This window comes from Nelusetta ayraudi, unplaced genomic scaffold (genome assembly GCF_046127955.1).
Source record: "Nelusetta ayraudi isolate G7.1 ecotype Tasmania unplaced genomic scaffold, CSIRO-AGI_Nayr_v1 ptg000135l, whole genome shotgun sequence".
Taxonomy (NCBI): domain Eukaryota; kingdom Metazoa; phylum Chordata; class Actinopteri; order Tetraodontiformes; family Monacanthidae; genus Nelusetta; species Nelusetta ayraudi.
This window is the reverse complement of record NW_027466185.1, coordinates 15,926,496-15,998,584: the sequence shown is the minus strand read 5'-3', so window position 1 is coordinate 15,998,584 and position 72,089 is coordinate 15,926,496. Positions and strand designations below refer to the sequence as shown.

Here is a 72,089-nt window from a genome sequence, read left to right as displayed (position 1 = left end):
CAGGCCACCGACTTGTCTGATTGCTCCGGTTCCTCACAGAACAGAGGACGGCTTTTTATTGTTACTGTATTTTATCATTAAACCTTTGTTTACCCAGTCAAACAATTAAGAACAGATTTGTATGCACAAATGCAGCCTGAACCAAGAGCGAAGGTTCTGGAGGGCTGGAGGAGGGGATTTGGGGGCTGAAAGTAAAAACAGGTCATACGTTTGACAAAAACAACAGTTAATAATGATAATTAAAAAAAAAAAAAAAAAAAGTGCATTTGAACATAAGCTGCATTTCCATAATAGTTGTTGGCAAAATAAAAGTATAAAATATTTCTGAAATTTTGACAAAGCACAATTGTGATTTGCAGGTGTTTCCATTGAATGGTGTGAAACGCATACGCCTTAATTCTGGTCAAATCTCGTCCTGTGAGACCCCACGGTGAGGAGGATGGAGGCACAAAACATTTTGCCATAAATCTGCATTTCCATGTTGTTTGCTGTCAAGAATGGTGGTTATATTTTTCTCTTTGATGACTTGTCAAAAATATTCCGTCTCCTCCCCCATTCAATCATAACGCACCATTTTTCCTGGTCAGTGAACTGGTCACGTGACCTCGTACGTCACGTCTGATGACGTGTCAATACCAAAAAAGTGTTTCCATGACACTTGCGACATGGATACGTGTGAAAAACCACCTCATGAGAGCGTCAAAACCTTTTAGCCACGTTTGAGAGGTTTTTCCTAGTTGAACTGTTTCCATCACCAGTTTTTATTGCCATATTTAGGTTTTGTGCAATTCTAGGGGTCATGGAAACAGACCTACTGACAAGTGACCAAAACTCGACAGGCACAACTGTCAAATGAAAATTGACCAAAAATGAACCACACATATTTATGATGAATGTGTTGAGATTTTGTTAGTATGCTGTGGACATCGCAAAAAATTCTCTGTTTTCGAGTATTTTTCACACGACTGCTTGACACAGCATTGCTTACCTCAGTTCACTATTCTTGTGTAATATAATACATTTTCAACCGATACATTTCATTCAAATTCAAATTTTTATTCAAATTTGCTTCTATTTTTAGCAGCAAATTTGAATAAAACAAATTTGCTTTATTGATTTAAGGTCTGCAGTCTGTCTCTCTTTTGTTTAACAGCCCATCATCGCCAGCTAGTCTTTCTTCTTCTTATAATTTTTTTGATAGTGAAGCTCTAGCATGATATCAGAGGACCTTTCAAAGAAATTGTAATTATATCAACCTGTTGCCCCTTTCTGTTTGTTGTTGATTGGAAACCTCTTTCTCCCAAATTACAGGTGGGATCACCTGAGGAAAAACACTTTCCCCCTCCCACATTCTTCAGACTCGTTCCTGTCTGCGTTCAGGTGGAAATTCATCACATTAACTTTCATCGTCATTATTGCCAGCCGAGCATTCTTGCGTTTTATTACAGGATCCATTGTGCAACACGGTGTCGTGTAGTCTGATGTGTTTGTGTTGGCAGATACTTTGATTGTGAGTCGTGGTTGATTGCAGACACCAGTAAAGTTGAACTGGCATCAACTTCACGCTCAAGGAAAGAGAGAAATGAAAGAGGACGTCTGCAGGGACAGATGAGAGAAGCTGCTGCAGCTGTATCACAGGGGGCCTCGTTGAAAATGAGCAGAAAATGTGTTTTCATGCGCTGCCGGATTTGACTGTTGTTTTTATTGCGATAACCGACTTTCATTTTGGTCCATTTTACAGAACAATTTCTCTTAGTGGAGGCAAATAAATGATCAAATAAACAAAAAAATATTTAACTGGGCCTAGTTGATGTTTAGAAAAGTGTTGTATGGAGGCAATATCACACTTCAGGTCGTGCTGACACCACCAGTATCAGGTATTGTTATCAGTAGCTGCGTTTCCTTGACCCTTAGAACTGCGCAAAACCTAAATATGACAATAAAAACTGGTGATGGAAGCAGCTCAACTTGGAAAAACTTCTCAAATATGGCTGAAAGGTTTTGACTAGTGGTGTAAAGATAAACCGATTTGAATCGGTTATCGGTCTGTGACGTATGAGATCCGAGTGCATCGGTTGATGGAGCCCTGGATCGGTAAAGATCGGTAAAGTAAAAATAAGCACTTGGGGTTAAATTGTCCATTTGTACTGAATCGCACTGAACCGAATCGGATCGAATCATACCAAACAATTTTTTATGAATCGTCCCTGAATCGGATCGTAGTTTGTGAATCGAGATTTGAATCGGATTGTTTTGTGAGAGAAAGATTCACACCTCTAGTTTTGACGCTTTCATGAGGTGGTTTTTCACACGTATCCATATAGAGGGATATCGCAAGTGTCATGGAAACACTTTTTTTTACATTGACAAGTCAGTGGACATGACGTACAGGGTCATGTGACCAGTTCACTGACCAGTGAAAATGGCGCGTTATGATTGGACGGAGGAAGAGATGGAATATGTTTTAGAGGTAATCAAAGAGAAAAATATAACCACCATTCTTGACAGCAAACAACATGGAAATGCAGATTTATGGCAAAATGTTTTGTGCCTCCATCCTCCTCACAGTGGGGTCTCACAGGACGAGATTTGACCAGAATTAAGGCGTATGTGTTTCACACCATTCAATGGAAACACCTGCAAATCACAATTGTGCTTTGTCAAAATTTCAGAAATATTTTATACTTTTATTTTGCCAACAATTATTATGGAAATGCAGCTTATGTTCAAATGCACTTTTTTTTTTTTAATTATCATTATTAACTGTTGTTTTTGACACAACATTTTTCGCTCTTCATCTCTTCATTTTACTACGGCCGAGAAACAGATCCTTTTCACGCTCGGTTGACAACAGAGGGTTTTGGGTTTATAAGCTTTATTAAATAGATTGTTATATTTCTTAAGAAGTGGGCTGGAGGCTCATTAACTTCAACTATCAGTGCCATCTAAAACTGACAAATGAAAATGTTGATTATGGAAATTTAATTGAAGCATATCAGATTTCTAAACTTTTAGTTTTAAATAAATAATAATAAATAATAAAGTATTTAAAAGATAATCACTATGGAATCTGGCAATACAAAATGACAACAATGCGCTGCACATTTATTTATTTAAATTTTTTTTGACTCGTCTCTGGGATGCTTAATTCTTTGTTCCATGTTAATCTTCATGAAGAATCATAACTGACTGTTCATAACACCGGCCAAGAATCTTTAAAGGGGCAATCAGCGATTTTTCTCCATGAGAGAGCGCAGTTGAAACCAAACAAAGAGACTTTGAGCTTGTGATCCTTTCACCTCCATCGCTCCACATCCACACCCTCCTTGGTTTCATTGACGAAAGGCAGCAAACACACACTGAGCGAGCATAGGAAATGCGGCGATGATGTAAGTGTAGAACGCTGCAAGTGTGTGAATGTCGAGTGAACAAGCTGGATGTGACAAGTTTAGCTAAAACACAGCGCTTTATAGCTCTAAAGCCAACAGTTCAGTCTTACTACAGTGTGTTGTGTTTCGAGGGGGACCACCATCAGTGACGGACCTGCCTCCGACACACAATCCTGCCAGCATGAATAAGAGTTTTTGTTTAGTTTTATCTATTCAAAGTATTATAAGAACTGGGTACCAGACTAACAATATGGTGGTGCAATAAGTTTCCTAGTGGCCACTTAATGTAATGCAGCCCAAAAACCCATATGGTCCAAAAAGCATTTTTCCAATTGACCACAATACAAAAATAAATGCCTGCAAAACGGCTGACAGGTTGATTGTGACCTGAAACTTCACAATAAATCTTTTTATTTTTATATTTTTAAGTCATGGAGCTCAACCTGTCTTCCTTTTTGCCTTTCAGTCTAAAAGCATAGCTTCATAGGATGCTGTCTCTACCGTAGCGTTTACCCATCCACTCAGATTAGAGGGCACATTCATTTGCAATGGTAGATTCGTATAGTCCATAATGTAATTCTCTGAAGAGTTACCAAAGTCAAGGACTTTTCCCCAAAAAATGTATAAAGGTTAGAAAATCACCAGAAAAGACTTCAGTCCTAGCTTGACCTCATGTCTCTTGGCTCGCTCTGATTGGCTAATGCATCACATGAGTTACAGAGGCATGATGGGAAGTGACACACATGCTCTATGATAGAGGTGGGCAACCTTTTTCACCGGTGGGGCCACAGTTTATTAATTAATTTTATGACTTAATTACTATTAATAAAATTTCTTCAAATTTTAGCAGGCTCTATTAAAAAGCTGAACGAGCCGCATATGGCCCCTGGACCATAGTTTATGGGGCCGCACAATGCAGAAGACACCAGGAAGCCATCCCAAAGAAGTGGACTTTTCAGGTATATGTGCCAGTTGAGCAACTCCATTGAAATGAATGGGCCGTCATAGTGGACGCTGGGGGACTGGTTAACCCTGAAACTAGTCTGATGCAGGTCCGTCACTGATACTGGTCCCCTTGGAAACACGACATGGTAACAGAGTGGTGGTAACAGAAGGCAAAGCTTCTGCTTGGGGTTTGTTTCCAGCAGAATCTAAGACAACATGAGCATTCATTCAGAGCATGTTCAGTGCTGTTTGTATGTATTTTCTGATGCATTTCCCCGCAGTCGGGCCTCTCGCTGTGTGGAACAGTGGTGGGGCAGCTGTTTCAAAAAGCAGCAGGAAGCAGGGATTTCCATGTATTAACATGCACATTCAGCTGGTCCAGCTTTATAAGCAAGACGATAGAAAGGGCTGGAAATGAAGAGGCAGACAGGGCGTGTGGCTCTACTACATATGAACACAACTGGAGCACATGCCAGTGTTTCATTTCCTTATATATGACAATGATGAAAATCACTTATTGTCCCTAAAGGTAAAGGAAAGAAAAAATGACCACTGACATTTCAGACAGCAAACCTGCACATATTGATTGAAATCATGCGTGAGCCCCATTCTCTATATTTTAATAGCTTTTGCAATGCGATAGAAATGCAAAAGAAAAATCCAAAAGGTTTTCACTCTCTGGACTCCAAACACAAAAATGTGGATCAGTTTCTAAATATAACCTTGTGCAGCCAATAAAATGAGATAAGGTGGGACTGCAATAGAGAAGGCCTGATGGTTAAATGCTGAGGAAGCAGAGTGTCATAGTGTCTCTGCCTGACACAAAATGATTTGAGAGTCTGCTTAGTCTAATTTAGAAGAATTGAACAAAAAAGGTGTTCGGTTTGGCTTTCACTGCGTGTGGCTGCAAGGAGATTTCAGTCTAGGTCAGAAATGAACATCGTGTAAATACAATTTGATATTTTGCAAGAATTGTTTATCTGCAAACAAAATAATGCATATTCAATCTAATTTGAAAAGCATATAAGCACCGCCTTACCCCAAGTGTGTAATTCTTAAATTGTGCAACTGCTGCATGATTAGATTAGATTAGTTAAATAATGACTTCAGATTTCCATTACATTTATAAACTTCCCCTTAAAAGATCGACTGAATTATTCCTCAACAGTAGTTTTGTATTTCTAGTGTTTCCATTAGGCAATCCAACTAAGTGCATATTGATCACAAAGACAACAGTTAGACTACTGAACTGAATTACTGGTTTAAGGTCACAGGCAGAGGTATAACTACAGCATTAATGTTCACCACAGCAAAAAAATATAACAATATTTTCGAGTGTTGCATAATTGCCAGTGAAGCAAAGACCGCCAATATCTGGTGTGATCCCCTGGGATAATTTCCCAAGCAGGGTGGCAAATTGCTTTGGGAAGAAAAAAAAAAAGAAGTCTTTGCACTCTTGGCCACTTAAAACGTTCTTATACGCTATAGGTGAATGTGCCTTCCACATCATAGAAGGTCACTCAAGGGTGTGTGTAACGAAACACACCCACCAAGTGTGAAAAAATGTAAAGCAAACTACTCCTACCTCTGAGACGAGAAAACATTTTCAATGTTCATGCCATTGCAGATATTGACTATAAGACAGGAAATGGGCTAGAGGCAGTTACTGGCTATCGTTCCCAACTGCTGGCCGACTAGGGACATAGAAAACAATATAATGCCTGCGATTGTTAATAGTTATGATTTGAACACAAATACTTGGAACACCAAAACCTGACCAGTGACTGTCTGGAGGGGCACCAGAGATTTTGAAATAATACCAGCCATCAGAGTGGCTCCTCCAGTGAGGACTAGACTAGTGAGGACTGCTGCAGCCACATCAGATCTGACTGTAGTCAAAGTGTGTCAGCCATTGATCCACTTGTCAGAAAAAAGACATTTGACCTAAACATCCAACGCTAAATGCTTTTGAGTTTTATACTTTAGTATATGCACAGACTGAAAAGCAACCATAATGAGCTCTCTGCTGGCACAGTGTAGTAAACATTGTCAAATTCTTACACTGGTAGTTCCATCTTAAGAAGCTGTTTTGGATGTTGTGTCTTGCCCAATTAAATTGCAGTTTGGCAACGTGGCGACAGGGTCGAGGATCAGTCGAGGGGGATCTGCCCTTCATTCTTCTTTTTCTTCTCCTTCTTCTTCTTCTTCTTGCTTCAGTTGAGCATGTTCAGTAAAACTCATTGATTGGATTCTGTTAAAAGTGTTTTGTCATAGCACGCAATGGTGTGAGCACGGTATTTCTATATTCTTATATCATTCAGTGCGTTTGCTTGTTCACAAATATCTATTATTCCTGTTTTCTTTTTTTGCCTGTCCTGTCTGGCAATAGTGACACACAGTACTGAGTCTGGATGTCCTTGTAATGGCTGGCAGATTTATTCTGCAAAGGGCGAGATTGAGCTTGTTGTCGCCGCTTTCCCAATACTCTTGTTGTCAGTGGAGATGATTGGTGGAGCCTCGGCCTTCTGTTCCTGGACATTCGTCTTCCTCACGCAAACATCTATCCTAAGTCTGGGACAAATGGTCGGCCAACTACTACTACACATACTAATACCAGCCAGGGATCAGTACCTTGCAAAGTGCAAATAAAGAAAGAATTCAATCATCATACTGGATGGGTTTTTGTGTTTTCGCCATTGATATTGGCAGATAACAAATAACAAAAAGCAGAAAATGACTGTGCCTGTACAAGGTGTGACTGTGCTTCAAATATAATTGTGAGGAATGGTATGAAAGAAGTAACAGAGAGGTTTAGAGTCGGCAGAAGGCCGATTTTTGTGGTGTCCAAAAATAGAAAGTCATATTGTGATGTGGTGTGCAGATATTGAGGGGGCAGCCGCAAACACCTTAATTTTCAGCCATGCTGTTTGAGGACAGGATGGGCTTCAGAGGGAAATAAGAGCTAATCCTGTCTCGAGTTATGCAGATCACATAGGCTAACATCAATGAGTTGGCTGGATTTGACAATGCAAAGCTCATCACTGTTGGTTTGTACCATATTTTTGTTGACTTTAGCATTGTTGTGGGAATTTCATTCCACTCGATAAAAGCAGCATTCATTCATTGTATGAAATAGTCAGTAAAGCTTTCATGATTGTGTAATTCAGTTTGAGCTCGGCTGGTTGTAGATAAAATGGATAAAACGGGAGTTATTGGGTGAATTCCAATTCCTCCCTTAACCCACAATCTCAACCCTCAATCTCAAAAATGCGCGCTCCCGCGAGGTGCAAGTACTATCCCGATTTTAAGAACATCAAGTTGAGGGACGAGTTTAAGGGCTGTATCGCCCTCAATCTTGAGATTATCCGGCACCACCCTTGTCAGTAAGGGCTACCCAGAAGGCATTGCGTATTTTCGCCAAGACTTCTTCGAAAAAGATCGCGATGTAAAAGCGAGCTACAAATGGAAGTATTTTCTTAGTTAACAAAGATATAAATATTACGAAACCATTTTATTGTCTTAGTTTAAGACTTTTTTATGGATTATTGACATCGTTGTTGCGTAACATTTTTTTTTTTTTTTACTTTACGAGGTTTGGCAACCGGAGCGGCGGTCCCGGCTTCACGTTACTTGTATACCTCGTTGTGTAGCGAAGGAGGACTTCTTCCTTTTTAGCCGTCTTTTTATTTTTCTCCTTCTTCTTCGTCGTTGTCGTCTTCTTGACAGACTGGACGTAGCTTTGGCGTAAGGCCGCCCCCCACAGTCTGAAGACGTAACTGCACTTAAGGGGTGTCCCATTTCTAAGCCCTTACACTTATTATTGAGGGCCAAGATTGAGGGCCAAAGATTGAGGGTTAAGGGCGAGGGTTGAGATTGAGGAGTTAAGGGAGGAATTGGAATTGGCCCATTGTTTTGGTTTTGGAGTGGTGAAAGTGAGCATGACTAGAGAAGTCAACAAGAAATTTGCAGATGATTGATCGCTGTTTTCGGTCGGTACGCTACGTTAAGCTTTATAAGCGTTTTAGAATGTCCCCTCAGAATCATGATGTGAAACGTGTAAACTATCACGTAAAAATGTCATAGTTTCACGTTATCATGTGAAAATGATCACAAAATAACGTGATAGCTTTGTGTTTTTATGTGAAAATTATCACAAAATAATGTGATAGTTTCATGTTTTTCTGTGAGAATTATCACGGAAAAACATGATAGTTTCACGTTATAACGTGATATTGAGCCCCTTTTTTTTTCTAGGGTGGCAGCAATGTAGTTTTGTAGAATAGAATCAAATTGAATGGATTGTTTGTCACCAAGATATTTGCCCATTTCCAGAAGTAAAGAGTATGTCCCTTCGCCCCAATCATGTCTGTCATTAACTAACTGAAAGAATCGCATTCAAACTAGCACGTCGTTCTAACAGACTAGTAAGACGGAGAGGAATCAATAATGGCTTTGACAGTAATTTGGTCACGTGCTACACACCAGCGGCTTCCTGCTGCTGCTGCCGACTGATGTCGATTCTTCTGAAGAGTCGTACTTACAGGCCAGCTGATGAGTGTATCTCCAAACACACAGAGCTGTTTGTCCCTTTGCGCAATAACAACAATTGGAACAAAAAACACTCAGTATTTTTGATTCAATGTGAGGATGAATTGTAAGAAGAATTACGAGACTGTCCATTTATTGCCTCAATGACATGAAAAGAAACCAATACCATGTGTGGATTGTTCTTCAACACAATGCAAAGTCATGCTCAGTTGTTTTCTATTATTCACAATATTACACAGTCTCCACTCATTCTTCTCATTACTAAAGATCTTTATATAAAAGGTTTTATATAGATCTATTAGGGAGCTCATGTAAATGGTGGCTTGACTATTCGTTGGCTATCAATCAAAAATTAAAGCCCTTATCTGAATTACATGGCCAATATATTCAGTCCGTTTCTTTTCAATAGTAAGTTGTTGCCTCTTGTGCACAGTACCAGCTGGATCAACAGTTTGATATGTGCTTGAAGCTACCACCTGTCTTTACTGTGCAGCTTAAAATTAATAAGCAAACATTATCTAAGCAAACATGAATGTCTGTCCCTTTTTAACTGTTTTAACTTGTTGATTCTGTTGTGACTGTATGAGTAGGAGCAACAGACGACTGCATAATTTCCTTCGGGATTATTAAAGTATCTATCTATCTATCTATCTATCTATCTATCTATCAAGCTATCTTGTTTGACCTATATTTCTGTTTTGGATTTCATTGGGTTTTAAATAAAACAGACTTTCAGTTAAAAGTCCAGTGTGTAAAATTTGGTTTGATGATTTTTATATTGATAAAAACTTAACACATTGCCCATAAATACATAAATAAAAGTTTATACTTGCAGTACAATAAAAGTAATGTAAGGGCCACACCGAGCAATATTTCTAAGGAAGCCCGGTGTGGACAATCCAGCTGCTACACTGGACCTTTAAATGTCGCACACGTATGAACTTTTATATCTAATTCAGCAATCATGTATATTGACATTGCAACTCTGTTTGCTCCTGTTTCAGAACTGAAGGCAGCATGGTATCGTCCCCTCACACATAGTGTCACTCGCCGACGCCAGAGCGAGCGCCAGTCGCCCCAAGATGCAATGCAGGTGAAGGAGCTGGTGGTGGCGCTGCGGGCCCGGGCGGAATGCTGCTGCTGACGGCCGACCAGTATGACTCTGCTGGACGTGTGGCTGTCTCGCTCCATCCCCATGTGCCTGCTTCTCCAAAGCCTTGTCCTCATGGCGCTGTGCTTCCCCTCGGCCAGCATGTGTCCCAAAGGCTGCCTGTGCCAGCGCGACCCGCACCTCCACGGCTTCAACGTCACCTGCAGCCAGTCGCGCCTCAAGGAGATCCCGCCCAGCCTGCCGGCCGACACCGTGCTGCTCAGGCTGGACCACAACCAGATCGGCGCCGTGCCTGACCAGGTCTTTCACGGACTTAGGCTCCTGCGGGAGCTCAACCTGTCGTACAACGCGGTGGAGACTTTGGGGGAGGCTTCGTTCAGCGGCGTGGAGGGAACTCTGCAGGTGCTGGACCTCTCGCACAACCGCATCACTAGCGTTCACAAGGACGCCTTCGCTCGCCTGAAAGCCCGCGTCATCGTGGACGACAACCCCTGGCACTGCGACTGCGCCCTCCAGCAGGCCATCGGCGGCATGGCGCACAATCACGACGCCGCCGCCCGGGTCCTGTGCAGGAGCTCGGAGCTCCTGGACCAGGAGGGACGGCCCTTCATGGCCGTGGACACGGACCTGTGCAACCTGGCCAAAAGGACCACAGACTACGCCATGTTGGTGACCATGTTCGGTTGGTTCGCCATGGTCATTTCCTACGTGGTGTATTACGTCCGTCAGAACCAGGAAGACGCCCGGCGCCACCTGGAGTACCTCAAGTCGCTTCCCAGCAAGCCCAAAAAACCCGACGAGGGTGACGACATTAGCACTGTTGTCTGACAGCAGAACCAGAGGAACATCAAGCAGGACCCACATTTGTAGTGTTTCAGTCAGAAACAATTTTTAGCTGATGTAAGCGCCGACTTTTTCGAGTAAAAAATAGCTATTCAGTAATAGGAATTTTGTTGTACGTCCTCACCGGGGTTTGTTCACGTTTAGTTTGAAAGAAAATGAGGAGATTATGTAATAAGGACCAACGCAAACGTTTTGCTTTTAACAAAGTTTCATATGGAGTTTTGACAATTTGATTCTCAGGATTAATCAATCACATAAATAAGACTTTTATAGATTTCAATTTAAAAGATCTGATTTAAAAAAATGAAAATAATAATAATATTAGAATAAAATTAATAGCTTGAGGAGACTGAAGTAGCCCAAAACATTTGCAGGTTTAATTTCGGTCCATCAAACTGCACATTGAATTAGACACATTTTTTTCCAAATCATCCCAATTGAATCTATCACAACCATATACAAAAGTCATAAATAACTCAATATATATACATTGATTTTTCTTTTGGGGTACCTGAATTTTTACATTTCTGACCTGCTTATGGTCATGCTATTCTCACCAGTAATTTAAGCTACGACAAAGCAAAAGATGTGTACAAGAGTGAGCTGTAGGCCTCTTAGTTAAGAAAAAAACGATGATTAAAGATGAATTAAAAGGCAGAGCTGTCATTAATTAGCAGCTGCTGTCCAACCACTCAACACTACACCATCATTTATCAAGTCAATGAAGAGAGAATCATCCCAATTGGCAATTAATTGGAGTTTTCTTGAACTATGCCCCGACAAATGTGATGGGGACAGAAAAACTGAAAAAGCAGTAATAGTTTAAGACAGACAGAATCTTTCAAAATTCCAATTTTGGCCCAATTTATCTAAATAATGTTTTTCCAAATAATACACACAAAAATAAATGATTAATACTGTTTGAATATTAATTTCTTAGGACAACATAGGGAAGTAACTGCAAGTCTATTTCAAGCAAAATACACGAATCCAGCGTGGTAACTTCATTGACCGTAACAGTTTATGAACCGAATGTACAGTAATGACTCTGTGGCGAGAAAGTTTGGTCAAAAAAACAAAACGCGCTGTGTGGAATTTTCTGAGGGCACTCTATTGAATATTTGTTCCAGTGTAAGTATCATTATGCAGATGCAAACTACACTTTATTTTAGAAGGCACTAGAAGTAAGTTTGTTTTGTGAGGTTTTGATTTGGTTTTTGTTGTTTAGTTCTATCATTTTGAAATAGATCTATTTTTGGTACAGTTTCATTAAACAACCATTTAATTCAAAATAAACAGCTGTAGCTACAAAACTATATATTCTTGCTATCTACGTTAGTTGAAAAGGCAAAAATTAAGTTGGTCTTACTGTGTTAAAAAAACAAAAAACAAATCAAAACTGAGGAATCTCTCTGAGGAATGGAATCCTCTTTAAGTCCTCACCTGTATCACCTTCTGCTGCGGAGAGCTGATTGTGTTGATCCGCCAATGTCCTTTCATAACTTCTACTCACAGTCTGGACCATGTTTTCATTCAGTGAGGCCATTATTTGTCCCCAGTTTGTAAAAACTAGATTTTTCTGTGGTGGTCATTTGGTTGTTTTGCAAAAGAAAGCATCCCTTAGTTTCAAAACATAAAAAAAAAATTAGGGTATGAAAAAAAGATATATATATTTTGGGAATTTGGAGTCTTACAAGTTTTTTTTACAGCTTGGTCTGAACCTGCATGTGTCACAACATCATTTTGTAATTTAACGCTAAATATCAACATGTAATTCAAGTTGATTTAACTGCTTCTACATCTTTAACAGGTGTTTTTCAAAACTGGTTAAAGTTCTAATCAAACAGTAAACATCACTTCAGAGTAGCATGTTTTGAAGCTTTACTTCATAAATCCATATACATATAACTGTAAAAAGGCTGAACTCTTATATCTGGAAAACTGTGCTTGAAGTAAATCAAATTAGGACACGTTATTCAATCAAGGAAGTCAACATTACTTAGAGCTTTGGCTGCTCTGTTGCTTGATTCTCTCCCTGAATTCCTCAAGCGGATTGAGCAATGAGGTGAAGAACAGAAATCTGATGTTGTCTCAAGGAATTTCTCATTCTTTTCTCTCCCGTCAAAATTAGGCAACAGATTTTGAAATTGTGTTATTATGTGACTTGCAAATGCCTTTTCAACACTTTTACATTGACATCCGAATGTCCAAACTGTTGCAGCAATTTGACCAGTGGCATTAAATTGAGAGAGAATGTTTCCGCGGTAAGCATCTCCAGAATGGTGAGAATGGTACTTCATTACCGCTACATCAGAACAATTAACACTTCATGACCTCAAAACCGCTTTGTAATTATGGTCAAAACAAACACTGGAGCACAGGGTCAGGTCTTCCTCTTTGGGAGTCAGAGTCAAGGACATGTTGCATGATGCAGTTTCTGCTGCCAGAAAGGATACTTCAGATTTTTACTTAACTATATCAAAAATGATTTATGACCAAAATTGTTATAAAAAAAAATAAAATAAAATAAAAAAAAGAATCAATTGTGTAAGTTGAAATTCTTCAAAAAAAGTACCTATACATTATTTGCCAAGTTTAGGATCTAAATATAAGAGCAGTCAATATATTGCAAAAAAGTACAATATTTTTAGTTCCCTTTTTGTACACTGAGAAAAACTGAATTATCTCAGTAACTAGTTGAATGTTTTGGAAAAGGCTGCTAGTCAGATGTCAAGTTCTGCTAAAGCAAATTCAATTTGAATTCATTATTGTCTCATTTGTTGTTATAGAATGTTACAAGTAATAATGAAGTATCCGTGGACAGGCTTCTGGTGTGTCACTCTGCATCACTTGGTCCAGTTTTGATGTTTCTTCCAGTCGTCGTCGCATATCAGTACTTTTGAGACATAAGCACAAAACTAAATGTCCTGATGTGCAATTTGAGTTGATGCTCTGTTATTCTCCTTCACCCTCACACTTGATATTACAGTCGCTCCATTTCATTCTGATGAGACGTCTTGAAGATGGCGCAGACTGTGTGATCACCTCTGTCATGAAAAATCACCACAGACATCCATGACCCAGCCGAGCTGCTGGCGCACGCACCATTTCCCCCCAATAACACTGTGTACAGTAATGGCCCTGGCAGTGGCTGATGGGAAAATTACTGCTGCGGTTTTCTCAAATGTCTTCCCCTGTCATCGCCATGCCTCAATATCATTTGAATACTGGCACTAGAGGAACCCCATCAAACGGCACTTCAGAAACACAATAAAGATACAGGAAATGAGATTTTCACTGAAAGCCGGTTTCATGAATTCTACTTTCCCTTCATTACAGACTGAATATAAACCTGGCTGGCAGACTGGATACTCTGACATCTTGTGAAACTTGCTTCCAGTTTATGTTTTTCAGTGTTTGTCACCCTGTTTGGATGTGTACAGTGACAGTTGTTGAAAATCCCATCTTTGAGGGATATGCAATGAGAATATGTAGGTACTGTAGGTAGGCAACGCTAGAATTCCATGTAAATACAAACGGTTGATGTTGTGCAAAACTCTTGAAATCCCTTTAATTAGCTGTTCTTGAATGTGCTCCTCCCCAAAGCCTGGTCTTGTAGAGACAGCCTCATACTGTCATGACAGGATACGTGATACAATGCATGTCCAGTGTAATGAAGCACAGTGTAGCCAAGGACTTGAGAGTATTTCTAAGTGCCTGAATATTTCTCTTAACATGGTATTTTTCTATTTAGTTCTTCCACCTCTGGTCTTTGTCTGAGCGCACAACCCTCTTTCAGTTCAGCATACACACTGGTGAATACGTACTTGGTGAATTCAATTATTCAGGATCATTTTTCAAGTTGAAATCAGTCACACTGATGTAATGTGCTGGTAAACTGCCCCGTATCCCAGTTTTCCATGCACAAATGGGATGTGACAGACCTGGGAGTGACATGGTTGGATGAAAATGGTTGCACTGACTATCATGGTTGTGTTGTAATGGCATGACATATAAAAAATAATGAAATAAAAAGGGTTTGCATTGATTCATGGCATATTTTCTGACTCTCTTTGACTGATTAATGGAGATATTGAGGTTTATATACTGAAGGTAAAGATTTTTCTTAAAGGTCCAGTGTGTAATATTTGACTTGATTTATGATTTTTACATTGGTAAAAGCTTAATATACTGCCCATAAATACATTAATAATAGTATAATTGCAGTGCAATAAAGGGGTTTTCCTACCCTTTGAACGGTTCTCATATCTCTGCCATCTTGCACCATCATATATCTGAGGAAGCCTGGTGTGGGCAATCCAGCCACCTGACAGTGTGTTTCGTAATGTGGGCGACTGCTTCAAATAAACCAACAAAGAAGAAGGTGGACAAGGTATCTTGGTTTGTGTGTGCAGGCCACTGTAGTTCACTGGTAAGCTCAGGGGAGGGAAGGTGGGTGCTGCAATCTAAAATGGAACCACTTGATGTCGCTGTTTCTTCTCAAAATCTCCACTATTACACATTGAACCTTTAAAGATTCCGGAAATGCATTGCAAGATCCTTATTTCTTAACTATGAGATCAGGATCTCATAATTACAGGACAAGATCTCATAATTAAGAGAAAAGATAGCATAATTATGAGATAAAGATCTCGCAATGTGCTTCCGTACCTGCGCAGTGCTGACATACTAATGTTGATACCATCCTCAGTTTTAAGAAATGCAAGTATTTCCCAGTGTCTCAAACCGAGAAGGTATTAATAGCATATTAACTGCGATAGCGCCACCATTGGCCACTGGTTAGAAAGGTTTTACAGACATTTCCTGTTTCTTTATTTTAGCTCATAATTCTAAGATATTTTCTCGTAATTACAAGAACTTTTATTGTAATTATGAGATAAAGTGCCTAAAAACAATGTTTATCCAGCGAATGTAATGCACTTCCATAAAAGATCACATAGAGAAGAATACATAGCAGAAAAATATGAGATTCTAAGTGTGACCAACCAGCCATTGGCTGTCATCAACTCATTGCGTTCTTTGCAGTCAGACTTTAAACAGAGCTCAGGGTCAACGCGACCAGTCGCTCTGACAGACACAGAGCGACTGCGGCCATCTGGAAATGTTTTCTAAAACCATGATGTAATGAAGCGGGCCATTTCTCTCCACACGCGTCGTTACCCCCGGCCAGATTACTCAGCTCTGACAATCATGTCTTTTTAAGGAAGTGTTAAATTTAGGAGCGGACCCAGAAAACCATGAGAGAAGCCCAATTCCGCGCGCATTAATTAGCTTCAAGCATATTGCACAAACAAAAACAGAGCTTTTCATTTGTTGCCTCTGTGCAATGAGATGGAGAACTAATTCTTTTCATGGGGAGCTTCTGGCTAAAACCAATGCACACACTCCACAAACTATTCTTCATCCTCTTTCCAATTACAATGAAAGGCTATAATCATTTTGTTACGGGAAATAATTTTTCATATTATACGAAATCATCTTCATGTGAGAATGCTCTGATTTGAAGATGTAAATGTGTGTCTTCACTCATGGCATACAAAGATAACTACCCTGTGGTACATGTTCTGGTATTCTAATCTAAGTGATGATGACATTATAAGAGTCTAATCTAGTTTTCATTAAAACTGAACAGCAGGGAACAACTGTTTACATCCCACCCGACCAGGAGCTGCTCCATTGGCTCTAGTGCTAAACTGTGAAGACAGTCTCTCTCTCTGTCTCTCACTCTTTGTGTGTGTGTGAGAGAGAGAGAGTGTGTGTATGTGTGTGTGTGTGTGTGTGTGTGTGTGTGTGTGTGTGTGTCTTCCTCTGTTTAGACAGAAACACAAGAAATCACTATATTCTGAAAAAAAAATGAAGAAAAAACAAACAGTCTGTGTTTGCCAGATTGGTTTGTTGTCGTTGGCAGCGGGACAAACTGGTGAACCGGGCTTCTATTCATACACGCACAAAGTGAGAGGACCCCGTCGCGAGCGCTTCGCCTCCCACAAGATGGCACCCAGCTTGCTGAAACAAAGAAGGAACCAAAACAATCCTAGAAAAGAAAGCAAGCGACCTTTGGGGAAAAAAAACAAAAACAAGACAGTTACTCAAATAAACTTAAAGGCGGTGAATCGACAAAGGCAGAAATAAAAATGAAACAGGTTCACTTTGCGGCAATCTGACAAAAACTCCTCTCCACCTCAAGACAGGAGGAAACGCACTGAGCATGTGCACTCAGGTGCCTTGACAAGTCATGGTCTAATGTGATTGGCTGACAGGAGTGGTCAGGCCTGGAGCTGCTTTCACTGCCTGAACGTGATTGACGTACCGGTGAAGCAGTACGGACCTCAAAAAATGTGGAGGGTGCCAATGTCCCTCAAGGCCAGAGGTGGCAAACGTGTTCACGTTCTGTACTTCAGTAAAAGTATGGATACTCGTGTAAGAAAAAAAATACTCTGCTACATGTAAAAGTACTGATTCAACTCTTTTACTGAAGGAAAAGTGAGAAGTACATGTTCTGAAATTTACTGAAATAAAAGGAAAACAATGTTGTTTTTTTTTGCCATTAATCAAACAATACATTTGTTGGTGATCTTGTAAAAGTGAAAAAGTTGTGACAGAATAATCTGGACTGAACTGACCAGAGGTCTCACATGAGCATCTGGATCATTTTTTAACAGCTTTCCTATCTCAATACTACAGGGTTTTCTCCACTGCAGCGCAATCAAGCTGTAATAAATATTATTTATAAATAGCCAACCATTATTGGACGTTGACACTTTTAATAACAATAATGAATGGTATCTTCTGCATTTTCTGCATTTTCCTCTGAACTGAAAACCTACTGAACAGAAGCCGAGCCACTCTGAAATAATCTCCCTCAAAAATGTGTTCCAGTGTTATATTAAACGACACAACAGCAGAGTTCATATAGCTCCACTTCAAGCAATAACAACTATAAATAAATAATAAGAGAAATACTTTACAGAATGTGTATCTTTTCAATTCAAAAGTAACAAGCATGTTTTTTTCCAATGCAAGAAGTACAAAGTACAGATGTTTGTGGACAAATGTAGGGAGTAAAAGTAAAAAAAAAAAAAAAGAAAGAAATACTCAAGTCAAGTACAGACACCAGAAAAACCTACTTAAGCAGAGTAACAAAGTATTTGTACTTTGTTACTTCCCACCTGTGCTCAAGGCTCGTATGACAACACAGGTATCGACTCAAACACACGTTGTGATGGTCCTCACTGAGAAATGACTCGTCGACACTGAACGTGTGCATTACGGGTGAGTGCACTAAAAGAAATCACATTTGGAGACTGAAGAGTGAATGTTGTTGCAATATATCAGAAATGCACGAGGTGTCCAGCACCCCCCGCCCCCTAACCCCCATCCCCCACAACCCCCACCACCACCACCACTGTACATCACAGACTGGTTGGCCTTGGGATATTTGCAGTTTTACAACATCAAAGAAGACATCCCGGCTGTGTTCCAGCAGTTGTTGCCTGCGTTACATAATACCAAGGTGCTGTTTGCCCTTCAATGATCTTGAGGAGAGGAGGCCAAACAGCAACACCCACACTTCTTCTGCTCCTTCCGCTGCAGTTGTTGTTGTTTTTAACCACACGTGTGAGTTGTCCTTCGCCGGCGTGAGGCCACATCTCCTGTTGTTGCGCACCGTACATTCAGTCTGTGGTTTGACCTGAAAAAGCTCTGAAGCTCTGCCTGTTTTTAGCTCCTCTTACGCTTGATGACTGTCGGCTTCCTCTCGTTTCTATTACTCACTCCTCTCCTCCGTAGAGCCAACATGCGTCAAGTCTTTTAGTCAAGCAAAGAGCTGATACTGACTTGGCAGTATTATTTATTATATTACGTAAGGATGGAATTTAATGGAACTTTCTCTCATCTTCATTTACTGAAACAATAGCCGACAGCAACACATCAAATTTTCAATAACATGTGTCCTTTGTTGTTCATCATCTTGGTCTCTTGATGTCAATATGTGAGGGCAACTGACACACATGTTTTTTAATTGAAACGGAACATTTAGTGGTTGATTCATGGATCAGCCTCTTGTGCTTTTGTGTCTTTTGTTTCTGGGGGTTGGAGAACAGCGTGTTGTGCAATAAGAACATGAACTTTGAGCAGTCGGACATGTGCATTTACATGGCATTTCAAAGTTTAGTGAAGGTCAACTAAAGTTCACCCTCTAAAGGTTATTAACGGAAATTTAATTGTGAGAACTTAAATTGACATTCACATTATTGCTTCATCAATGGCCATCTCTTATCATCTATTATAGTGAAAACCTTTTTGAAATTATGGATAAATATCATAAATTCCCTATTTGGCTATTTTTATCAGTCTTTTTTTAACTTGAAACTATGACTGTGGCCAAGACTTATTCGAGGATGACGACAATGGAAAACACTATTTTGAAGTCTGTTTTGGTGTTTTTGCGATGACGTCACAAAAATACTCGGCTATGTCGGAATTGTGTTAATTGATTATTTAACACAATTCAGCAGCAGCTGTTAATTTAAATCATTACGTAACAGCTGAACCTGTTGCCAAAATCAGTGAGCGTATGGCGCCGTTGTCTTTTCCACCCAGGAAAGAAAAGCATTGAGCTTTGCTTTTCTTTAAATGTACGATTTAAACTGACAAAGCCGCTGCCATTTCATTATCTTCGCTAATCCTTCTGGCATTCAGCCGCTTTTTTAAGAGCTTGACAAGAGTTGTTTGTTTTTCTTTATATTTCACCATATTTAAATGTCACCTGGTTCTCACATTCATTTCAACTCAAAGGGGACAAATTAATTTTTCCATTCGAGAAAGAGCTGAAATAACAATACTTGCTGACCTTTGTTACCACAGATTCCATCAGCCGAGCAGTGATTCAGAAGAATTAGGAAAAAACACACACTCCTATTGTGAAGCTCTCGATTGATCAGGATCCAAGTTGCAGAAATGGAGACGGAGGCGGGGATTCACTTCAAGGTCCAGTGTGTAATATTTGGCTTGATTTATGATTTATATATTGGTAAAAGCTCAATATGCTGCCTATAAATACATTAATAAAAGTGTATAATCTCAGTACAATAAAAGTCCTTTCATTTTCCGACCCTGAGAACAGTTCCTATTTACGGTATATATTAGAATCTCCATAGAACAATAAGGATCCAGTGCTCCCACCTTTCTTTCTTTCTGTGTAGAGTTTGCATGTTCTCACTGTGTCTGCTGGGTTCTCTCCATGTTCTCCATGGGTCTGCTGTGTGTGTGTGTGTGTGTGTGTGTGTGTGTGTGTGTGTGTGTGTGTGTGTGTGTGTGTGCGTGCGTGTGCAAGTGGTTGTTTATCTCTATGTGGCCCAGTGATGAACTGGCCACTAGTCCAGGGTGTCACCCTGCCTTCACCCTGTGACAGCTGGGAGAGGCTCCAGCAGACCCCCGACACTCTGAGCTCAGGAAGAAGCTGGTATTGAAAATGGATGGATGGATGGATGGATGGATGGGTTGCAGCTGGCTGTAACTAAACACAAAGGTTGGAGGGAGGGAGAGAAGGTGTAGAGACTAGGAGCCACAGACCTAACAGCTGTTTTTATTGTTAATCAAGTCTATTCATGTCACATTGTAATTCCAGCTTTCTTGTTTTTTATCAATGACGTCTGATTTACATTTTTTTTTTAACTGTAGCTATTGAAGGGACATGAATGATAATTTACTAAAGGTTTGCATGTATGGTATAACACAAACACCAACGTCATGACTTACACTAACGAATCCGAAGCTGATCTACAGAGGGGGCGCAATGAGGGTTGTGACTGTCACACGGGTAAAATAACGTGCACAGTTTTTTGTGTTGTTATTTAGCACCTTTGAGAGGCATTTTTTGACTTTGCACAAATCATTGGCCACATATGGGAGAACTGATTCTGGCTGGGTTGCAGACACGAGCCATCCGATCCAAAGCCACTTGTCACAACGAAGCCTTTCATAGTTGGATAGCAACAGCATTTTTCTTTTCTTGTCATAGAGCGCTGCAGCAAATAATGGAAAACACCTTGACCTAATGTGTGTGTCTGTGTGCACGTGCCCGCGCGTGTGTGTTTCGCGCAAATAATCATTTTTGTTGCATTTTTTCCTCAGTAAGGAGCTGAATTCCTTAATGCCTCTGATGTCTCCTGTCAGTGGAGATCCAGTGCTGACCAGCTGGCGATGAGGACGCACTGAGTGTCCCAATAGCACTCACCCATCAAAGGTAACAGTCGTCGCCTCCTGTCACACCGTACAGTCCATGTTGCAATCACGTTCATCATGTCCTATTTTCTCTCTGACGCAAAATCCCCCTTGACATCGGGCGCTCTCCACGACTTTTCCGCGTGTTGTCATTTACACACGCTGTCTCAGTAGATCACCTGCAACGCGCAAACCAACAATACGCCGTGAGAGAACGCCTCCCCTTGGCTTTCATTCATGCCAGAGTAGTGTAATCGAGATCGACTTTCAACGAGGGCCTCTTTGTAAAGCTGAGAGACAAGAGAATGTCTCACGCTTTTATAGTGAAAGTTTATTTTTATTCACTGCCGTCTTCGCTGAAAAACCCTCAACTTGCAGCCTCTCCTTGTGTGGGCCTGAGTAGGTGGTTTCAAAGAAATGTTCTGCAGAACACGCTGAGCTCTGCTTGTTTTCTGTACTTCCCTCAAGAGTTCTTTTTTAAAATCTCAGGGAAGATAAAATCACCAGGCCTGTGTATGAAAGCAAGGTTTTATCTATTTCATGATCTCAGCCATTCAGACATTATTATATTATGTCCTTCTATGATTTGTTATTTATGTTATATGTTACTTGACATTTGGCTTACATTTATCTCATAAAGAACAGCAGTCATGGGTTCCTTTGTTTGGGCTGGTTGCAAGCTGGGAGTCCTTGTAAAAGATCACATTTACTGTTTAAAAAAATAATTGGAAATAACTAAATAACAAATATTTGGAATCAATGCCACAACAAGTTGAATTTACATAGTGTTTTCCAATATTATGACTTAAAAAAAGAAAAAAGCTTGCCTGTGCAAGGCACTTTTCATGTGTTCTACATATAGTGATAAATTTGAACTGACTTCATTCACTTGTTATTAGTACACAAGTGTAGTTAGCACCTTTGCCTAACACACCAGCTAGCTGAAAAATTAGACATTAAATTTTGATAATTTGTTATCTGAGATGCAGAAGATCACGTCCAGCCCCAGACTGAAAATAATCGGGGGAATTTAGGACCCTGAAGAGGATCAGGTTTTCTCCTCCAGCCCTGGACAACATCAGTCAGGCTATTATCTGATCACTAGGTTCCGGTGGACGAGAACCTTTCCCTGGGGGAAGTAAGGGTACACACAGGACTGAGGTTTACTGTGTGGACAGGCAAACATAAATACCAACCATGTAGAATCACTGTTTCCCTTGGCCTTCATGTTTTTTGGATTGTGGCTGAGAGCTGAAGCAGCCAGAGGTCCAGAACTTTAGAAGCCAAGACGCTGTCGAGAGGTGAACCCAGGAACTTAATCCTTATTCATGAAATGATATAATAAAGGCCGTACCATCTTTAGATTAATAGCACCCAAACCACAAAGACAACAGCAGATTATTTTGTTCCAAAGTAAATCCTTATAAATTATGAGCAACAGTGCAACAGCATTGTGATCTTATTAAAGAAGGCAGCCACAGGTAGAGCCTTGCCAGCTGCCAATAAGAATGCAATGAACTTGTGTCAAGGACCATTGAGATAAAGGTTACAATCAACCATAGCGTTGGCCACCATCAATATTTAATATCTTGACGACAGAAGGATTAAAGGAACTTGTGTGATTTAGGTGACGCAATGCCCCCTCTATAGGTAGATTCTTGAGCTTGTGCACTATATAGACGCACAGTGATTATGTAACTGATGCCATGTAAAGCCGCTGATATTACCGCTACCATGGCAAGAAACTGGGTTTCTCTGCTTTTTGCATGTGAACAAAAAATAGAGACACAACATGCAAACGAGCAGGATTCCTAACCCGTTCTCTCTCTCTCACTCTGCATATCGTTTTTTGAGCGTCTTTCGCTTGTCTTGATGAGACTGTCAAAGCAAAGACATGCAATTCCAACCTGAGGCCTGGAAAATTTACGCTTTGCAGTAATTGGACTTCCTACGGTGAAACCCATCAGCCCGGAGATAGAACCCGAAACCATGAATCTCCCCAAAGAATGGATTGGATCGCTTGTGTGCGGACGTCTGCGAAAGAGCGGCAGACATCAAGGATGGGAATGCAGATGGAATGCAGGAAGAGGAACAAGGGAACAGCGCACTTTCAGATGGAAACAAATGAGAAGCGGGAGGCTTCTTTTTTTCATGTGAGGCTTCAAAGAGAGTGATGCTGGGGAGATAGAGAACATGCCTAGCTATTATTTTAAAGAGAAGGGTAACTTAAAAAAATACATACTGTCATACAAACGTACAATCAAAACAGAGATAATGATGAATTCAGCTTCCCTGGTACTCGGTTGGACTTGCAGGAGAAACGTGAAGAGCATTTTCTTCAGCTTAGAGACTCTTAGAGAGACTTAGAGAGATTCTGTTTCAACTGCATAATCAAATGATGTTGCGCTCTCAAATTGTCTTGCATTTTATCCATTTGCAACATCATTTTTTTCCTAAATCAGATTTCACTCTGCTATTCATTATTGGACGGCACAGAAATGGCAGGATCAATGAATAAAACATGAGAGCCTCAATCAGGGGGAGCACGCTGAGCACGCTTGATTTGATGTCACTGGGTGTCAGCGAGAAACACGCAGTTTTTAAGCGCGTCTTGATTTTTAGTAAGTTACATTATGAAAAGGAGCTTTTTATTCACCCTTAATATTTGGTGACGCAGAGCGCTAATGTTTTCTGCTTTTCGCAACAGCTCCGTTCAATGCAAACGCAGTTCACCAGAGACACACTGGCAGCACTGACAACCTTGACAACGCCATTACTCAGGTACCCTGGGGGTCAGTGGACAGAGGTGGTGGCTCTATGGTTCATCTCTGAGGCGTTAATGACCCCACACGGCTTCCCACTTGTGTGGTGGAACGAAGGTTCTTGAGAAGAACAGTGTACTAAGGAAGCAGAGCGAGCTCGGTTGGCCGTGACAGAAGCGGTGTCAAACTCAGACACGCAGTGGGACAAAATTTAAAACTTGGACAAAGTCAGGGGCCACGTGAAAATCTTTTATATTTGCACCCTTCTGATTTAAATTTCAACATTATTTTTTTTTCTACAGGTTAATAATACATTTCAAAAAAATACCAGCAGAGCATTTTGGGATTTGTAGTGTTAGCGCTACATGTGCTGTATAGTACACCAGCAGACCAGCAGCTCTACTAATGATTTTGTATTGCCCAAATATAATTTTTGCTTCAGTCAGAGGTGAAACAAAACTATTTCCCCTTTTTAATCGAGATACAGTTCAGCTTTGACAAAGAAACAACACAAATGCAACATCCACACCAATTCCATTAGCAGCGTCTTTTTTTCTTTTTGAAGGACAGCTCGCCAGCCAGTTCTTCTCTGCTTTTGTCACCACTCACATTAGTTACATAAGGGACAAAGACCAGCTAAGAAGATTTTGACTAGGAGCTCGGCTCGACAGAAGTGCAGTAGTCTCGAAACATCTCGAAACATCAACAACCCAGTTGACTTGCAAGGTTAGAATTCTATTTCAGCTGTTTCTTAAAGATGCTTTCAAATGACCTATTTCACCATCTTTTCTCCAATGTGATAAAATCAAATGACGGCCTGCCATCTATGGACCTTCTGGAACAAAATGAAGGTAATGCTTGTGTAGCTCTCTGTGGAGGCCAAGCGTGTTAGAATATGACACAGTCAAACTGAAGGGGACTGCTGTGCAGCTGCATGCCTTCAGCACTCTTTGGTCCACTCAGGATGGAGCGGTCTTTCTTCTTCTTCCTAATGAGCTCCTGGAGATAACAGGCTGCCCCCCTTGGCCCCCCCCCCCCCCCCACCACCATCAGCACCAGTCACTATTCTCTCGTACGCATTGACTAAACGGAGTGCACGTGTAGCTTATGCATGAGTGCATTAGACTCTCCTTGCTGCTGCTACCACCAAACCGTGGAGGGGCTACAGTGCAATGAGAAGAGCACTGAGCAAACCCACACCTGATTGGAACAGGGGAAATTGTTTGCTGATGAGCAGCAGCAAACAGCACTGATACTGACAAAAAGAAATCGGTAGAAGTGTGAGATCAAGGAGGGGGAAAACATCGACAGCATATTATGCTGAGCAATTTCACTGTATACTGACCACTGCAGGCAAAACAAGGCAAGACAGAGTCTTGAAAGACAAAGTGCAGAGAAGAAAAAGACAGCTTAAAATGCATCAATAGAGCAGTAATAAAGGAGAAGAGATTATGAAATATAATAAGATGAATTAAAAGCACTCAATCATAAGCATAAGAGAAAAAGATTTAAAAACATTTGCACTTGGGGTCGATAGTTAGCGGTATGGAATTGTTTTGGCAGGAGAGATGCAAGGGAGACAAGAACATCTGCTCTTATCACGGGGGTTCTTACTGAACAGTGTGATCATATTATAAATTTGCAGTGAGTTGAGTGATAGAGACTCTTTTCATGGCTGGTTTGTTTGCGTTGGCAGTCATCTGAAAGTCATTATCATTCATCAGTCATTAGAGGATATGAAGGTTCTCTCATGTAGGTAATTATCTCACAGCGTTTACAAAATAAAACCAGATTCACAAATATTGCGTCGAAGAAACACTGACATCTTGTGTGCAGATTGCGCCATTTACAGTATTAATGCATAGACATTTACACTTCCCACATACATTTGAATATACAGTGTACATTAAGGCATACACAGAAATAATCCATATATACATCAAAAAATATTTGGGCGTTTGTGAAAACCACGTTAATATTTTATTTCACTGTGGTAAAAGCAGATAACTAATCAAAGTCTGTTTCCTGAGTATTATATCATTTTGTGTAGCTACTCCTCAACAGAGCAGCTTCATCAGATACACAGCGGCGGCTCACTGAGTTGCCAGCTTCATACAATATTCTACATACTCTTTCTTTTGCCACAATCTATTTTGCATGCATGGAGATCAGTGGAGCTGCTTTGTGCATTGATTTTACACTACTTTAGGACGTTCCCTTTATGCCCTGTGGTCTCTGCCAGTTGTTTTATCTGCCGAGAACGCATCCACCACCAGGGCACGGTGCAGCACTCTGCTGCTCATCTCCGCAATCCTTCCATCCATCCTTTCTTCCCTAACTGCAAACTGCATTAGGGCAGCGTATCAAAAGTCTTGAGGGAAATAACCAGAGTGAAGCAGCACTTGGATGAAAGAATGGATCGACATTAAGAGTCTCCCACGGAAGCGTGCTTGCGTGCGTGAGCGTTACCTTGGCGGTACAATGTATTGGTTTCTTTGAAGAGTGAACTCCTCCCTGCACAGTTCATTACTGCCTAATTGATTTTGATGATTGATTTTAAAGAGTGCAACTTATGAAGCAATCCTTCCTTTGGAAAATAAAGATGACCTTTTTGCATCCTACTAAAAAAATTAAAAAAAAAAAAAAAAAAACATTACCCCTAGGTGGCACTGCTGCTTCTCTTTTTCCCACGAGGCATAACGAGCCCAGGTGAAGAGAACTCTCTTCCTTTGCACAATCCTTGCAATCATTGGCCTGGCTGTTCTATCACTTCCTCTTGACCTTTTTCTCAGAATTCTTAAGAGGGAATTCCGAGAACAAAGTCACACCGACAAAACATGTTCACACGCACGCCTGAACGCAATAATGTTTCTCTTCCATGCGTTGCCCTCCTCTTCTATTAAAGGCGGATAGAGAGCAGTGAGTCAACAGGGGGGGGTTATGCGTCGTAATGTCAAAAGACACAGCACTGACTAAAGTCGGCGGTGCGGAGGGTGAGTTCTCTTGCCTCTTCAGTTAACCTCCTCCGACCTTCTCGAACGTTCTGATCTCTGCACTGACCTGTAATCCTATGTTTTCTGACAGTCTGGTGTTTTTGATCCCACAACTATATGCCATAATAAGCGTTCTACTCGTCAAACTGCGCTAGAGGGAATGTATAAATTAATTAAAAAAAAAAAATAATTAAGACTTTTCAAATAAACTTAACCATCTCCATACTCACTCTCAATTTGGTGATTCAGGGTTTCCACTGAGAATAAGAAACACAATCCCTACATCCTCCCTCCCATCTGCTGCCACCGATTTTCCTGTTGGAATTATGATTTGTATCCACTGTTAAAACTCATAATAACCTGTGAAAAATGTTTTCTGACAATGTTTATGCATATCTGATAAGTATTGAAATACATTTTGTAAAATAATGTGTGACACAATGTCATTTCATTGCCAATTTTTTTGGTTAATGCTTGTTTTGTACTGTTCCCCAGAAGTTCGTAAAACCTCTTATTTATGTGGTTGCAATAGGGCAATATGCTAATGGACATTAGTGATTTAAGTGGTGACATGACAGACAGCACTGACGCACGCGCTCCTTGCAGATGGTCACTCATTCATTTCAATACAATTTTTTTCGGAGAGGAACTGTGGCACAATGTTAAGTATGCATGTGTAAGGATATAGATTGATTATCTATAGATCAGAGGTGGTAAGTAGTACAAATACTTTGTTACTGTCCTTAAGTAGACTTTCTGGTATCTGCACTTGAATATTTATTTTTCTAGCTACTATTTCTTTTTTTACTCTACATATGTACACAAATATCTGTACTTTCTACTGCTTAAATGCCTTTAAAAGATTTGCTTATTATTAGTATAGTTGGTGTTGCTTGAAGTAGAGCTATTTGAACTCTGCAGTTGTGTCGTTAAATATAAGTGGATGATATTTTAGAGGGAGTACCTCAGTTTGTGGGGTCACTGTTCAGTGTGTCTTCAGTGCAGAGTAAAATAAACATGTAGAAAATAACATTGGTCATTGTTATTAAAAGTTTAAGATTTTTTTTGTTTACTTTTTGCTTAAGTACATTTCAGAACCTGTGCTCTATAACAATTACTTGACCAAAATAATTTAATCAGTACTTTTTCTTTGACACAAGTACCAGTACTTTTATACAATACTTTTGCCACCTCTGCTATAGATTGTGATTGTCTGGAGTTGATGTTGTGTTTTCTATTCTCTAGACCTATGACTACCACTGCTTTAACTATTTTATCTAGAGTTACTGTTATATCACGTTGGATATTGTTGTGTTGGCTATACGTAACCAAAATTAATCTTTTTCTGAGTCATTTGGTTGTCTTGATGACCCCACATTTTCACCTGTGAAGTACCGAGGTACCGAGCGGGTTACAACAGTTTGAATGAGGTCACTCTGACTCTGCTGACGCCAAATGGAGGGAAAGAGGGTGTGAGAGTGAATTTGGCACTTAATCTAACATTTGCGTCATACTTTGTGCAATTTTGCTGTCAGTTTGTCAGTCAGCCTGCCTTGTGAGTTGCCATTTGTGGCACAGGTCTCGGATGGATTAGAAGTCAAACACATTGACTATATTCTTGAGGACAGTTGCAAGGGTACTTTCAGAGACGCTATGGGGGGAAATCACACGGTATTCGTCAAAAATAACCTCTAGGTGGCACCAATGACTCTCATTTCCCAAGAGGCAGAACGACAACGTCCGAATGCTTTCCGGCTGTTTGTCGTGTCTCATCTTAGCTTAAAAAACTAAAACTTTTTTTTAAAAGCACTTCCTTATGCTTTGTTTGTGTTTGTACTCGTCGGACAGCTCTGTCAGTGCGGTCTGTCGGTTCTGGGTATCGTAAGAAAACACGAGTCATTTCCGTATGAATACTGTTACTGTCTGACAGAATAGTTGAAGAAACCCATAAACATGTTTACTTATAACCCTTTCCACATATAACTTAGCCTGCGTATCATAGACAGGTCAAGTCTGTTGGTTTTACATCCAAAAAAAATGAATTACCAGGTATTCAACTTACAACGGCCCGCCTTTTTTTCTTCTTTTTTTTTGACATGACGCCGCTACGTCACTCAATCGCCACTACGTCAAATATCGTGCGTATCCCAACAAAGTCCCACTTTACATTACAACTGGTTGACGGAGTCGAGCGCAGGATTGTCAAGTCGTGGTACAGTGATTTGTGAAGCCACAGGAACGGCGGGTTTTTTTAAACAGAAAGAAATGGGTGAGTGTCGCGTTGTCTTGCATTCGATAAGCCCTACACGTACTTTGTGACAGCGGCTATTGTGAAACCTTTTCCACGGAGGGTTGTAACCCGGAGTTTACCGACTGACTGGCACTCGTTACGCCAAGGAAATGATTCGACACGATCCCCCGTGTTATCATGTATAGTATCTAGTTTTACGTTTCTTGTGAGAAACCTACGTTTTCAGAAACTCACGGCGTCAACTAACATCAAGTTTCACACTGTAATGTATGATTGAGGTTGTGAATATGGAGCAACTTTTCACAGCCAAAAATACTTTTCGTGCGTCTTCCTCGGTCGCAGCCGCCCTCTGCTTTGTTGGTTTAACACGCAGTAGTTTCGTAGTTTACTTTATGGGTATAATGCACAACTAACTGGAGATATACACACACGCAGCCTTGAATAGTAATACCTGGCGTGCTTAACTTGTTGCGTTGTTGAAGACGTGACCGATTTCTGTATTTTGTCTGTTTCTGTTTGTTTCCCCGCCATTTGTATGAATGAAGTTTTGATGGAGAACTTTCAAAACAAGGCAGTTTTTTTTTTTTTATTATTATTATTATTATTATTATTATTATTATTATTATTATTATTTATTTATTTTTTTTTGCTGTTGTTGTAGTAGTGCAGGCACATTTGGTTTAGACGACATGAGTTGTGGCATTTCCTAGGTTTTTGTCATCGTTAAAGCAGCTACGCAACTTGTCAAGCCTGCTTCGTTTGCAAGAAGGCTGGGTTAGAATCAATTGCTGCTGCAATGCAATTTTGGTGGTTTGGGGGCCATTTTACTGGGTGACTTCAAACAGAAAATGTTTCATAAGTTAACAGTGATACACAGTGTTGATTGGAAACTTCCTCCACAAAAACAACTATCTTAATTAAGTAGTTTTGTTGGAGTCTGTAACCCCGTTGACTCTTTTGTGTTGATGCTGTTGGTGGTTGGCAGGCAATTGAAATAAGACAACAAATTATCATCACATTTACATTGTCATAAAACCCTGTGCCGCAACACAGAGTTCCTGGGCTCACCAACTTATTTGAGGTACAGCTCTTTATGACAACCCACACAACAGTGGAGTTGTTTCTTGATCTTGTTCAGCCAAAAAGTCTGGCAAGAGAGCATGTGAGTGCAAACAATTAATAGATTCTCATCCAGTGGATTAGTGGAATTTTGTCATCATTGTTAAGAGGCAATTTGTGTGTGTGTGTTGATTGCAAAGAGCGGTGGCAATAGCACAGGTTCACATCGGGCTCCAAGCCAGTGACATAGAGGGTGTCAGATACTGTGGGGAGGTCATCTGGAGTTCTCACTCATTCAGCTGTCAGTCTACCTGGTTTTAATTAGCCCAGGCACACTCAATTATATCTTACTTGTTATTTGAGAATATTAGAATGGAAAAGTTTGAAATTTTGAGTTTCATACTGTGTTTTGTGTCCAAAAGGAAAATACTCTCATTCCGCTGTAGAAATACTGCCATAGTTCCTCAGTTTGTCCTGTGATTGTGCACTTTGAGATGTGTGTATAAAGGAGATCTGCTCATTTGACAAATGATCTGCAAATGCGAAAAAAGCTTTGTGCGTAGTGTGGTTGGTTGGTGATACGGTAAAACAAGATTTGAAGTTATTCCTGGTACACAAAGAAATGGAAAGCAACAAGCCTTAAATGATTGGTCTGAAAGTCTCCTGTAGTAATACAGACCTGGCAGCAACAAGCATCAGCATCAAACCACAAATTCTGATCCTTTTAGTTTAAAATAATGGTAAATATCTATTCTTGTATAGTTTTTAAGTGGCAGAAGCATAGATTTGGCTGTTTGTTCAGCCTTCGCTGTCTTACAGAGCCTACATAGTAGCAGAAAAAAAAATGATAAAGGGAAAAAACCAGTGTGGAATGATGCATGTTGCTGCCTGGCCTCTGCAGAGGTCATGGGAAGAGTCTGTTGGTCAAAGCGCTGGAATGCTCTTTACTGTGAGATTCAGAGCCTGCTCTGCAAGTCAGCCTGTGGGTTAGCTGCACATCTTTATAACCTCAGCTTCCTGGAGGCGCGACACATTGTTTCCGGCAGTTGAAAAAACAGCAAACAGCTCAAGATGTACTTGGTGGTTTTACTTTTTGGTTTTTATATTTTTTGCTAGTTTGCAGAATGGAAGGCAGTAGGAGTACTCTTTAATAATAATAATTGTTGATTCTAGTAACGGCCACCTCCTCACTTCAGTTAACACTCAGCAAAACTGCAACGTATTAAGAGAAAAACTGACAACAACATTCACATGAAATATAATAATAATAATAATAATAATAATAATAATAATAATAATACATCAACTTTATGTAGCGCTTTTTTGGACACTCAAAGATGCTTAAATATAGCCGTTATTGACTTCTGTCAACAATCAATCAACAAGTTTATTCACATATAAAGAGAAAATTGATGAGGACATACAAGGGACTTGTGAAATGGGGTCACCCCAGAGAAGCTAATTAAAGCTTATAAGAGGCGGCCCAGACATATTACAAGTAACAACACAGATACACAAACAACACAAAACATCATAGTCCCATAGAAAATTTCATTTCAGAGTTGAAGAAAAAAGGGTGATTGGAGCACCAATTAGTAACCCTGAGTCAAAATGAGTAAGTAAATAAGTAGGTAAATAAATAAAGCTAAAGGACGTTACCTCTAATCAGGTTAGATCAAGGCAGAAAGATGGATGACATGAAAACCCCAAATATGGGTATGCAGCATTTCCTCTGTGCTGTTTAAGACATGAGCTTGTCAGGTTATGTGCAGCTTCAGAAGGAATGTTTTACCTTTGTGCTGTCTCCAATACAGGAAGCAGCAGGAGGAGAAGGCCAGGGGATTGAAGCCAGGAGGGACAGCTCTCAGTCAGCAATGTGTATGTGTTTGTGGATGTAGTTACACTAGGATTGAGGAGTGTAAAGGTCTACAGGAAGCTTAGCGCTTAGCATTACACAACTGGCCGCGGCTTCTCGCGAGAAAGCAACACTTTATGATGCAGCACAGTCTACTGTAGGTTGTGTTGCTCCAGCTCACCGCTGTGCCTGCGCACTGAAGCCTGCAGCCTCAGATAAGAGACTTGTTAACCCCACCTGTCTCATAATCTCATAAAAGCATCTATTTGGTAAGTAGTGAGAGCAGAAGCACCGCCGCACCTGAGAATGGCATCATACCATGATCACAAATTCAAGCGCCGTAGCTTCTGCTTGGCCAACTGACCAATGCAAGAGCAACTGTTAGATGGTGAGATTCTCCATTGAACTCTGGGACTCTGGTTTGGTTTGGTCGGGTCTGGTCTCAGTGCAATGACAGAGTGGTGGTGCCAGTAGGCAGGGCTTTAAAATCATCGTAGATCAGCGTTTCTCAACTGGCGGGTCGCGACACTGGAGCTGTTTTGATTGGATCGTGGCTTTTGAAATATATATATATATATATATATATATATATATATATATATATATATATATATATATATATATATATATATATATATATATATATATATATATATATATATATATATATATATATATATATATATATATATATATATATATATATATATATATATATACATATATATTAGTTTTTCTCTGTTGCCGGTCAGATGGGATGTATTTTTATTTATTTGTGCCTTTACTAAAAGGGGAACAGTAACTACGACACCTCCACTCCTTACAGTCTTGCTTTGTAGATCAAACCACCGTTTTTCTGGGGAAAATCCAACTCGGTGGCATCATGATCAGCATTGTAAAAACTGAAACCAGTCCACACATGGATGGTGTCATTTTCCTACAGCCATGACGTGACACATTTTATTTGACACGTTTTATTTTTGATGCAATGTTTTACTGTCGAGAGAGAAATTATTTCCCCAGTCTGCATTTATTTAATTGAACATATTTAACTAAGGAGTCACTTGAATGAAGTTGTAGTTCTGAGTGAGACTTCACCCTGTGTGTGGAAATGTAGAATATTTACTGATAGACAGAGAATTCAGAGCTAATCTTAGTAGGACTTTTTTTTTTATTATTGTAAAAAGGATGTTTCATCATCAGTCTGCATACATCTTGCTCACATCTTTAGTCTTCAAGTAAACAAACGTGGAATTGAGAATAACTTTATATAAACTACCCTCATCGGTTGATGAAGCCTTTACTGACTTGTTTTCTGCTTCCTCCATGCTGCTGAACTGAATCCTTGGACGGTGGATTTCTCCTGCTCAGCCGTAAGTATTGTGTGTTTAATTGATTCTATTATTGAGTCGTGTAGCTCTAGTCAGTTTTCACTTCCAGATAATAAAAAAAAAATGCTTTGCTTTGCTCCTCCGACTCTTTGCAACAGTGTCAGTCTGCCACAGTTTGCACTCTTAATGAGGCAAATCTCTGATTTATTTCATTTCTGCTTCTTTCCCTTCCCCTCCATGCACAGAAGATCCCAGAGAACTATGTGGGTTTTGTAAATCTTCCCAACCAAGTCTACAGGAAATCTGTGAAGAGAGGTTTTGAGTTCACATTAATGGTCGTGGGTGAGTAACCCCCTGCCCCTGCTTCGCCCCTCAGTGTGTGTGATACTGAAAATACTCTTCTGACAACAAACGCACCATGTGTTGCTTCACCTATTCAAGCATGTTTCTACAAGATGTTGAAACGCACACAGATCAAATCAGCGTCTGCACTTCCAACTGTTGCTCCCACTAGCTGCGTCTCCATGACAGTTTTTTGCGAAATAAAAGCAATATTTCTAAAAATTTCCACAAAGTACAATTGCGATTTGCATAGGTTTCCATTGAATGATGTGAAACGCATAAGCCAGAATTCTGGTCAAATCTCGTCCCGTGAGAGCCCACTGTGAGGAGGATGTAGGCAGGTAGAAAACATTCTGCATTTCCATGTTGTTTGCTGTCCAGAATGATGGTTCTATTTTTCTCTTTCATGACTTAAATATTCTGTCTCCTCCTCCATCCAACCATAACGCGTCATTTTCACTGGGCAGTGAACGGGTCACGTGACCCTGTACGTCACATCCGCTGACGTGTCAATGCCAAAGAAGTGTTTCCATGACACTTTTGCAATATACCTCTAAATGGGCACATGTGAAAAACCACCTCATGAGAGCGTCAAACCCTTTCAGCCATATTTGAGAGGTTTTCCCAAGTTGAGCTGTTTCCATCACCAGTTTTTTTTGTTATTGCTATATTTAGGTTTTACGCAATCCTAGTTGTGATGGAAACGCAGCTACAGTGTTCCAACAAGATCGGGTCAGATGAATAATACCGTAAAGGATTACAAGTAGTACATGCAGCACGACAGATCTCAGCAGCAGGCTGTCACTGGTCTACTCCTGCTCCGTCCGTGTTTCCATGTGTGTTTGTGTGCTGGTTTTACTGGGGCTGTGTGCTGGGAGGAGGGTTTCCTGTCATTCCATTCACACAGCCAGAGCCCAGAAGAGGCCCACCAGCCGCTCCACCCTTCCTCTCCGTCAGGCAACAGCGTTCAGCTCCACCTGAGCAGAAAGAAAATCCCCAGTGCCCGAATGATGTCACATCCTGGCCCCCTCCCCCACCAGCCTAGCCACTTTAAGGCTTCACCTGCGCCCCTCGGGCTTAAAAAAACAAAAACCCAACCAATCAGATCACTGCCCTGCCTTTTTGGCTTGAGTTCAAGCTGTCACACCCTGTTGGTTTGCAATCAGGATAGAAGCTCTGCTGTGGCTTTTTTGTTTGCAGCCTGTAATAAGGACAGCAGGGTAATTAAGCCAAGTCAAGTGTTTGCAATGCTGGGGTGGATTGTGGGTGATTTTTTTGTGTAATGACTCTATTGGCCAGTGGAATTAAGTGGGAGGTGTCATGCAGCAGATTTGCTCCAGCTGTTTGATTATTTGTTTTTAATGCCATTGTAGAGCCAGAGAATAGTCAGTTATTTAAAAGTGGCACAAATGTAAAGGATGGAAAACAATTTTTCTTCTCACTAATGTAAAGGTCCAGTGTGTACAATTTTTAAGGAAACCTGTTATGGTAAGATTCTTTTAAAAAAAACATGGTGGTGCATTATAGCAGCAAGCGTGGAACCAGGAGACTGAAGACCCTTATTGCTGCTCTGGGTATATTTATAAATATGAGAACCATTCTAAGGGTAGGAACCAAATTACTTTTATTGTACCGCCATTATACACTTTTATTAATAGATAGATAGATCGATTGGTTGATAGATGTACTTTATTGATCCCAAATTTGGAAACTACACTGTTGCAGCACTTAAAAAAACAGTACATAAAAACTATACAGTAGTAACAAAAACACTGAAATCAATCTATGTACAACAAACAGCCAAAGCAGATCTGCAAAAGACAGTCAAATTGTGCAGAGGCAGCGATAAGCAGAATTTTCTAAAGCATTCATGTATTTATGAGCAGTATGTTAAGCTTTATCAACATATAAATCATAAATCAAGCCGCATTGTACACACTGGACCTTTAAATGGCCATCTGCTTGTCATTTTCCCATTGCTGCGATGTAAACCCTGCCGTTGCATTCAGCTGCCAACAGCATGAAAACATCCAAGATGAGAGGTTCACTTTGAAGTGATGTGAATGGTTATTCACTCGCTCTTTGAGTCGGATTCTGTCATGTGATTCACATCAGCCATCTGCACAGCTTGGCCTGGACCGTTAATGCAGTGCGGCGTGCTAACCTGAGAAAAAGTCTGAAATTGAAACAGCAGTAGGCCAGACTGCAACCTAGTACAAGGTGTGAAACTCTGAGGTGGTGGAAGTAATGTGGTGCATAACGCAACTAGTTTAAGGAAGCAACTGAGAAAAGTTTCAGGTGCCAGACCACAAGGAGTTCCTGTGGAGAAAGTCACAAAGCAGCAGCGAGACAGATGCAGATGCATCTGATTAATCCTAATCAGATGAAGCATGTTGTTGCATTTATTTATAATCTGGAGAGATTTTTTTTTTTTTCCATTGGGTTTTTGGCATTTTAGTTGCCTCTGTGCTGAGGCCTTTTCACTTTTGGTTTATTGTTAAAATACAAGCTGGAGAGTGAGTTGTTAATGCAGTGACTGGAAGCATTATTTCCATCCCAGAAACCCACCTGCTAGTTTATATGCTGTTACATTGACAACAAACCAGCCAGTTACTTGGTAGTATTCACTGAAATACTAGCACGATGCAGAGCAAAAGGCCAAAGTGTTGGGTGCCATCAGTGCAGCTACTGGCCAAATATATTGTCTTACAAATAGTTGAACAGAAGATTCATCGAATAGAACTGAAAGTCAGAAATCAATCAGTCACGACCAGTAAAGTGATGATAGGTTGCTACTTTTCACTGTCGTCCTGAGAGTTAGAAATGTTGAGTCACACTCATAAAGGTTCTGTTGTATTTGGGTCCCTCTACAAAAACAACAGAGCTACGCCGCACCCATCAAGGACTATGTATCACACTGCTGCTACACGGAAAGAAATCCCCCAACTATGTCAATATTATGTACACATCCATTAGCATTAGCGTTGTCATCGTATTGAACAGAGTGGTAAAAAGTGGGTCGGAACCATTTGCTGACTGCGTCAATGTTTGTCAGCGATGTGCAGGCTGGCAGGAGTTGACCTTGTGATTGGCCAATCAGCTCAGTTGTTGGTTCCTGGCTGTGGCGTGTGCAGTCCCTGGAGGGCAGAGAAGGCCCTCGTATCAACAGGAGGGGACCTTCTGGATGGCGCTTCTCAACTGCTGGCTCGCAACCCTAAAGTGGGTCGCAGCGCTGTTTTGGTCGTGACGTCGTTTAACTTTTTTGTTTATTTATTTATTCATATATATATATATATATATTTGTGTGTGTGTATGATTGCTGTGGAATAAAATTGGGTCGTGAGCCTCCACTAGCTGAGAAGCACTGCTTCAGGAGGAGCGAAGGAGTGAAGGAGGAGCCAGGGAGTGAAGGAGGAGCCAAGGAGTGAAGCCGTCTGACTCAGGGCGGCAGAAAAACCTGCGTTAGACTTGTTAAACTTTTTACTGTCGCGCTCAGTTTTGAAGGGGAAAGTCCCATTTCTGAAAGAGCCACACGGTGACAAGAAGATGATGAGTTTCCAGACTGTAAAGTGAAGCACGCAGATTTTCCCCCTTTGACACTTCACAATAGACCTGCGAGTTATGAAGTGCAGGGTCTCGGAGGCCCCTGCCGAGTATCTCAGCTCGCTGCTCACTTTTCCTGCTTTCCCTGCACATGCAGTGGGAAGTGGCTCTGAATGAGCCCCCACGGTTTACACAGCTGCTGGAAATTTCCTTTAAAGGAAGCATGTTGGCGTGTTGTGAGCGCGCTCAGCTTCCTGCCGGCGCAGCCACGCAGCGATAACCGTCCTCGCTTTGGGCCGCAGACCAGCGCTTCAAACTGAAATGATTCTCTCTCTTTTTTTTCCCCTCTCTCTCTCTCTCTCTGCTTCTCTCACTCCGCTTACATAAGCCAGCGTGAAAGGTGTAAATCAGCGTTTCTCAACGAGTGGTTGTGACCCAAAAGTGGGTCACGGGGCTGTTTTAATTGGGTCGCAACTTCCTGAGCGGTTTCCCTTTTGTGTTTTATAACGGGAATTTTAAAACGTGTATAATTATACAGAAGATATTTCACATTTATTTTGCAGGACACAACTTGAAAGGGATTTTAAAATATGTATATTATTAGAGAATATTGGGCATTTATTTTGCAGGACACACAATTCAATCATTTATTTACTAGACGTGATATAAAGCGGGCTAGTGCTTTTATTTTGGTGGAATAAATTTGTGTTGCGACTTAAGGTCAAAACTGTGTCCTGAGACTCCACCAGTTGAGAACCAGTGGTGTGAATGAAACTGGACCACCATCTCTGGTCTGCGCTCAAGTTCACCATCCTGTGGGCTGATGAATGAGCCATTCAAACGCCCAGTAAAAATGCAGAACTTCTGAGTATTTTCCCTTTTTTGCTCGTCGCCTTGTAAACGCTAAGAAAAAACATTGTGCGAGGGTGTTTTTCAAAGGTGGCATTACCCAGCCATTACCTAAGTGGAAAACCCAACCCAGTGGAAATGGGAGGGAGGACTGATGGAAAAGGCGGGCACAGCAGCACAACGCGCACACACACACACACACACACACACACACACACACACACACACACACACACAGACCCTGTTTCTGCACTTCTAACGTCCCTCCGCTGGAAACTCTCAGCTGAGGAACTCGATCCTCGTCGGCTCGGCTGAAGCTCAGACTCTGTTTGTCTCCTGCAAGGCTTTTTTTTTTTTTTTTTTTAAGAGTTTTTACTCTACATCTTTATTGCGTGTGCAGGAAAACCTGCAAACTTGACACGTCGGTGGTTACAGCAGCGTAGTTTGGCTGCTCGGCGGGGGAACTTCCTGCCCCTGCTTTCACCTCAATATCCCAAGCATTTGTCTCGAACAGACATGGCCAAACTAAGGCTCGGGGGCCATATGCGGCCCGTCGAGCTTTTTAATCTGGCCCGCCAAACTTGAAGAAATTATAGAAAACACTATTCCTGTGTTTTCAGAGTCATTTCAATAAAGAGCTGAGCACCGTGGGCCTTCAAATACACTGATTTGGTTGCAACTTTGCTTCATTTTCAATAATTAAAGCAACATGTTTTCTACATATCCCATGATAGATTGTTTCCTCCTATGAGGTGGCTCACCAAAACACTCCATCCATCTGCTGCTGCTGCTCCCATTGTGGCCCCACCAGCCAAAGAGTTTGTCCACCCCTGAGCTAGACTGAAGGAAAGTACGAACAGCTCGATGAATTTCAGTTTTGAATTCAGTTTTTGGCTATGTGCATAAAAGGTGAAAAAAGGACATTGATACACTTGAGCAACCGAGTGTACCGAGTGATTCACTGACTGTTAATATAATTTCTTGAAGTTCCCCGGGCCGGATAAGAAAGCTTCACGGGCCGCCACTGGCCCCCGGGCCCTAGTTTGCCCACGCCTGCACTAAACGAATGCTTATCATACGTACATGTTTAAGTGTGTTTGTGTGATGTGGCATCAGCGTTTCCTTGTAGCTTAACGTAGATGAGTAAAGTGTGTAATTATTTTTGCTGAGGCGCTCATGCTGATGCAGATGGACTAGCAGGACTTCACCTCACAGTCACCGAGGTTACAAAACTGAAGATTTGAATAGTCACAATTCTTAAAAACAAAACAAACCAAAAAAAAACACACAGACTGACTCGGACTTTAGCATGTGGCTACACATTATTTTTTGTCTCATGTTTATTGCCATGTAAACACAAAGTCAACTCTATTTATAATCAGCTTTTTCTAGTCGGCCTGACCACTCAAAGTGCTTCCAAAACCAAAGTCAACTTTCACACGCCCAGTTCTCCTCTGGTGGGTTTGGCCACTTTCAACGGTTGTAACCATTTTAGCGCGCGCTCACACAACATGTTGAGCAGCCTGCGCCTCTGCTGCCGCCGCCTTCTCGCAATCCGTCGTCACTGCACGCGCTACTTATCAGCTTCACGGCCTGTCTGGTTGTGCAAACGCTTCCGCTCTTGCATTATTATCACAGTCTCTCTCGGCTGATAATGTTTGAAAAAAAAAAAAAAAAAAAAAACAAACAACCAAAACACTTTCAACATCTCACTGAAACTGACAGGTGCTCCAGTTCAGCTATAATTCAACACTGCACATGCTAATGGCTAATGGCTTCAAGATCAGTGCAAGGGGTTTCCTGTGCTGAAGCGAGTCCAACATGCAGACTGCACTGCTACAGTATATTGCTATTCATTATCAGTAGCTGCGCTTCCATGACCCCTAGAGTTGCACAAAACCTAAATGTCGCGATAAAAAAACTGGTGATGGAAACAGCTCAACTTGGGAAAACCTCTCAAATAGGGCGGAAAGGTTTTATTGCTCTCATGAGGTGGATTTTCACACATATCCGTATAGAGGTATATCGCTAAAGTGTCATGGAAACTCTTTTTTTGGCGTCAGCGGACGGTGTCACGTGACCAGTTCACTGACCAGTGAAAATGACGCGTCATGATTGGATGGAGGAGGAGATGGAATATTTTTTTACAAGTCATCAAAGAAAAATATAACCACCATTCTTGACGGCAAACAAACGTAAACAGACAAAAGCAAACGTAACTCTCATAAATATTGCTGGACCAGATTTGACCAGAATTAGAACTTATGCACTTCACAGCATCCAATGGAAACACCTGCAAATCGCAATTGTATTTTGTCGAAATTTTAGAAATATTGCTTTTATTTTGCGACAAACTGTCATGGAAACACAGCGAGCGTATCAATTTTTACACCTTCAGAATCTTTGCTGTTTTTTGTTTGTTCATTTATTTGCTTTGTTCATTTCTGCATGCGGTGGCGCCAAAGGCCGACTGAAAAGACAAGACTTGAGAAAATACCAACTTAAAAGATTATGCAAAATACAGTGAAGTTCAGTAATGTTGAAAAAAGATGAGCGACGAAACAAAATGAAGCAAGGCAAAGAAATCCAATATTTTCGTACACATTTTACAAACTGCAGTGCTACAGTATATTGCTATTCATAATCAGTGCATCAATTTTGCTTTTTTTGGAATTTGTTGTTTTTTTCATTTATTGATTTCGTTCATTTCTGCTTGCAGCGGCGCCAAAAGCTGACTGAAAATGTTGCAAGATTTAAGACAATAGCAGGTTAAAAGATACACATTGTGCAGTGGGACCAGTGACGTTGAAAAAGGAGGTTGTCAGCAACAAAACAAAGTCAAAGCAAAGCAATCAATTACTTTGATATGCAACTTGCAAACACGCAAGTATGTGAGTGCCCCATACATGTCATGCACATTTTTAGTAGATTTACCGATTTAAATTGTTCAATTTTAATATAAATTGCAGTACACATCAATTTCTGTTGATGCACATCAAGAGAAAATTAGATTAAGGTGTCGAAGAGGGAAAAAAATTTCTGGAGGCTTCCTCGCTGTTCCTTCAGAGCAGCGATGTCCAGTGCGACGACTGGCGTGCCACCGCAGCGCACAGAGAGCAACGAGGGACACATGGAACAAAAGCCTCAGTGTGAGAGCAAAGTCAATGTTACGCACGGCTGCCACTGTAGCCAAAACGCTCCTCCTGACCTTTACATGCCTCCAGCGCCAAGTTGGGCAGCTGCCGCCAATAACTCAGCCACGCAGGGCTCCACATGTTGGGATGACGCAGAGGGACAGAATCCCTCGTCCCTCTCAAGCAGCAGCACATCTTTTGGTGATTGTCATTTAATGAGGGATTTCACAGTTCCTGTCCCTCTCTCCCTTTTTTTTTTATTTTGACAAAAATGAAAATATTTCTCTAAGGCCGGCTGGGAATGGAGAACTCATTTGGACTGAGTGCTATTGCTCCTGGCAGCGGCTGTGGTTTAGAACAAGCCGTGGCTGAAACACAGTGAGCGATACAAGCTGAGTTGACAAAAGAGCAGAAACGCAAAGTCAATTGTAGCTCCACTGTGGCGTCATAAGCAAAAACCTTTAGGCGCTGATATTTATCTTACATGTTTTATTGCTGTATTTCGTCTCCTGTGTGTCATGAACTCACTCTTAACTGTTTTCACTTAGAGAGCGGGGTTACAAATCCTAAGTCTGCGCTCCATAGCTCCAGTCGTCGGACTCTCTGCTTCGACTCCTAAACTACAGACAGGAAAAGCAATTTAGATGACAAAACTGCCTCCCTATGTGCCCACTCCTCTGGTCTAAACACTTTTTTCAAGTTATTTCCTGTACTGAAAATAAGAGTGTCAGTGAAAGACTGCCGTAGTGGAGGGAAATCAAGTCATGCCACTATGGAGGGTGAAAAGTACCAAAATTATATGAATAAATTCTCAAAATGTGTTATTTGCTCATTTAGCACAAATGAAAAAATTAAAATATTTAATACTTAAAGTGAGTCTAGTCTATATTCAAACACACCATTGGTCTTCAACAGACCAACATTTGATTGGCTCCACTGCACAGTGAGTCAAAATGAGTCAACCTCAGGTAACGAACCGATGACGAGACAGTGAACACACTGCAATACTTTTCTTCATCATTGTTGGAAGCTTGGTCAAAGAGTCTTCCCACTGAAAACCTCTATGAGGACTCTTTTCCTTCAACATCACCATCACAATCAATCACTTCAATGTTATTTAAAAAAAAAAAAAAAAAAAAAGAAGTGCAGAAATGAAACGTCCCTCTTGTGTCGTCACTTCCACACTTCACTTGATTTAAACCACAGTGACTGCAAATCTCCCAAACCTTTGCTCTTTTCCATGTGTTTATCACCATGTTCTGGCACCTGAGTAGTGCCCAAGTAGCTCTGTCATGGTTACAATAAAGCAACTGACTATTATTCTCATCATCATTTTCAATATCAATGGTTGTGAAGTGCAGAAACAGCACAGGCTGACATTCTTAAATGGTGGTGCAAGATGGCAACTAACTAGATGCAAGACCCTTATTGTTCTATGTGTATTATATATTCAGATGAGAACCATTCTAAGGCTAAGAAAGCCAAATATTGCAATCATACACTTGTATTAATGTATTTCTGAGCAGTATGTTCAGCTTTTTCCAATTTAGAAATCAGAAATCCCACTGGACCTTTCATTGATGTCACATTAGTCCTCTGTATGTTAGACTGTTAGTGTGTTTCACCAACACCTCTGTCTATGTCTTTCAGGAGAATCTGGTCTGGGGAAGTCAACACTCATCAACTCGCTCTTTCTGACAGACCTGTACTCCCCTGAATACCCAGGCCCTTCACACAGAATCAAAAAAACTGTGCAGGTAACATTCTTTACTTCTCTTTGCCATGTGTTTTGCCATGTTGCACTGCACATCACCCGTCTGGATACGCTGCATATGGTACAGCTGTACCATATGCACGGCTGTGACACCGTCACTCGGCTCCGTCAAGTGAAGTTCAAATGCTCTTGCTCCGAGTTCAACCGGTTCGTCAGCTTTTTCTGTCGGTCTTTCTGCTTCGGACCACCACAACAGACTTTCACTACTAATTTACACGATGTGGCTTTTTATATCAGCAGCAGAAGTAGAGATGCACTATATGGAACCTTTCTCTGAATTGAGTGTGTTTTATTTAAACATTTAAAAATTACAATTCATTGGAATTCGTATTTCCTGGCCAGAAAAAAAACACCCTTTTGATGGCGCTCAAAATGATCTGATGAACAGATTTGATTGAAAACTGAATTAATAGCATTTTTCTTTATTTAACACATGACACGACTTGTTTCGACAGTAGCTTCCGTCTGAGGAAGACAGAATCTACTGTCGAAACTGTGCGAAGATAACATCTAAAATAGTCTGTTGTACCAGAAAAATGCTAATAACCGTATAGATTTGATTGCTATTGGGGATCCTACAATTGCCACAATGATACTTATGAAATAATATTTTAAAATCAAACTTTGAAATGTTTGAATGTTTAAACGAAAACTTAATCCAAAAGAAAGTCTGTGCTCATGGTTTTGGTAATTGTGTCATATCCATGTTTCTGGATTAAGCCAGCAACCATGACCGATTGGATATTGAGCTCTGCCTCTTTCAACATGTTTACGTTTCTCAATCCCACAATGTAAAGTACAAACACTTAAAAATGTGACAAAAAGTGCACTCTTCCTGTAAATTTGAGTGTAAGACACATTTAACCTTGAAAAATAATTGCAATCAGTACATCATCAGTGAGTGTATAAGGTTTTTTCTTCTGTTAAATCCTTATTGGCCAGTCAAGCTACATGCAGCACACGTGTGTCTCAGTTCCCACGGCGCTCCTCTGGACGTGACATGAAGGCATCAGCCTGTGAAGCTCTCGCTGCAGCAGGTGCCGACTCCAGGCTCCATTTCCTGTGTGCTCACACCGCACACCTTTTGCTGAAGCATGTTCGCAAAACCTCAAACAAACGGGCTTCTTCCTGCGACGTGGCCCCGCCCACCTGCCACCCGAGCGCTCGTGATGACACCAGCATGGCTGTCTGGCGGCGCATCTGTGATGCACCGCTTCATCGAGCTCTGCTCAGAATTCGGTTTTCTTCTCTCCTTGTCCCAGCACACATGCAGCTGAGGAACTTGAATTATTAACGGGAGCGAGTCCTCCTCCCCAACACTAGAGGGCGATATGAGTCTTTTCAGCGTGTTCATTTCCGGTTAACCTTTCCTCGCACAACAACAAAACAACCAGAGCGAGACACAACACCGGTGTTATGCCCAGATTTGTCTTCAGTGTGCATCAACATGCTTCAGGGTGTTTACAGGCGTAGCAGGAGCCGTGTGTGTGACACACTCCCAAAAGATTTGTCAGCGAGGTTTAGGAATATTGTTGCTTTCGTACAACCAGCAGATCTTCTTTTCACACCAGACTGGTGTTGAGCGCCACAGCAAAGCCGCAACAGTTCAACACAGCACCAAACTTCTGAGCTTCTTTCTTCTTTCAGGCTCCTCTTCCAGTGTTGTGCTGCTAAGCTGTTGCTCGGTGTACTTTAGATTAGTCTAATGATGAGCACCCTCCCCTCACCTGCTTCTTGAGATTTACTACTATGCCCACAATCTCCCCTTAATCCTGGCAAAACACAGAGGGGATCCGTCTGCGCTCGGCCCACTGCTGCTTCCAATTTGTTTACCGCCACTGGTGCAATATGTCGGCTCCTCTGAAAAGTTTACAGGAGATTAATGTGCTGTGTGTGCACTGGAGTGGGTTTCCAGACTGGCTGTTTAACCCCTTGCAGGGCGAGGAGCCATATCTGATCGTTTCCACAGGTGTGTTATTACACACACTATTAAAATTGTAAGATTATTCTGTCATCAGTTTTACATGCACGTTAAAATAATAATACTAATAATAAAAAAGTCTTATGTGGACGGAAACTTAACTTTGACTATGATTTATAAGCGGGGCCACAGGTCATTTCTCCTTGCAGCCATCAGGCTGTACTACTGCACTCAGTGAAATCATCTTCTTAACCACCTTACATTTCATAAAGCTGCAATGAAACACTTATTTATGTCAGTGTTATGTAGATAACTGTAAATAATCCAACTGTTCATAAAATGTAAATGTCTTGTTTGTCCTTTCTAACTCTATCATTTCTTTTTAATTAATATAATTTGCCTTTTATTTGCACTATATTGTTGCTGTAATGCAATTTCCCCAATGTGGGATTAATACAGGCTTCTGTTCTATGTAGTCGCTCATGAAAAATGATCTTCTCATATCCTGTATCATCACTATCGGCTTCATGTTTAGCTATTTCTGCCACGGTGAAGACCGTGGTGACATGATAAGATTTGAAGATAATTCAGTCATACCTCTTGCATTGAACAGATCAGTCACTAAATTAAGTGTCTCATTTGTTTCCTCATGTTGCCGGGAAACAATAGGACATAGCACAGAATAACACAGAATAGTCACACGATGATGGAGAGAAAGAAGATTCCAACAGAGTGCGACTTCACACGCATAACATGAGCTTCATCAGATTAAAGCTGCAGTTCAGCTCTGATATTGGCGAACGTGTCATAACCATGTATGGTCACCAGGGGACAATGTCATTTATTGTCTTTGTTAAACCAAATGGATTTCTCCAATGTGTTGGTATTGATTATTTTTTGATTATAGTGAGAGTTTGCAGCCTTCATTAATCAACAGCAAAGAACATCATGTTGTCATGATTTTGCTAGTAACTGCTTTGACTTTATCGACAACTGTTCGCCCTCTCTTTGGTACCCACATGTGATCCTGATATTGTACCTTCCATCTTCATTCAAACTCCAAAATTCAAATAGCTTTTATAAACAGTTATGTAATTGCAGTTTTATAAATATTAAAATTAATGGTTGAACATTCAATAAAAGAAGAGATGAATTGGTTTCAATTAAAATTCAGAGCAAACTGGTTTATTTCCATAGTCTTGTTACAGCCTGGTGTTGTTATTCCCATTATTCCTTGTCTGCAGTCTCAGTAATTGGCATGTCTGTGGCTTGACTCATGCTGCTCCGCATTAGAAGAGGAGACACTGCTGAGTTTGCTGTTTGCACAGCAGTCCTCTACTTGAAACTTCAAAGTGTGTGGTGTAACACCAGCTCTGGCTGTGTCAAATAGACTTTGTCCTTATTTTCTTCAATGAAAACGTGCAGTGTGTTTTGTTTTTTTACATATTTGGTTGTTTTTTGCGTTTTTCAGCTAGTTTTTATCTAAAATTAGGTTTCATCCTAAACCCGGAATTAAATACTGGTTTTCTCTCTCTTTATTTTTTTAAATCTAAGTGTCACCTTAACAGCCCAGTAGCAACTCTGCATGTCAGAGGTCAGTTTAAAGAAAGCCAGTGGAATACTTGTTGGTGGGTGGGGGTCAACAGTGTAGAACGGGGCTGCCATTAATGTCTCAGGTTGCAGCAGCCTGTCTAATAGAATGAAGTTTAACCAAACACAAAGCAAGAAACTCTGCATCCAATTAGGTCAACAAATTGATTATGGCTTAATAAATGCAGCGCTTACAGGTCATTTTTTACTAAAAATGATTCACACTGGTGCGTTCACTTGTCCCTAATTCAAGCTCTCAAGATCAAAACCTACATAGACCTTCTGCAGAACGTCCTGTTTTGATAAGGCTCTACACTGGGATCCACTTAAAAGTCCTAGACTTGTGACTGGTACAGGGTAGAGTTTACTCTAGACCAGGCATGGGCAAACTACGGCCCGGGGCCCATATGTGGTCCATTAAACTTTTTAATCCGACCTGCCGAAATTATATCAATAGTCAGTCAGTCATAAAATAGCTGTATTTCATCTGTTTTTTCAGCACTTTCAATAGAGTTAAACACAATGGGGCTTCAAAGACACTGATTTTTTTTTTTTGTAACATTTTTGTTCATTTTCAATTGACATTAAAGCAAAATCTACATATCCCATGATATATTTTCTTTCTTCTATGGTAAATGGACTGCACTTACTGTATATCACACTTTCCAGCACCTTCACAGTACCCCAAAGCGCTTTACAATGGCCTCTCATTCACCCATTCACTCACATTCATACACCAATGGGTGGCTGCTGCCATCCATGCAAGTCGCTGCCAGCCCCACTGGCAGCAATTTAGGGTTCATTGTCTTGCTCAAAGACACTTCAACATGTGGACAGTTGGAGCCGGGATTTGAACCGCCAACCCTTCGATCATCAATTCACAACCCACCTCAACCAACTGAGCCACAGCTGCCCCTCTTCTATGAGGCGTCACCAAAAACACTCGATCCATCTGCTCCTGATCTGCTCCTGCCCCACCAGTCAAACAGTTTGCCACCCCTGGTCTAGACCACTGGGTAGTGCTTAGAGAAAGGAGTGCACTGATGTCTTTTGTCTTACTTTAATGCACCAAGACAGAACCATTCATTTGGTGGCCTGCAACCCCTCCTGGAACCTGTTCAGATGTGTCCGTCAAAGCAGCCGTACTCCTCGTCCCCTGCCGCTCCTTCTCACCTGTCACTCCTTTCACCAGCAGGGATGTAACACATGCCTAATACCTCTCCAGTGAGCGATCCAGTTTCGCCATCACACCTACAGGACACGGTGCCCCCCAAGCTCCCCACCCTGCTTCATGTTCACCCAATAGCTGCTAGTTAAAATAACGGATCGAGTTGCAGCTGAGAATCAACAACGATTTCTTATTTTGACGTTGGCCCACCTGGTGACAAATCACAGGGCGTGAATGGTAGGTGGTTTTACCAGCAACTAGTTGATGAAGTGATTGAAATGGCTGGCACAAAGCTCAAGAGAGGGAGAACAATCTGTGAAAGCAATGACAAGTTGTTTGATGTTGAGAATACTGTGGGTCTAATGAGGCGGTGGTGCACTGCCACCGGGAAGGTAATTAAAGGGCATCTCTAGTTATTGTAGTGCAACAAATGTGGTTTCCTGAGGGCGTATGGCTCTATGTCTGCTGGGGGGTTCCTCACTGCTACAGCACAGTAGGTCTTCCGATCACGTGACGTCAAACCAGCAGTTTGTTAAACTGCTTCTCAACTGGTCTTTACAAAACAGTCACTACAAAGTTTATTGAAAGGTTAAGTGTGTAAGTGGAGATTTTTAAAGAAGAAACAGTGACGTCAAGTAGTAATATTTTAGATTGCAGTGCTCTTTTTTACTTAAGTCCCCTTAGGGACTCTGTACCCTCCCTCTCCTGAGATTACCAGTGAACTACGGTTGGTCTGCACATCCCAACCTGCATACCTCGTCCACGTTCTTCTTCATTGATTTATTTGATGACGCGAGCGTTCACCCTGAATATGAAATCCAGCTGTCAGGCAGCTGGATTTCCGCACCAGGCTTCCTTAGAAATATGGCGGTGCAAGATGGCAGCTAACTGGGAGCAAGACCCTTGGAAAATCAAATTACTTTTATTGTACTGGTGGTATGCATCTTTATTTATGTATTTATGGGCAGTATGTTGAGCTTTTACCAATACAAAAATCCTAAATTAAGCCAAATTTTACACACTGGACCTTAAATAAAATGTCTCTTAGCTGTCAAAGGCTGTGCGAACTGGACTGCTGTCACTTTGTATCATCACTTGGACGGTTCGAGCGAATGCTTCTGATTTGGCTGACTTGGTTTTGCACAAATGTCCTGATTAAATCAAAGTTCATCCATCCGCCGATCACGAGTTGCGCCTCAGCTTGCTGATCAAAGCAGACCTGAAACTTTCCTCATGTGTTCACAGACAACTTTGTTCTCCACATTCTTTATCTGTCCAGCGCGACACACGGATCTCTCGCATCATTTCTACACTAACAAAGTAACATTAAAAGGTCATCGAGGGCGTGTGTGAATATTCCAAGTTTTCGTCTTTGTGTCATGATTTTAATTTACCCGTGAACTTGAGGATGAACTGCGGAATGAAAGGGTTTGGACTGACCTGTGTTGATGCTTGTTGTGGGCAGGTGGAGCAGTCAAAGGTTCTCATAAAGGAAGGAGGGGTCCATCTTCTGCTCACCATTGTTGATACACCTGGCTTTGGTGATGCAGTTGACAACAGTAACTGGTAAGCGCGGCCGTCACTGTCCCTCTGTCCAGCCAGCAGCATTGCCATGATGTCTGTTTTCAGATTCCATTTTATTTATTTATTCTATTTTAGCTTTGTGAGTTCATTATTGACCGGATCATTGGAATTGCCGCTACTGTGGGCTACATAGCATCACTGTTTACCATGAAGATCCTTCATTGAATTGTCAATACCATCAAATGTTTCACCATTTTAAACAAGTGAACTGGTTAAAGTAAGAAAAGATGCTGGTAGTTTTGACAACAGCATCCATTCAGCTACATTCAATTCTCATGCGGATCCTGTGTCTTCCACAGCTGGCAGTCTGTCATCAACTACATCGATAGTAAATTTGAGGATTACTTGAATGCAGAGTCGCGGGTCAACAGACGGAAGATGCCAGACGGCCGGGTGCATTGCTGTCTGTATTTCATCGCCCCATCTGGACATGGGTAGGTACTGCATGATCAATGTAAGCTTTTCTTCTTTGTTTTTATTTTTTTGAATTGTCTTTGGCATCCAAAAGACAACAACCAAGAGACAATTTTTTTTTTTTTCTGCTTTCTGGTCCATCCAGATGTTCCGTTTAAGGTCAGCCGAGTGGTGAAACATGACGCTAAGCCCACAGCTCGCTCCGCAGCTGTGTACTGATGGACTAACCTTTAAAAATGACCTCCTTTCTCTCTGCTTCCTCCCCAGACTGAAGCCCCTGGATATCGAGTTCATGAAACGGTTACATGAAAAAGTCAACATCATCCCTCTCATCGCCAAATCGGACACAATGACTGTTGAGGAGTGTGTACAGTTCAAGCACCAGGTCTGTGTGTCCACCACGTCTGAAGACATTAACACGTCGTAACAAGTCATCACATAAACTGTTCCAAGAAGTATCTTCATAAATAGCTGCACATTTATCATGTTTTTGAGAAAGTTACATTTGAAATGGTTGCTTGTTGTGGCTCAGGATGTACTTTTCCAGAAATGTTGCACAGATCTAAACCTGGCTGACATTCTAATGGGTCATTCCAAATGAAATAAGTAAATAACTGCATTGAGGAAGAAAGAAAAGGAGTTGTTGGTGTAGTCTGGCTAACAATCTATTGAAGAGGACTGCAGCGTATTATCTGAGGACATCCTCCCTCTTGTCTAAGCCCAGAGAACAGTTGGCCTCCACTAATCACATAAATTAAATCTACTTGAAACGTGTCTGTGCACAGAAGTGACTTGTTACTGCAGCGTTCAGCATTCAGACAATGTTGCCTTGTAAGATTGATCTTGTTTGAACTTTAACAGAAAAAAAAGTATTTAATTGACTTTAATCATAGGAATTTTATTGATTTTAGATGAGGCTGTTTTGTTTTTTTTTGGACTAGTTGTGTGTTAGCATTGTGTTGCCTTTGTGTGCCTAAGTTGTTTTTTAAGATCTAAAATTCTAAAATTAAATTGGATCTAAAATAATGAACCTGATCTAAATTTAAAGTTGTGAGCCTTTAAGAAGGTTGATTTTGAAGATCTAAAATTCAAAGCCGTAATTTTTGAAACCCAAAGTACCATTTTGTCTTTTATCTTTTGTATATTTTCTCCAGGAAGTTCACATTCTGCTGTTTTGCATCGTCTGCAGCATGTGCAGCTTGCTTGCCACATTCTTGTATCGCAGAAAATATTCAAAGTAGACGTATCGACGATGCACCAGGTCACCGTTTGCACACGCTGCGGCGCTGCTGCTGGTGTTGGGTGGTGCGTCGAGTGAACAAGCGGCTGCATCGTGGACTCCCCTCCAACAGTGACCGTCGATCTCCGTGAAACTGTTTGTTACCTCTCACACCGTTTCCTTTTGTTTCTCTTCTCCCCCCTCCCCCCTGCAGATCATGGGAGAAATTCTCCAAAACAAAATCCAGATCTACGAGTTCCCTGACACAGGCGATGAGGAGGACATGAGGTTAGCCAGGAGAATCAAGGTCTGTTTGTCCAAACTGGAGCAACCGCCGAGAGCCCTTCTGCCAATTTCTCTGTTTTTTTGTTTTTTTTTAATTATTATTTTATTGTGCAATAGGACAATACAGTCACATAGACTGAGAGTGATGAACAAACAAAAACATTGATAGTATAATGAAAATGAATGAATGAATGAATGAATGAATGGTTGAATAGATGGATGGATGAATAACCAAAGAGTTTTGCTCTTTCTGATTGATGCCCTTCATCCTTTGCGTGAAACTGTGTGCGTGTCGGGTCTTCGCTCTATTTATAGATGTTGTGTGTGAACTATGCAACAGTTGCACTCTCCCTCACCCCCCACCCCTCTCTCTCTCTCTCTCTCTCTCTCTCTCTCACTCTCCCTCTCTGTGTAGGATCGTTTACCCTTGGCCGTCGTTGGTAGCAACACGATCATCGAGGTCAACGGGAAGCGAGTGCGTGGACGGCAGTACCCCTGGGGTGTGGCTGAAGGTGAGAGGGCAAAGGTTAACTGATCCCCAGCTCGTGATCCCCCCCCCCCGCGCCCTCTCTTTCCCCGACAGACATGTAAACACACCATTTCCACGCTTATTGAATTATTGAGCGAGCGTCATGTGCAAGTGGTTTGCAGAGCAGTAACGCAGTCCATGTGCGCTTGTTTGCTTTCATCTCAGTATGAAGCGTTTGCACGTGCTGCTATCGACGAACTGCGTCACAGTCTGTGACAGTCAGCATGACAACACACAGCGTGCAGCAAAAGTCCTGACAACTGCTTGTTTTAATGTAGATATAATTAGAATTTTGTTGTTTTACGCGTTATAAATCATCAGAGTCTCAGTGCCGAAGTAGTCAGGAACTGGTTCAAGGTTCAAGGTGTCAATCCTACAGTATATGTAACATACACAGACCATTGAAATTGTCGTACTCGGCGGCCACAGTGGAAGGATAGCATGCAGAGAACAAGAGAGCAAAAAAGTACAAAAAGGTGTAAAACTGGATGGATGAGGCATTTTGTATCTCATACAAAAGGTTGAAGCCTCGTATTCAAGGAACAATTCCGGCATTTAAAGCAAGAAATCGCAGCCAAAAGCGCCTCAAAGCAATTTCCACAATCAAAGAGAAACCAACTGATCCCTCTGACTCGGGAGGATGATGACCATTTGCTTTGACCGAAAAGGACCGAAAAGGAAATACGAGAGAAATTCAATTTTTCTTTTTTGTTGTTTATTTCCTATTAATTAAACAAGGACTTCACTGTAGATAACAGAAATAAATCTGTGTACAGTTACTCTATTTGTTCACAGGGGTAAAGTCTGCCTTTACCCACATAGTACTGATTTTTTTTTTTTTAGATGCCTCTTATAAAAGGCTGTCCCATACACTAATGCTGATCATAACTAATCTTTTGACATGTGTCATGACAGCAGAAATAAACTAAGTAGCGTGTTTATCCTATGAACTGAGATGGATTCAGGCATCCAGCATTCTGTCCTGATATTTATTTATATAACTGTGGAGTGCCTTCAAAAACACCAACTGTGTCCTCCGCCGGCCTTTCAAGTCCTTCATTCAGACATTCCAGTGACATGAGAGATGACTTGTCGTCGACTCTCTGCCTCATTCACTGCGCATGCCGTGTGGAGATAGACCGGATTCAACTGAAGAAGTGGAACAGAGTCAATTCCCATTGTGATGACAAATGTAAACAATGCTGTTGAGCTATGCAAACAAATGAGGACAATCACCAGCCTGCCAGTAGTTGGCAGACACGCTTGTTTTTCCTCAGTGGCCACAGGCCTTGAACCTATTGCAGGCAGTTGCTAATAACATTATCATGACATTTAAAGCTGATAAACGGTTGATTAGAGCAGTTAGGATGTCGCTGAGTGATTGCAGAGGGCTGATTTTATGTTTCCAACATTTTCACTTTATTTTCTTGATAAGTCTGCCGTCATTGCAGCATGTTAGTGCATTTACTGGCCAATTAATTACAGTGTCCCATTGCTTAAAAAACGCAAATATTAGTAGGTATTGTAATATTTTAAGTAGTTCGTAAATTACTAATCTTCATTTTCTTTCATTCACCGCCATTTCTGTTGAGAGAAACTGTTGTGCCATAGCTGTGCAGACTGCACAACCAACCTTAAAACACACACTGGATACTACTTTCTTAAGTACCATGTAGGAGGACTGTGGACCTAATAAAGTGGCCAGTGAGTGTATCCTGCCACTATGATATGTACATTACCAGTCAAAAGTTTGGCCACAACTTTTTTTTTTTTTTTTTTTAAATCTTTACAATTTTCTACACTGCGGATAGATACTGAAGACATCAACGTAATGAGCAAGATATACAGAATTGTGCAGCAAAGAAAAATGTGTTCAATAACTCTAAATATGCTTAAATATGTGGTGTTAAAGTTATTTATTTAAGGAAGGTCAGTAACTTAATGGTTTTAACTTCGTGGTAACACAGAAAATCAACTGCTAGCTCAGCGTACAGGGGGACATTGTACTGTAGCCGTTGGGCGGCTAGTAGCAGGGCTGCTATAAAAGCGGTTTGCCACCAGTGAGTTTTAAAATACCGCGAGTGTTTTTGGCTCACACTCAGCGTAAATATGGAGGGAAGGAGGGACGGCAATGCGAGCGATGCGAGTCACTCTCAGCACAGCGGGCCACTACGACAGAGACATCAGAGAAGGGGACCGTGTTGACGGTTAGCTGTAGCAGCGACACCAGCAGCGGATCCTGCTGCCACCTGCCGGTAGCTTCTGGTACTGCAGCGCGCCTTCAGCCCGCCCTCCAGCAACTCACAACCGGCGATGTTTATGTCACACTCGCTCCTTTTATTTTACTCATATGGTTTTGCAGTAAAATTTATCGACGACTGTTTCTCTCTGTGTTCAAACCCTCAATGAAAGATTATATGTCTAAATTCTGTTTGGAAGTACTTGTGGGTTTGATGAGCTCCCTTATTTAGTTTCCCAGTGTCTCTGTGCACTGATCAGGATTCATCAATTTTGTTATACTTTCATTTGAACCTGACAAGGAAATCAGATTTGTTTCTAGTTTGTTCTACTGTTATTTTCCCCATTCTGTATACTATAGTATATAGAATTAGAACATATTTGTATTTAGCCTCGTTCAAGTGCCTAATTTGAGAATTGCAGCAATCCCATGTTAAAGTTGATTGAGCGAGGAAAAAGGAAAATGATCCCCAACTTCTCCAATTCTGAGGGAGAACATTGGAGTTATGGAATCCCTGTCATTTCTGCCATTCCCGTGCCATTTCTATTTGTACTAACCAATTAACTAGTCTGACTTGTCTCAGTTAAACTGTTTGTTAGTCTTGTCCCTTTGAATGCTTGTGTTTTGTCCCCAGTGGACCAAATTTAGCACCGACGCTCCATTGAAAGACCAGTATTGTGTTTTTACAATTTAGTTTCAACTAGTTTGCTGATGTAACAAGTGTGCCAATGGTTTCAATCCTCTTATTTTTCTGTTCTGCAGTGGAGAACAGTGAGCACTGTGACTTCACCATCCTTCGAAACATGCTCATCCGGTAGGTCAACTGTCAGTCATTGACTCCTCAGTTAGTTGTCTTGTTTTTATCACTAACTGCAATCCATGTGTTCAATGTAATTAATCTCAGATGAGTGCTTTGCTATGGACGCAGTGTATTGCCATTATCAGTTGTGACTTAAGCTGTAGGTGTTGCACAGCTGTGCAATCTTAAAGGTTCAGTGTCAAGTATTTGGAGATTTTGAAAAAGAAACAGTGACATCACGTGGTTACCTTTTAGATTGCACTTATTTTCACTTTGTTTCAGTTATTATTTTTTAATAAATTTTGTTTTATGCAAATGCTTTGACAAAAAAAAAAAAAAAATCAACATCAAGTAAAAATGCGTTTCTGTTTTTCAGAACCCACATGCAGGACCTAAAAGATGTGACGAACAACGTTCACTATGAAAACTACCGAAGCAGAAAACTCGCCGCGGTCACTTGCAACAACGGGGACACCAGTCAGAGCCGGGGACACCTCACCAAGTAAGTTGATGGACCTGACGCACCTGAGGCGCGTCTGACAGGTGTCGAGAACGGCTCCATTAACACTAACACGTAGAGAACCGACGTGGATTTGGAAAGTAGACCTCCACAGTGTCAGAATTCCCCCTGAAATTTGCCTTGCATCTGAGACACCTGTTTCTTACACCAACACAAGATCCCCACAAAGCATGACAGTAACTGCTACTCCTCAAACGGAAAATGTGTCGGGTCGGACAAAATCTTGCCTGCCAGGGACGAAACTCTTTTAGCATATGCAGCTTTAAAGATTGGCTCGAGTGTTTGACCTGCAGTCTTTGAGCAGATACTAATCAGTCTCACCAGTTGAGCTTGATGTTGCACTGAGAGACAAAGCGGCGCTAACCCCACCGCTGACTAACCCCTACACTACACTACACTACACTACACTACACTGCACCAGGACTCTAATCCAAGCTGCGGTCAGGATTCACCTGCTGACTCTCACAGCCTGACTCACGGTTGACCACTGCATGCTAAGTATCTGTGCGTTTTGTTTTTTAGACCTGAGCCGACTGGAGAAATGTAAGTTTAATTGCATTGCTGGAAAAAGTGGTGATTCCTCACTCCCTTCACTCACCTTCTCCCCCCCACACCCATGGCTCTTTGTGCCTTTGTGCCTGTGTTTCATTCACCTGCACCTCGGGTGGATGTGTGTCTTGCACCATCAAGATGATGCTGCAGCAGCTTTCATGTTGTATGTTGTGTCTTAAATCACTCACAACTCTTCTTAAAGTCTCAGCTATTTTGTTGTGTGTTGAAAGTGTCTTCACCTTCACGGCTGGTTATGAACAGAAGTGAGCACAGGTAGTGGTGGGTATAAAGCAGGGGTGGGCAACTGATTGGTGGGGCCACAGTGCGTTCTACAATGTGCCAGAGGGTAGCGGAGCAGCAGCAGATGGATGGAGTGTTCTGGTGAGCCACCTCATAGGAGGAAACAGTCTATTATGGGATATGTAGAAAACACGATGCTTTAATGTCAATTGAAGAAGAAGCAAAGTTGCAACCAAATCAGTGTCTTTGAAGCCCCACGGTGTTCAGCTCTTTATTGAAATGACTCTGAAAACACTGAAAAAAATAGATGAATTACAGCTATTTTATGACTTACTGACCAATGAAATCATTTTTTTAAATTTTTGCTGGCCGGATTCAAAAGCTTAAAGGCTGGCATTAGGCCCCCGGGCCGTATTTTGCCCAGTGCCTGGTATCAAGGCATGAGCAAAAAAAAAAGTAAACAGAACTTATGACAAGTTTCACTGTGGCAGTTCACAGTGTTGCACCATGTTCTGGTTCTTTTGTTCTGAGAAATGTTGGAGTCGATGTTGGCAAAAGTCGTAAGTGTAGTCAAAAAACAAATTGTACAGTGCATTTGAAAAACAAAAGTGATAACATAAAGACAAGCTCAAATTGCAAACAATTTAGTGGCATTACGATTTCAATCAATCATTCAAACTTTATTAGTTTAGCACCTTTCATATATAAAAATGCAACCCAAGGTGCTTGACAAAAAATGAAGGGAAAATAAAAGTAATAATAAACATCATTTAACAGAAGTGCAGAAGTCCTCCCCCTTTCCTTCCAATTTAGCTAATGTGCACATTCACATTAACATAGAATTACCATTTACTAGAACGACAAATAAAACTAGAGTTTGTTGCTTTTATAGATCAGTGAGCTTCCTAGTTGTCATGTTTACACCCACTGAGAACATTTCTCATTCTGCTATAGAGGAGAAACACGAGTTCTGACAACCTTGAGGTTTGTTTGTTTTTTTTGGTTCATTGTAATTCGATAAATAAAAATAAAATAGGTTTAAGGATGAAGCCATAACCAAACTTTTAAATTCAATTGTGCAAACACAGTTCTGGCATTTGAATGTCAATGCTGCATTTGGTCCACTGAGGATAAAACACAGGCATTCACAGGACCAGACTATCAAACTCAAGGTGATCAACTTGTTTGTCCTGGTTTGTATTTTATTTATCACCATAATAAAGTTTTAATGTCGCTCTATTGCTGTCTACCAGCCAAAGTCCAGTGATGCGCCGCAGGAAGGTGCTTTCCCAGCACGCCAACTCGTCCTGGCGTTGTTTGAATTGTGTGGCGTCAAGCCGAATCTTCTGGTCCAGCTTCTATCTTCTCTTCCGTGCTGCTGCTGCTGCTGCTGCTGCTGCTGCTGCTGCTGCTGCTGCTGCTGCCTCTCTGGCTCCAGCCCTCGCTGGAAGCTGCTGGCTGCTGCTGGTGGCTTCCAGGGACGGTTGGCATAGTCAGGCCTGTCTCCTCCTCCTCCTTCTCAGCTTCACTGCTCCCCTCTCTAGCACCCCCTAGTGTGCCGCCTGTATGACCTAGGTTCTGTGTGTCCAGGAGTCCTCTGGCTCAGATGGAGGAGGAGCGGCGGGATCATGTCACCAAGATGAAGAAAATGGAGCAAGAGATGGAGCAGGTGTTTGAGATGAAGGTGAAGGAGAAGCTGCATAAGCTGAGAGACTCTGAAGCTGAGGTAAGACTGTGTGTGTGTGTGTGTGTGTGTGTGTGTGTGTGTGTGTGTGTGTGTGTGTGTGTGTGTGTGTGTGTGTGTGTGTGTGTGTGTGTGTGTGTGTGTGTGTGTGTGTGTGTCCAGGCTGCTGTTACTGCTGTTAATATTGCTGTTACTTCGGTTAATATTGCTGTTACTGCTGCTGCTGCCGCGTGCATGCACGTTTTCAACATGCTCATCAAGTTTTGATTGTCTGTTGTTGTTCGTCTTTGTGCTATTTTTGACCCCCTGACCTTTGACCACACTGTCCCTGCAGCTCCAGCGGCGTCACGAGCAGATGAAGAAGAATCTGGAGGCCCAGCACAGAGAGCTGGAAGAGAAACGGCGCCAACTGGAGGAGGAGAAGGCCAGCTGGGAGACCCAGCACAGGATCCTGGAGCAGCAGAAACTTGATGCCTCCAGGTGAGAAAAATACTGAATACATACATAACACATACTTCAATGTCTAAACTTGCAGCTAATAGACCATTGCAATTGCATTTTAATGTTGACTGAACTATCTGGTTGATGCAATGTATTTTATAAGGATTACAGCAAAAGGTTCAAAAAGTGCTTAGAAGACAAGCGACAAAGTTCCTGAATATCATAAAGAATTTCAACATACATAAACCACAAGAAAAACTACAAAAAACAAAGTGTTGTGAGACAATTGCATAAGAAACACTGAATATGTTTAGTATTAAGTCTTTATCTTTTTATCTTAGAATTGGAAATATGCTGCCGGTTATGTTTATCAAGTAAGACTTCTGCAAACAAGGTGTTGAGTAACACAGTTTATCACACAACATCTTGATCTATTTGTTTCATGTTTATTTGTCTTAAATGTTTGGCAAGATGGACGACTGCCATCGTCTTAAGTTTTGGAAGACAGTGACCTTGAGCCTGACATTGAAATTGAGTGAACTTGTATTCTAACACAAGAAGGACAGGAGTGCAACTGACGCAACTGTTCATGTGGTAACATGCATGTTAACAATCATATTGAGGATAAATATTAATTTCCATTAATAATGCAACCTAATAGTTACGCCTATAAAATCACTGAGTTCTTCATCCATAGCATACAACAAATATTTATAATTCTAATAATATAATAATATAACAGTTTTCAAACAGAAAACGGAGTATATGGATAGATACATCTCATTTCATATCATATATGTGATGTATCACATATAATAAACTTTTTTTATTTGTACCTATGGCCTATTAATATAATATGAACACATTTGCCTCATGTTTGAACAAGTGCATAAGTGGTGGGGTTAAAGCCAATTATGTCACTATACATCTGTACTTCTCTGCTGTGTTGAATGAAGTCAGTGTGAGTTCTGCAGCAGCACTGTGTTGTTTACACATCATCTGCCATACAAGTTAATGTAGAATATTAATGCTGTTATTCTTGTATTTTTCACAGGACCCTGGAAAAGAACAAAAAGAAGAAGATATTTTAAAAACTCCAAGCAACCGTTCTGACGTTAAGGTCTTCATTGTGTTTTTTGTTTTTTTTTGCCAATTTGCCAGCCCTGATTGTTGAGACCATCTGCCAATCAACAGCATATTACTGTGTAATAATCAAGTGAAAGGTGGAGGTGGAGGGGGATCTTGTCTAGTGTGAATACAATGAAGAGCTCTTTGTTCATCCATAAAGTGTCACTGCTCAAGCAAACGGCACAGGAAGGGCAACAGGAGAGCAACAGCGCCACCAGCAGGTTACATCGTCTCCATTCTCCTGGTGGGGAAGGTGGGACACTGCACTCCTCCTCCTCCTCCTCCTCACTCCATCCTTCTATTGCCAAAAGAACGAAGGAGGAAGTAGCCTCTTACTCCCTGCACATTGGTGGACTGCACCGGGCTGACGCTCACCTCAGGCAGTGTTCATTCATTCGTTTGCTCGTTTTTATATGCAACAATGTCCCTTTTCACTCATTTCGTTATGACATTTAATATTCTCCCCCTGTCCATCTCATGTAATGGAAATGTATAAATGTGGTCTGCAACGTTACACCTATACTCTCTCTCCTTTTGTTGTGCGTTGTTTGTTTGTTTACGCAGCCGCAGTTAAAAACCAAACTTGTACTCTGGACCTCACTCCACCTGAGTGTAATATTTAATTAAAAAGAAAGTGCTTATGAGGATTTACTAGAACGCCTTGCGCAGATTCTGCACAATCAAGTAGTTTGTTTTTGTATTATTATAATTATTTTGTTCAGGGGCTGAACATGGAAAGCATGTTTTGATGTTGATCATGACAGTAAGTGAAAGGCAGTCAGTCGACTCATTGACTGGACTGAACTGGCTTTCTTTACGTGGCACTTAGCACTGTGTTGGTGTACTGCGTCTGTATTTTGTTTTTTGTTTTTTGTTTTTGAATTTGTATTTTTATTGTATAAAGACATAATAAAGTTGTGGTGGCAAAAACCCCAGATGAGTTGTGATGATTGGAAATGTGCTCACTGTGTAGCTGAGTGGACGTGGTGTGTGGTGAACGTGCAGCTGGAAAACTAGATTAGAATTGGGTTCGATGTCAGTGAAGCCCAAACTACTGCTCACAAGTTTTGCTGTGATGCATCATGTTCCACCGTTTAGTGTTGATAAAAGCTGCAGCAGGCGCAGCAGCTGGTATTCAGGGATGGAGTTTACAGTTTCGGTGTTTGCTTAGTATTTAGTATACAAAGTAATATGCAATATTGTAGTATTTACTGTGGCCTTTTAAATCAATGAGAGGATAATTAACCCAGCAATAAATGTTCAATATAGTGTACTGCTGGGTCTGTGTCATGCAATTTACGGATATTCTCACACAAAAATAAAGTGATTTTCTTTTTTTTTAAACTGTTTTAAATTTCTTAAGCTGTTACATTCTGATGTGGTTACCAAATAACTCTGGTCCGAAATAAAAAATAATTTTTGAAAAAAGAAAAAAAACACAGCTATTTATCTCCCAGCAGATGGCACCATTTGACCACTATGCGTACCTGTGATTGGCCTGTCGCTTACCAAGCGTTTCCCCATGTGTTTGCGGTTCTGTTTTTTTTAATCGATTTTTTTTTTTTTTTTTTGCAATATTTTTGTTGAATTTTTTTTTTGTTGAGTGTATATATATATATATATATATATATATATATATATATATATATATATATAATCGTCCAAGGGTAATACAGGTAACTGAAAGCAAATATAAGCCACCACCAGCCCAGCCCCCGCCACTGCCAGTGTATTACATCATACAGAACCTGCACTGAATAAGAAATAACTGTAGAAAAAGAAGAAGAGAGATGAAAAAAGAAAAAGACAAAAGTGTAGCTGCTGTCTAACAGTCAAGTATGAAAGTGATCCACAATCATTTTGGGAAGGGTCCCCAAGTCTTGGAATTTTCCCTTTGAAGGCTAAAGGGAATATCTCATGTCTTCTGGTTTTGATTATCCTGCCACCGTTTTGTTGGCTGTTCGGCCGCTGTATTGCTGTATAGCTGTTTCTACTAATAGTTTGTGCTCAGACACGTTGTTGGAGATTCTGTCATCCCAGGCCACTGGAGTCCTGACAGAGCCTCGCTGCCAGTTTGGCACGAGCAGCGCTGAAGGTGGTAGCTGCTGCTGCTCTCTAGTATTCCAGTGGCCTTAACAGCCCCCAGAATGAGCGTGGAGGAGTGGAACCCAATGACCTGCTGTTGGCGCTCACTCAACACGTCCTTGGGATTCTTAAAAGCACAAGGGTGGCTGAATTCTCCAAGGAGCGCTTTCGGTTCCTGTGGAAATAGCAGCAGCCTAAAATAAAAAGCAGGGGGTGGGGGGGCTTGGTGGCGTGTTTGATTGTTTGGGTTGATTAGAACTTCCTGGTCTCTTGGATGTGGTTCCCTTGCCTTGCTTAGAAGCTTCAGAAGTGACAGAGGGAACTTTTCAATATAAACTTTGTTGGGACTCTTGTGTATGACAGGCACAAATGTCTTCTTTAAAAAAAAATATATGAGAATTTTGAGAAATTATGAGAAAGATCCCAGCAGGATGTTTCCACTGTGAGTCTTAATTTTTCAGTGTAATTTGCTAAAAAAAATAAATTAAAAAAAAGATAGATTTTTTTATTGCTGAAACAGTCATGAGGGTTGACCTGGTTTTGCAACATGTTTGTAGGTTTAAAAGGCTGGGGATTACCTACCTCGCCATCAATAGAGGATGTGTTGTTGGTTGGTTGGTTGGTTGGTTTGTTGGGTCAGAAGCTCTTTCTGTATATCTAATCTTGAACGGACCATATAAAAATATATTGTCAAGCAGCCCACCACCACAGGATTTAATCCAATCAGCCTGCACCGATATATCAACATCATCCCATTGATATGTGCTCGGTGTGTTGATATAACCTCAAAGTGATCTTCCCCCAGCCTGCTCAAACAAATCATGGAGCCTTTGGACTCTGGAGCTCTTGTGTCAAATACAAAACCACACACACACACACACACACACACACACACACACACACACACACACACACACAGCCTGCAACATCACGCCACGTCTTTCCCAAGTGGAAATCCACCACGGTGGATTCTTTACATGCTCATTGGTCGGCTGTTTTCTGAGGTCACTGACGTATAGATGCCCTCAGCCAGTGACAGACGTGTGTTCTGGGAGCCCATGGTCAGCCCACCTGACAAGACACTAACTCGTCCCGTCCAACCAACCCAAAAAAAAAATACTGAACCACCGGTCATTAAATGGCTACACTGGCTTCCTGTGAGTCAAAGAATAGATTTTAAAATCTTACTGCTGGTCTACAAAGCACTGAATGGTCTTGGACCAAAATATCTGCTTGATCTTCTAGTTCCTTACGAAGCATCCAGACTCCTGAGGTCATCATCAGCTGGTTTGTTGTGTGTCCCAATAACAAGAAGCAAGCACTTTGAATTACCTCATGTTGAATTGTGCTATACAAGTAAACTTGCCTTGCCTTGTCTTGCCTTCTAGTCCAAGGAGCAACTGTGGATGGTGTTACACTGGTGGCTCTTCTGCCACTGGGCTGCTTTACTTTAGCTGCAGCGCCTCGGGCTCCGGCTCACTCTGAGGGAAATGTAATAATGTCACAAGATGGAAGCGAGTGAGCCAATGAGGATCCCGACGCCTTGTTACGTCTTTTTATAGACGGCTGCAGAATCCCGCTGGAGGTCATTAACACGCACTGGGAAAAATAGAGCACAAGTACAGTCGAGTGTATGTTGCTCTGTAATTCCACTAAAAGGAACAGAAACAGCCAACTGCGATTTAATACCAAGATCAAATCTTCACTTGTGTGAAACCAGGAGTTTTAAGCTTCTTTTTACGTTGCTGAACATCTCTTAGATTTTCCTTCCTTAGTTCGACATGTGTGGTTTGATCAACCTACTGGTTTGTAGCGCAGAAGAAGGGAAGTGGATCATTAAATTAATCAGACTACAAATACATTGTTTAAACAACTGAGTATGTCTAAATTTAAAGATGACCGGAACACGTTTACAAGTCTGTTCAGTGAGCTCCGTATCTCATCTGCTGTCTTGACATTTTTGAAAAAATGAAAGGTAATCTCCAATCACAGCGTAATTTCTGAATTTGTCTCTTTCCTTCTCTAGACTGAAAAATGTTTTTGAGCTGAGACGGCAAGGTTACCGCTCATTATTAATAGTGGCCAATAGAAACACTAGATTGCTGGTCTGGAACCATCAATCATCTTCAAATCTTAATCCATGACTACTATTTGGATGTGAGTTTGACTCTGTGATCAAGTCTTTTTTTTATTTTTACAGAGATGTTGGTGGGCTTTTGAGTCTTATCTTGATCACTCGTCTGTTCCAGGTGCTTTGTTCTCTCCATGTTGCATAAGAGGCAGGACCAGCAGGAGGAAACCATGTCCAGTATTTATGTCATGGGGCCTTACGGCTGGAAATAGAGCTGGAACAGGAACGGCAGCTTGCTGGTTTATGACCCCGGCATGTACAGTCACAGCTCTTACTGCAGCAACAAACACCCCCTGGAATAATAAGTAGAGAGATCAGGGTCTGCGCATGTAAATGCTGTCATGGTGCTGCTGGGAAAATTATGTTTTCAGACATTTAATCAAATTAACATATTACAGTTTTACATTGTGGAAATGTTGCAATGATGCAACCTGAATTAATGTTAAGAACGGATTATGATAATCCACAACAAAATTTACACAATCCCCCCCCTGACTAAGCAATACCAGAAATCCTATTGGACAATGGAATTGAGTACTAATAAATCTGAGAAAGCAGCACAGTTTTACCCATGAAACATTAATTATTGTACCACACAAGATTCTTCAAGTATTCCTGGATGGCAAACTATCACCCAAAATGTCTACAAACTCAATGACAATTTTAAAAACTCTCTTTTGTCTTTTTAACTCTTGTACAAATGATTTAGTTCTTTAAAAGAATCTCTGAAAGTTCTTCTATTGCGTTTATTCAGAGAAAGGACATTTAGTCCCAGTTGACAGTGACCTAATTTGACACTATGGCCCCTCTTATAAATGTAGAACTCTTCAGCACATCAACAATGAAAGCATGCGATCAATAGACAATCACTAAGGTTGTTGATAAGAACTGAAAGAAAGGCACTCAGCTCAAGGGACAACACAGAGCCGTGGTAATCCAATGGTGCAGGGTTACAGCAGAGAGAAGTTGTACTGTGGTTACTACAGAGTTACACACCCCCGATGGAGTCACACACAGCAGAACACTATGAACACTGCTGTCATGAGACCCTATACTCAGCTGAGGTTTCAAACGTGAAATAAAGATGTTTACAGCTCAAATTTGTATATTCATTTGTCAGATTGGTGAGAGTGGTTGTGCAGGGTGCACATTCTTCACATGTGGAGTTAATGATTGATGAATGTTTTTAAAATGCTGTGGTGGCACTCTGGTTGTATTGCTGAATGTGAGATTCTTCTTCTTCTTATCTTCTTCTTCTTCTTCTCCTGAACTTTATGAGATGTATGTGTCAATGAAGAAACAATACAGAAGACAGGGCCGCTGAGGAGGCAGCCTTAGTGTGGGTGCAATGTAAGAATGCAGACTGAGGCTGCAATTCAACTTTAAAACGAACAATGACTTGAATGGCTTCAAAGACATTTGGGGTCACACAAACATGTTTTTGTTTTTGTTTTTTGTTTTATTGCATTGTCGTTGGAGACAAATTGCATTTTACACGTTTTCTTCCAGTGTGACTAGACTGCTGACTCATCTATTTATTTTTGTATTTATGTTAACATTAAGTTAATATATTTTTTTTCAATTGTTATTGACTGATTTAAATGTTTTCATTTGTTGTTTTTGTTACTTATTTACATTTGGGTTTTTCTAATCACACGTTTAAAATAAAATGTCATTATTATTATTATTATTATTATTATTATTATTATCATTATCATTATCATTATTATTATTATTATTATTATTATTATTATTATTATTATTATTATTTAAACCTTTATTTTGAAGACCTCCCTTTTGTGCCTCAGTGCGCATGCGTGGGCTCACTCCCAGACAGACAGGGAGCGATGGTTGGGATCGACCAGAGCGTCGTCGGGAGTTCGTTCCCCGTCAGAAGAGCGTGGTGGTGGCGTCGAGTCGAGACCGACCTCCGCTCCGCTCGCTCGGTTCCAGGTCAAAGTTCCCTTCCAGCACCCACTCAGCTGCCGGTTATCTCGGCTTCTTATCGCAGGTTGCGGCTGCTGCGCACCGGGAGCAGGCATGTAGCCGCGGGGAGGACAGCAGCAAGTGGCCGGTGCGCGGAGTGACGGATCGTTCAAGGAATAAGAAGGAAATAAAAGGCGAGTGAAAGCCTGCCGCCGAGCTGCTCCGGACCACTTGGGCTCGTCTGCTCCGCTGACATCGGCGCAGTCATGGGCGGCAGCCTGGGCTGCCACCGCTCCATCCCCAAGGACCCCACCGACTTCGGCTGCGCCAAGCGCAAATTCAGCGCGGCGTGCAACTTCAGCCACATCCTGGTCAACCAGGAGCGGCTCAACATCAACACGGCCACCGAGGAGGAGCTCATGACGCTGCCGGGGGTGAACCGCGGCGTGGCGCAGAACATCGTCGAGTACCGCGACTGCATCGGCGGCTTCCGCAAGGTGGAGGACCTGGCGCTGGTGAGTGGTGTCGGCGCCGCCAAGCTGGAGGCCATCAAGCTGGAGATCTGCGTGTCCAGCCGCACCAGCTCTTCGCAGCACTCGCCGTCGTCGCTGCGCAAAGACGCAGAGCACCAGTCGTCGTGCGCCGGCGTCAACATAAACAGCGCCACGCCGGCGCAGCTGATGAGCATCAGGGGCATCACGGAGAAGATGGCCAAGAATGTGGTGGCGTTCCGCTCGGAGCATGGTGCGTTCAGGAGCATCGAGGACCTGGTGAGGGTGCCGAGCTTCAACGGCTCCCTGCTGGACAAGATCCGCTTCCAGGTGTTCGTGGAGCGCTCCAGGGCGCCGTCCACCAACACCAACGGGGGTGTGACGTGCACCACCACCACCACCACCAGCAAGTCGCATCCCAGCCCCACCTCCTTCAGCCTGGTGAGCGACGACCTGGACCTCCCGCCAGGTGGCCCGACCCAGATCATCTCCGTCCGGCCCAGCGTCGAGCCTCCGGCTGCTCTGCGGGAAGGGAAGCCCGTGGTGCGGCTGGCCACCTGGAGCCTGCAGGGCTGCTCCAGCGACAAGGCCAACAACCCGGGGGTGAAGGAGGTGGTGTGCATGACCCTCCTGGAGAACGAGTGAGTCCAACTTTCACTGCTCTCACTTACAGTTCGGGGGTTGGTTGAATGGTTGATGGTGAGGAGACCTGTTGGGTTCGGGGACATGTGGCGTTATCAAGAGGAAACATAGTTCACTGATGTGTGGAGAAGGAAGAAATAATACCACAACACACTTTGACTTGGTGTGTCAGAAATAAGCAAGAAAGATAATTACTATTTTAGTGCCATTTCTGGTAGTAGATGTGAATAACTTGCATCCAACAAGTAAAGAAACACAGATTCTATCTATCTATCTATCTATCTATCTATCTATCTATGTATCTATGTATCTATGTATCTATCTATCTATCTTTCTATCTATCTATCCATTCATACATTGGATCTTGACAAGTGACTTCAGTCTGATGCAACTGTCAATCAGAAGTCAACTGTGAGGTTGTTGGAGTGTCGCTGTCACCACAAGCTATCAAGCCACATGGTACTAGCTCAAGCGTGGTCAAACTATGGCCCGGGGGCCATATGCAGCCTGTTAGGCTTTTTAAATCCGGCCCTGCAAACTTGAAGAAACGATATTAATAGTCAGTCAGTCATCAAACAGCTGTATTTCCTCCATGTTTCCAGTGTTTTCACAGTCATTTCAATAACGAGCTAAACACCGTGGGGCTTCAAAAACACTGATTTGGTTGCAACTTTTTTTACATTGACCTTAAAGCAACATGTTTTCTACAATATCCCACGATAGATGTTTCCTCCTGTGAGGTGGCTCACTAAAACACTCCATCCATCTGCTGCTGCTCCGCTACCCCCCTCTGGCACAAGTTAAAACCCACTGTGTCCCCACCAGTCAAACAGTTTGACCGCCTCTCTGTTAGTGTCTTTAAAAAAGCTTCTAAATGAGATCCGTCCGTGGTGAGGATCAGTCGGCCAGTGAGCTGCTGCTGGTAAAAAATGAACATCATATAATATCTCTCTTTAAACTGCTTTGGGGGAAAGTTTTCCGTCATTAGTCATCGTGACTTTACAGTTAACGCTTGAGGGAATTTCACTGGAAGATTTCTTGCACACTGGAGATCACAAGGTGACATTATAAAAAATTGCTATTTATATTATAGCTGACCTGCTGGGTTGGGCTGCTTCTTTTTTTGTTTTAGAACTTTACTGTTAGATAATAGACAGATGCGCTGTCAGACGACGTGAAAACTTGTGAGTACTGGCTGTTTTGTGACAACATGTACATGGCACTGGGGATGTGCGATGTTCTCATTTACACATTCAATATTCAAGGATTGAGTTCACAAATCCCAGTTCAGATGAGGCTTCTGATTCTGATACAAATCTCATTTTAATTGTCTCTATTTATAGAGGAGCTTGGAGCAACATCATCAGCATTGTTGCGAGGCTGGAGCTACTGGTGCACTCTGCTCACCTTGTGCTGTTGTTGTGAGGCACATTAACTCATATGACCCAATGAGAAAACATACAGCATGACAATGGCATGATTTAGCAAAGCATCATAGCAGTGTGGCTAGAGAGGCAAACTGTGGAATGACCTCTTTAGTAGTTTAAAAACAAGAATAAATGGATGGTAAACACTGAGAAATCCAGCTTTAATTCAGCGTTGATGTGCAAAGTAGGCGAAGGTTACTAAATTTCCACCTGTTCTGTAAAAAGAAATATCATCTGATTTAGAATGCATGCAGTCCAATCCAGTTTTTAAAGAGGTGCATCTTTAAAAGGCCTAAATAAGAAAGTCACTAAAGAAGAAATTTAAGCTTTTCAGAGGGACTAGATTACCTCTGAGGCTTCATTCCTAGTCACTGCTGGTTTTGAAGTCTAAATAAGAATAAGAATAAGAATAAGAATAAGAATAATGATAATGATAATAATAGATTTGATTTAAAAGTGCCTTTCAAAACTCTCAAGGACACTGTACAAACAGAGGCAATAAAACAGCATGACCTGTGAGAAAGAATCTTGTGCTTTAAAGAGACAAACACTTTGACTTTCAATCTTAGTTTCTTTCTGTTCTATTCACAGACACTGTGAGTAACGACCTCTTTCTTCTTTTTTTCTTTTAAAATTCCCCACATTTGAAGCTCCAGTTGGTTGCCTTTTGACCAATCATTATATCCAACTATATCATGACAATGCAGTTTGCAGTTCATAACTATTTGCATCACATTAACATGAAGTAGTTTATTACCAATGCATCCACCAACAGTAGTACAGTTGCTAGAATATGAAGGTCCAACGGAGCAGATATGTCTCTAAAACTGTGAGAAACAGCCTCCACAGATGATGAATAACAATATTAATGTGTTGCCATTATTCTGCACTAGTAGCTCTGACATGGGACATTTCATACAAGTGACTTGGTCAGCACACACCTGGTTAATACTGGGCGTGCCCAGACCTTCTCAGTGTTTGTTGGCAAGAGTTCTTCATAAAGTGGGTTTGCCAGTTTAAGTGCCAAGAGCGGGTGGTGCCCAGTCTGCAGGAAGAGGAGGAACCAGTTCAGCACGATGAAGTGCCTTAGAAATCTTAGGTGGAGTCTCCGATGTGAAATGTGAATGTATATTAAGTCAGTGTTAGAAGAAATGAGAATGCTTCCTCTGCCAAATGCTCACATTTAATTTACCCACTTTCACCCAGCTTTCTCTCTGCTATTTATGCCTCTTCATCTTCGTCTCTGTGTGGTAATGTATATATGACAGCAATAGTCTTAAATTCTTGGTGCATTCTAGCCACAAATGTAATTGTTTTTTGCCTTGTGCACAGCTTCCATTCTGTTGAAAATCACACCATTAACACCTGGGAACATGCCAAGACAAAACTGTAGGAGGCCATGAGAATTATGGTTTATTTATGATTAGAGTTATTAGTATTGCAATGAGAATTGGCAGTGGTGCTTTCAGGTCATGAATTGTTTGTATTTCTTCCCCATTTGAAAGTGAACTTTAACATCTCAGATTCTAAATCAAGGTTTTCTTTTTCTTTCCATGAAACTCTAAGGAGTTTTATTGTTAAAACAACAACAGCAAAACTTTGACGACTGGTTTGTTGGTTTGTAGATTGATAGATACAGTGCCAAGATCTTATTGGTCAGTGAAACTAGTTTGTTTCCATGCAGATGTATGCAGACTGACTGCAGGGTGTGTGTTGTATTTTTCCTTTTTCTAGTTTCTCTATTAAATCCTTCTCACGTATGAAGCCCTGGTCATTTCCTCCAAGTCATCAAGAGACATTTTCAGCTGTTGGCTTCAGGTGTTGCCACCACAAGAGGGTCTGCTGCTCAAACAATGAGTGGAAGCAGGAAATAAAATAACACACAGTCTTTATAGCCATATATCGTGCACTGCAAAGGGAAAGAAACACACCTATCCCACTGGAAAACTCTACGTGCCAGTTGTCCGTCCTGACTCTTGTGCAACATTTACAACAAGCAGTGGCAACAACCTCAGTGTGCGTCCATGTTGTGAAAACAATGAGTCAGTTCACTAATTTCCATTCAGTTCTGCGGACTGTTGTGACCAGGCCAGCAAGTCGCTCAGAAATGAATCCACCTGCACACGAATTGCTGCGTTCACGCCCAATGTCACAGAGCACATTCCTGGCTGGCTGGCTGACTGGCTGGCTGGCTGACTGGGTGGCTGGCTGACTGGCACTCATTACATTCCAAACAATCTGACCTTTGTGTTTTTCTTTTGCGTCAGTTCTGGCTTCACACAACCTGGTTTAGCCTCATCGGATCATCATTATTCCATATTAAAGTAGCACAAACTGTAGGAGAAAATTGTTGTTTGACTCCTAACTAGGGATGCATCGGGTATTGGTATCAATACCAATCCCAGTATCGGGTATTGCTGACGATACTGATACCGGTATCGGGCATTGGTACCGTAAAGAATACTAGTATTGGGTATTAGTACCGATACTTGGGTTGAGTACTCTACTTGTACTTGTAAATTACGTTCGGATACCAGTTGGAAATGCACATATCTGTACATTTTGTTGAAGTTGTGTTTGTACACAGTCACTCCAGAATTGAATGTTATTTTCTTTAAACCAATTAAGTGGTTAGCGTTGCCGCCTCACAGCAAGAAGGTTGTGGGTTAAATTCTTGGGGTCTCCTGGAGCCTTTGTCTGTGGAGTTTGCATGTTCTCCGTGTGTCTGCTGGGTTCTCTCCATGTTCAGTCCAGAAACATTCATCTGAGGTAACTTGGAAATTGATTCTAAGTGTTTATGTGAGTGTGAATAGTTGTTTGTCCCTATGTGGTCCTAATAAAGTGGCCACTGGTCCAGGGTGTCACCCTGCCTTCACCCTATGACAGCTGGGAGAGACTCCAGAAGACCCCCGAGACCTTGAGAGCAGGAAGAAGCGAGTATTGAAAATGGATGGCTGGAAGTTAAGTGAAACTGGATAATTATTCATGGCACACGTGACATTATCTCACGCTACACAAGTGTGCCGCAGCACAGTGGTTGAAAAACTCTGTAATAGAGGATATTGCCAGGATTTATTGTTACGGGGAAACATTGTGATAATGTCTGTTCGCTCCGTCCTCAGACACGTACTGTATGTGTCAGCCATCGCCAGACCCAGTGTGTGTTTTTCTCTCTGTCTCTCTGTCGAAACGCACGCGGATATTTGCCAAAGTTCAATGAACTCCTGCTTCGCAAAGGTGACGAGGCAAAGTGTGCTAAGCTGCTGCTGCTACTGCTGCTGCTGCTGCCGCTGCTGCCACCGGGGCCTGTCGATGTCAGTAATCAGCTGGGGTGGGAGTAACACACACGCACATGCACGCACACACACACACACACACACACACACTGGGGCTGCAGGGAAGTGGAGCTCAGAGGGAGGAGGTTTAATTTGGATCACTGTGAGGCCACTCAAATGATCTACATCAGGCCTGATAGTCAGTAGTAGGGATGCACCCATACCGATACCAGTATCAGGTATCGTATAGTATATTTGTGTTTTTCTTTCAAGTCAATTCCGGCATCACACAACCTGGTTAAGCCTCCTCTGATCATCATTATTCTATATTAAAGTAGCACAAACTGTAAGGGGAGAATTTTTGTTTGACTCCTAACAAGGGATGCATCGGGTACTGGTACCAATACCAATCCGAGTATTATTGCTGAAGATACTGACACCGGTATCGGGTATTGGTACCGTAAAGAATACTAGTATTGGATATTGGTAACGATACCTGGGTTGAGCAGTCTGCTCGTACTTGTACATTACGTGCGGATACCAGTTGGAAATGCACATATATGACAATTTTGTTTAAGTTGTGTTTGTACAGCAGTGAAACCTGTTCTAGAAAATATGCTGAGTTTTGTTCAAATAACAGAACATCTGTGGAAAAATAAAATCAAAAATGCACGGATACCACTTTTTTACAGAACCGCCAGGCTGCTCAATGACTCTGGCTTCCCTTCCTCTGCCCCTCCAGTGACACCAGCACTTATCACCAGCAATATATAAATACCTTGCACTACTGATCCCAACATGCACTTTATATATATATATATATAT

The 72,089-nt window shown here is 41.4% G+C and overlaps 3 protein-coding genes across 5 annotated transcripts in view; all 3 read left to right on the top strand.

The window, feature by feature from the left end:
• The window catches only part of lrrc3b (leucine rich repeat containing 3B), an 18,743-nt gene extending 3,859 nt beyond the window's left edge, over positions 1-14,884 (top strand). Inside the window, exon 2 of the mRNA XM_076011712.1 lies at positions 9,887-14,884. Coding sequence (XP_075867827.1) covers positions 10,039-10,821 — 783 coding nt within the window. The 5' untranslated portion in view covers positions 9,887-10,038 and the 3' untranslated portion in view covers positions 10,822-14,884. The remainder of the gene's footprint in view (positions 1-9,886) is intronic.
• Positions 14,885-29,001: 14,117 nt separating this feature from the next.
• On the top strand, positions 29,002-60,222 carry LOC142905016 (septin-7-like). 3 transcript variants are annotated; one of them, XM_076051477.1, is made up of 14 exons: positions 29,002-29,119; positions 33,590-33,674; positions 42,851-42,957; positions 49,119-49,219; positions 49,537-49,671; positions 49,919-50,036; positions 51,085-51,177; positions 51,571-51,667; positions 54,686-54,737; positions 55,099-55,224; positions 55,765-55,785; positions 57,625-57,760; positions 58,053-58,198; positions 59,214-60,222. In XM_076051477.1, the coding sequence occupies exons 1-14, from the start codon at positions 29,102-29,104 to the stop codon at positions 59,248-59,250; spliced, it is 1,272 nt and encodes a 423-aa protein (XP_075907592.1). In that variant the 5' UTR covers positions 29,002-29,101; the 3' UTR covers positions 59,251-60,222. The 3 variants fall into 3 exon arrangements, with proteins under 3 accessions (XP_075907592.1, XP_075907593.1, XP_075907594.1); XM_076051479.1 differs by having other exon boundaries at positions 29,005-29,105; positions 33,578-33,674; XM_076051478.1 differs by lacking the exon at positions 55,765-55,785.
• Positions 60,223-65,330: 5,108 nt separating this feature from the next.
• The window catches only part of eepd1 (endonuclease/exonuclease/phosphatase family domain containing 1), a 21,855-nt gene continuing 15,096 nt past the window's right edge, over positions 65,331-72,089 (top strand). Inside the window, exon 1 of the mRNA XM_076011388.1 lies at positions 65,331-66,561. Within this exon, the coding sequence (XP_075867503.1) occupies positions 65,696-66,561 (866 nt within the window). The 5' untranslated portion in view covers positions 65,331-65,695. The remainder of the gene's footprint in view (positions 66,562-72,089) is intronic.

What these genes read in the sequence shown, in the direction of transcription:
- LOC142905016 (XM_076051477.1), top strand. An exon ending in CTTCGAAACATGCTCATCCG is followed by an intron (nt 54,738 to 55,098) that starts GTAGGTCAACTG and finishes TCTGTTTTTCAG; the next exon opens with AACCCACATGCAGGACCTAA. An exon ending in AGCCGGGGACACCTCACCAA is followed by an intron (nt 55,225 to 55,764) that starts GTAAGTTGATGG and finishes TTTGTTTTTTAG; the next exon opens with ACCTGAGCCGACTGGAGAAA.